Source organism: Mastigoproctus giganteus, chromosome 12 (genome assembly GCF_048544385.1).
Source record: "Mastigoproctus giganteus isolate SK-2022 chromosome 12, ASM4854438v1, whole genome shotgun sequence".
Classification (NCBI taxonomy): Eukaryota; Metazoa; Arthropoda; class Arachnida; order Uropygi; family Thelyphonidae; genus Mastigoproctus; species Mastigoproctus giganteus.
The window spans coordinates 57,848,979-57,921,067 of NC_143586.1; the positions used below are offsets into that span (position 1 = coordinate 57,848,979).

Consider the following 72,089-nt stretch of genomic DNA (forward strand, 5'->3'; position numbering starts at 1 on the left):
TCCTTGAAAGTCCATTTCCAAACATAGAAGCTTTTCGTCATGTACTTCAGCTTTATGATGTTAATTGCTAGAGGAAAAAGAACATTTTCTAACCTGAAACATAAAAACAAGGAACTGTTGTTCTTATTGGATTATATATTTAAGTTATATGTTTAAAATTTTAAATTTCATAATAAAATTACTAATATTTTATTGTCTGGCGAACACTATTTCTTTTCAAACAATACATAGAAGATACGATTCAGGAGTTGCTACGTGAAGAAGAAAAGGAAGAACAACAGAAAACTCAAAGGAATGCCATGTTATCTTTTTTACGGCCATCTGAAATTAAAGTACAACCAGAAAAAACATTAGAAAAAGAATTTATGAATCAAAGTGGATACGAAGCAAACCAAATGGAACAAAACCAATTTCAAGAAACACACTATAATCCATCATTGTCGTATATAAATGAAGAGCGAACTGAAAAGTATCCGGATGATATTGCAAAGTGGCCTGTAAAAATAAATGAAAAGTTGATAAATAAACCGAAACATTTTGGATAAAATTAGAAAATTTAAAAACAGCACATACAGAACGCAATCGAACAGCTGGATATCATCATTCTTCTCTTTCTTGGTGATTCCTTTCTACCTCTCTCTCTCTCTCTCTCTCTCTCTCTCTCAGGGTAACTCGGGAATTTTTTTTGGTTGGTGCAGCATAAGCCTCAGGCTCTCTTGCACCATAGGGATAATAATAATAATAATAATAATAATAATAATACATAAATATTCACGAATCTAATGAAAATTCATGAAATTAATGGGATTAAAAAAAACGTGAATAGTAATTTTTTTCTGACACCAGTAGGGCTGTGCATTGTTTTATTTGTAAATTGGAATATCTAAGTCAATTTGACGAATTTTTAATGCATCATTAAGAAATGTATGCTAATTATGGACCTGGAAAAACAGATTATCTTTCCCACAAAACTTGTGACGAATTTATAAATTTAATAGCGATTAAAATAAAGGAAGTTTAATATCAGAAGTAAAGGAAACAATTTATTTTTCGATAATAGTTGACTCAACACCCGATATTAGTCACGCAGATCAATTAACTTTTATAACGTTTTTCAACGTTAAAGAAATTTTTTTGGTTTCCTACCAATTCAACAGCACAATGCACAATAATTAGAAAGAATACGCAGGGGGCAAAGCTACAATAATGTTTCTAACATGGCACGAAAGTATTCAGGATTACAGGCCAGATTAAAACAACATACATTCCTACAAGCACATTAAGTACCATATGCCAGTTGTTCTGCCCTCCTGAGTAGCGCAGTTGGTAGAATCGCTGTCCTCCTCACGCCGGGTGGAAAAGACCTGAGTTCGGGTCTCCTCGATGACATGTGGAGTTTTGATGGGACATTTTTCACAATGTGGCTGAGTTAGTCGATCTCTCAGGCGAAGGTGGAATGGTTTTCCCACCGGAAACTCGAGTTTTTCATCCAGAAAACCTACTTTCGAACACACGCAATTTGTGGACAGTATAATACGGAACAATATAGCCTTAGTCGCTGATGCTCCTAAAACCCTACAACAACGCCAGTTATTCGTTTAACATTTATTGGCAATAATGCAGCAGAATCTTGTCCTGAAGCAGTACATTATTTTTATTTTATACAAAATTTGTTCAATTTTTGTTTTGCTTCTACGAGGCTGTTGTTATTGTTATTTGGCTTTTAGGAGCATTAGCAACTAAGGCCATATTGCTCCGGGGATATGCGGTGGTCATTCCCTGACCTTTCCGCATCCTCCGTATTTGGTGGTCACGGGCTCGAACCCGGTCTAATCATGAAGCGTGTGCTACACACTGCTGCTCCTGCCCACCTGCCAACGGAGGCAAATGGAGTATAATATATCTATATTTAGAAGAAAATTCAGTTACATTAAAAAAAATTTACGCGAAACAAGATGGTCAGCTAGTGCAGACACTATGTGAGCATTAAAGAGAGGGTATAAACAAATTCAACAAACGTTAATTAATTTATCTACCTTTGAAAGTGAAAAACCTATTTCCCGATTAGAAAGTTCGAAACTGGCCAAAAAATTTGACGAATATGAAACTACAGTATTGACAATGTTGGACACAATGTTATAAAGAATAAACGCAACAAGCAAATCTCATCAGATCATGTTTTTAGTTATATTTACAACACTGCTGAGCAATAATACCTTATTTGTGATTAACACCAGATTTTCTTGTTTATCTGTAATTATATTACTTATTGTTTATATTATCGATTCTTGCGTGCAATTTTACTTTGTGATTTGAACGTTAATCATTATTGCGTTAAGTTATTATTTCTATTATCTGTGATTTTTTACTTTTGTAAATAAATTATCTGATATAAGCTTATGTGCGTGAATTATTTTATGTTATCATAATTGATTATGATATTAAAATGCTTTTCTTATATTAATTTTTTTTAATCTAAAAAAACCAAACTACGAGCCCCCTCCCAAGGTGATTTTTCGCCTCAGGCCTCTCTTTAGAGGTATCCGTTCAGCTCTGCCTATTTGTATCATATCTTCCCAAATGAGCTCAATCTGGGTCTGTTTTTACAGGTTGTATGGACCCCCCCCAAGATGATCAGACGAAACTCACAGCAAACAGAAATCTTATTTTAACTCTTATCCCACTTTGACGTAGCACTTTAAAATTTTCCACTATACCTAAAGCTTTCCATTCAAGTCGCTCACTCTTAACAAAAAAAAAAAAAAAAACCACACACACACACAAAGTCTGCATTGGTAACGTCGCCGTTCTCCCCATACCGGGTGGAAAAGGCCCGGTTCGAATCCCGTCGATGACGCAAGGAACTTTTGTGGGCTTTTTCACTCTGTGGCTGAGTTAGTCGGTCTCAGGCGTAGAGAGCAAGGTTCCTCCCCCCCTCAGAAACTGGTGTTTTCGCCCAGCAAAACGACTGGAGAACACACACGCAATTTACAAACACAATACATATATGGGTACAGTACGTGAAATAACTTTCTGGGTGACCCTAATGTAATAGCAGTTCAGAGCCATAAATTTACTTAAGTAATTTTATGACTCTGAACTAAGTACACAGTAAAGTATAATACAAATCTATTTTGCGCGGTTGTAACATATTTATGGCATGGAAAGGTTTTTTAGAAGGTCGTGAGCTTGTTCTTTTGCTGTACAGTGTAGACCAACAACATCCACACAGCTTTCATCCAATTGAATTCGACCTGAAAAAAATAATAATAAATATATATATATAAGATTGTTCATTTTTTTGTGCATGTTATTTCAAGATTGTACTGCAATAAAATATGTTATGCATTCAGTTATATGTTATACTAAAGCCAGCAGGCGCATTATATACTCAGCTTACCTTAGTACATTAAATCTACGTTCTTGAAGTGGTAGCCTGTTTATAGGTTACCAAACATATTTATTACTGTTTTTATTTTGACATGGTGCATTATGGACTAAGCTAGCAAAGCGCCCTTGAAAACGAAGTCAATCAATTAAATTCTATACATAGCCATCTTTGCTGCTTAGGCTATTCCGAGCTATTTTAATTTCCATCAACAATACATATTTAGAAATGAGGTTCATGGGGTACTTGATCTAATTTATTATTTTGGCAATGGCCTAAAGTGATAAATTATCGCATATTCACATACTGCATTTTAGAACACAGGTGATAAAATCTAATTTTTCGAGAAACACGTTGAAGAATTAACTTTTCACTCAAGAAAATTTTGCGACTAAAAATAGTGTTTGGTAGCATTTTTTATGTCGTTAGTCTTCACACCCACTAAAATTAAAATTTTTCTATTGTAAATAGAGTCGATACAATAATTGTGGTCACCTGCGTGTGAAAGAAAATTTGCTGCCCCTCATCTCCACTAGAAAAAAAAGTTGGTTGGAGGTTGTTGGCGAATCGAATGTAACCCTACTCTGAAGAGACCTTTGACGTAATTAGCGTTGCCCTGGTAATGGCTGGTTATTCAAATCATTAGTGAGTAATAAGAAATATATAAGAATAAAATCGAAATGTTTTACACTTTTTTGGAGAAGATAACATGATTAACATCGCAAATTTTCAACAAACAATGCCTACAAGTCAGTGATAATAATAGTCATAAGAAAAAACGCAAAGCGAAATAATCTTTGAAAGTGCCTCATTGGCAAATTCACACATATTTGGAATTTGGTGGACATCTTTGTTTAATATGTAAAGGGATTTCTATGCGTCAAGGTTGATGAAGGAATAGGGTTAAAGAACAGAGACCTGGGAAAGATCCTCCCCCCCCCCCCACATCTCAGCAGCGAAGTCTTCTCAATTCGGCTTCCTGGACTGCTATGCACACCCACCTGCCGCGACCTCTCACTGCAAGTATGGAAGCTCATTTCGATTAATACAAAAACAGTAGTAGATATCGACAAATTAGGGCAACACAATATAAACGAATTTCCCATTACATAGCTTTGTTTTGGAAGGAATCCGAAATTGTGCAGAATATAATGCAGCAATAGGCAATATCTGGTGCCAAACAAGTAAGGCTTTGCAATAAAACGTGCATTTATTCTATGGTTTGTTTGCGGATGTTGATGGATGAAAAACTCTTGGCTTTTTCCCAGAAACCGAGCGAATTTCTTGGTAGAAAGTCGTGCATTCTCGCATGGCTAATTCGGCCACGATGTGTGGAAATACAACGATCTTTTAAACAGTGGCAGTTCCAGGATTTTCTAAAGGAGGTTGCTAAAGCAATGTTGCGGGAATCATTGAACTTTAATCATCATATAGCACTTAAATATAAATAAAATTTTTAAAAAAATCCATATTATTTTTTTAACAAGGGGAAGGGCTATAGCCCCTATCTGAGACTGCCACTGATAATAATCAACGTGTGTTGCAAGATAACTTTCACTATTATGCAACTGTAATGCCAATTTCTTATCTGAGGAAAATGTACAGTAAATAAAATATCGCATACAAAAGTTTTAACTTATTTCTTTCCTACATAGATTCTGTTGTTTGTTTAGACGGATAAAGAAAAAAAAATCGAAATGAATATTGTTGCAACGTAGATGTTAAGAGGGCTCAATAAATGTCCTGAAATAAGTCATACCATTCTAAGAATCACGAACATAAGAATGATGCAGAACTTACGACGTAATAGGAAATGTTTTACCTGTTGCGCGTCGACATCACCAGTGGCGTCAGGTACAACTTCGCAACGCAATACAAGCATCTCCTATCTCCTCGGTTAGTTTCTCCTCCTTAATTCATAGCATTACCCCACATCGTGAATTTAAGCTTTACTGTCCAATCAGATCAGATATGACGTCACTAACCGGTTGCACCGATAGGTGTCGGGCTACCCAAGCCCAGCTGTCGGCGTATGTGTAGCAGACGACAGTCAGCTTTCGTTTGGTGCACTTTTAGCTTTTCCTTAATGTGATCTGTGTTTTGAACTTGCTCGTATGTAATATATGTGAGCGAAGTATGTATATTATGCTGAAGTCGATTATATTACAAATAGGATATAATAACTGCAATATTAATAAGAAGACCTTGGGTGACTAACATATTTTTCATTGCTTTTGCTTACAGCGTGTTGCGTTCGTTAGCTTTAAACAGTGTTGTGAATGTTAAACGAAACAACTGCCAGCCACCATTATGGCTTTGGCGCGATGGCCTTTATTTAGGATTTTCATTTTTCTTGAGTGACCTAGAAATGAAGTGCAGAGGCAGTTTTCTTCAGCACAGTTGCTGAATTTGTTTGATATATGAAAAAAGCTGTCCATTTGTGGATTTAAGAGGGGAAAATGCCGCCTCTCGTGCGGGACCAAACAACAAGTCTCCTCTCAACTTTGGATACGTCTCTCGGTGACTGTGTGTGCAAGGTAAAGTGCGTTTTGATTGGAGATGGGGCAGTTGGAAAAACAAGTTTAGTTGTTAGTTATACTACAAATGGTTATCCAACAGAATACGTACCTACAGCCTTTGATAATTATTCAGGTAGGTATATATATTATTTACACTTTTGTGTGAATGTTTTGCATTAAATGGAAATGTATACAAATATTGTTACTCGTTGCTAATTGTACGATTGTGTTATGCCTGTTTTTATATTGCATTAAATTAACACCTTAAGGTGAAGTCAGTTATAGTTTGAGCCGATTTATGTGAGTTATTAAGCGGTATCCAAGGTTAATTGGTGTCAGAAAGGTACAGGTGTTGTATACAGATCGGTGTGGAATTCTGTGTCAATTCCTCAGAGTCTGAAGTTAGGGAATTTTAAGAATTTTTATAGGCTAATATGCCTACTATAAGAAGACTACTGATGTAAAACTACTCTAGTATATATAAAGCCGTTTCCTGGAAATTAAGATACTTGTATTTTGGAGCAACTACCTGAAATATTTATCAGGATCATTGAAATTATGGAAAAAACGCATTATATAACTATATTTTATAGATAGGCCATTTGTGTTTTAAGCTGGGCGTTTCAATTTTATTTTGAGTACCACAAAAAAAAAAAAAAAAAAAAAAAGTTTTTTATATTAGGATGTATCCTATTTAGTTCCTCCTGTTCACCACCCATTTATTTGTACGGCAATGATTGAGGGAACAGTTTTGTTTTTTTTAATAGGAACAGCCAATATTTGTCAAAAACAAAATATTTTTTTGTTGAAAGTTAATACGCGTGGAAACATTATACAGCAGACATAAACATATTATTGGTTATTTATTTCGTCAATCAAGATCTTAACATTTTGAAAAACTTCTCATTAAAGTTTAATCTAAAAAGCCAACTTATCACAGGGAATGACGTTTTTCGGTTCTGCCCGTTAGCAGTGCTGTTATTATGTGCTTTATACTTGCGGTTTAGTTTGGGAATAGCATCTTTATTTTTAACAAGAGAGAGAGAAAATTTATTATCTGTTTAAAACGTCTTTTAGCAATAAAAAAAAAAAGAGCTAGTGGCTCATAATGTTATTAATCACTGTATTTATTTTGGTTATTGGCGAGTCTGGCAATCTTATATGGAATAGGGTCAATCACTGGATTTGGACTCTGTTGGGTACGTTATAGTCCTCCAAGACGGATGCATTAAGTCCATCCTGACTATAGTGCTTTCCGCCCGAGACGAAAAATACAAAAGAGTAATAAAAACTTCGATAAGCAAATGCCTTTGAAACACAAAGGTTTATCTTTGCGTTTCTAAAGGTATTTGTTATGCTTTTGAAGTTCAACAAATATTTTAAGGGAGAACTACTCCATTTTCAAGAAAAAATGTTTTTCACAAAAGCACTGGCACAAATATAATATATAAAGTTATTCGGGGCTCGAAATGGAAAAATTTTAAATAGAATGATCGCGAAATTCGTAAAACAGCAAGCCAGGGGCGTTCCTAGGGAATATGGCACGCAGGTGCCAATCGCAATTTGGCGCCCCTTCAAAAATATTTATATATTTTGTTGTGGTTTTATTCATATAAGGATAATTAAAATCAAAAGTAATACAATTATAATTATTGACAACGAAATTTAAATAATCACAACTAATAAAAGGTATAAATTAAAAATTAATTAGGAAAAAAAAAACAATGAGGTAAAGGTTATACGTACAAAACAGGAAGGGCGAGAAATACAATATTTGTATTGCAATAGAAAATCGCTTTAAAAAATATACTGTAACACACCATTCTTCCATGTTTGGCTGTATAAAAATTGAAAACTTTCTATTTCTTCATACAAGTCAATGGCATTGATATTAGTTGCTTTTGAAGGAGGATCCAACAAATTAGTTTAAGTCCATACAATGTTTAATTTTGGTTTCTTTAGTTAGAGATGGAAATGAATACAGGTCCGATAAAAAATTAAAACTATTATAAACCTTCAGTTGTTCGAATCTCTCTTATATTTGTAATATTGTTATATCTAGTATGACAATAAAAATTTATTTTGAATGAAGCTTCAGGCGAATTTATAGTTTCATAAAGAAACGTTCTTTTCTTTTTCCTCCACAGTTTCCTAGAAAGGTACTGTGAACAGTGTTTCCGGAAATTTTTTGACCAAGAAAGTATAGCCACGCAAAAAAAGGTGCGAGGCCACCTGGGCTTCGCGCGGGTATTAAAGGGTTAATTTATATAGTAAATTTTGGAGTATACAAGCATTATGCACACATCAAAAAAAGTTCAGTAACGTGTTTTAAAATTTTCTTCATATGTGTATGTAAGTTTCATATTTTCAATCGTCCCTTGAACGTTGACGCCCTGGTGCGGTGTACCCGTTCTACCCGCCCCTGCGGAAAGCAATTAATTAACGCACCAGAACGATGTCGTTTCGAGCTCCGAAGTTCTTGCATTTCACCAAAGCTGATGAGTTTCTCCCATTATTTGCCTTCGTTTCATACCCAGAGTAAATTGTTTTTGTATGCAAGGATAAATTTTCTTCTGGACAAAATAGATAGTTGCCTAGAGTTATTTCGTTGTAATTCCCGACTCGATTTGTTGTATTAAATTAAATTGTCATTTAAAATTAGGTGTGCGCATTGTGTGTGTAAACAGAGTTACTTAGATTAGAGGTTCCCAAAGTGTGGGGTGCACGTTGTTTGTATGAAGCACTTTTTTTTAAAACGAAATACAGACAAACTTTTTTTAATCCTTTGTTTGGTTGATGTGGTTTAGTTAAATGTATTTGAAGTTTATATTAATTTATAAAAAGTATGTATACTCATTGGCAGTTTCAGGATTTTCTAAAGGGGACTGAACAGTGTTCGGAAAAGCATTAAGTTTCAATCATCATGCAGCAGTTAAAAAAAAAAAAAAAAACACTGTTTTGGTCATGGTGGGGCGCTATATCCCTTGGGACCGCCACTGCTCATTTTTAAATTTTATGTAAACTGTTTATTTGCACTTGTTCAGGAAGGGGGACTGAAATTAATGAAATACAGCAATATGATGGGGGGGGGCACAAGGTACAAAAGTTTTTGGGAATCCTGGCTTAGACCACGGGTTTTTCAGATTGTTTCCCGGAACCTCAAAACTTTTTAATTTGTACAAGTATATACATGTTATTTTTAATATACTGGGATTCCGTGAATTTTTTTTTAATAAGTTTGCAAAAGTATTCAGCGGCCGAAAAATAACAGAAAAGTACTGCTTTGGAACAGTACATGCTGCAATAATTATGCTATTTTTAATTAAATGAAAGCTTCAAATTAATATTTCAAGCATCATCATCTGATTTTTCCCCTCCCCACAACAGACGCCCGCGTACGAATATTTAACTTTAGACCTCTTTATGGTTATTTTGTCTTGCCCTTCAAATTTAAAAAAGAGCCTCCTGTGTGCAAAATATTACATCAAATAACCTACTACGTAACATCAGTTGCAGCTTCTACTGAAATCGATTATTTAGTTCAAAACAAGTATGCATCGCATTCAAAAGAGGGATATCATTAATTGTGGGAGTTTTGTTTTTTCCTAAAGTCAGGCCTTCGCGGGTGAGGCAGCGAATATTGTTCTCAAACCGTGTATCACAAGTACCACTACTGAATAATATGTTATGCCGACAGTAAGTGATACCTGAGTTCGATTAATTAATATGGCTGACTTTGGGAAATATACTTAACTTTGATTTCATTTTTTGATTCTTGACCAACATTGGGAAAATGGCATAACCTTATTTTTAAAATCAGAAACAATGGACAAAGATACTTTACTTTTCTCACATGGTGAACCATGACAATTTTTTTTTTTTTGGGTTTCAAAGGTAGTGCAAACAATTTTGGAACATATTTCTACTGTTTAAATCGTAGATATTTTATTTTTTCCCCTCATTTCGGACCCTAAAGTATGCCCCAGAATTTTTTGCACGTACACTTTTGACACACTGAGTGTGTTACAATGGGTCATTGATTTTCAAATTATTTTCTTAACTAAATTAAATAGACATAATTAAGTTCATGGTAAAATCCTGATGATAATGAAGGGACAATGTACAATAATTTCCTAATTAAATTAAGTTGTTCATTACAATGCGCACTTAAAAAGATGGATAGACATTATATAATTCCAATCATATAATTAGCCAGACACCAAAACCATTTGGGCCTGTGTTGTTGCTTGCTTCCATTGTTCAAAATGGGAAATTTTACAAAATGGAACTCTTGTCAGGATAATATGTGCAAAAGGCAGCTAATATGTATATGTTACCATTATGCATGTGATGAACCAGAACAGATTTCCACCAGGCCCTCTTTACTTCAATTGCTATAGTAGTGGAAGGTATATTCCATATACCATATGATTTTTTTTGAGAAGATAGTGTACACCCTTGCCTTAAGATTAATTGCCATTGGCATAGTTAATTTACTTTTATAGTATATCCTTTTTTTTTTTTTTTTTTCTTCTTCTTCTTCTTCTTCTTCTATCCATGACAACACTGCTTCCTTTTCAAAAATATATCAATATGCTGGTAACTGTTACTATTGGGCCTTCTTACCTCTTAAGTAGGTTATTAGGGTTGTTATTATATTATTTACCAAAGTTTATGGTTTTGGTTTCTTATATTTGATCATGAATGTTCTTAAAGCGCTAATTCTTCATGATCAGCCTGTTCAATTACTCCTAATGTAAACCATAGCATTGGGATTTTGAATATTTGTAGTTATGAACTTTCTGTGAATCTAGAATAATAATAATCTGACATTCATGCACATCTGTCCTGCAGAAGAAATCCTTTTTTTCAATTTATGTTTATACCCTCTTGTGTGCATTATCCAAAAAAAATTATTTAGAATACCATCATTATTTTTCTCAATCTATTTAAAGCCTGAAACACTTCAGTCAGGTCTCTTTACAAGTGCCTGGAGTCAGAGTACTGCAGTTTGTGTATAACCAGTCTTTTGTAGTAAAAGTCCCCCTTTGTGTTCTTGACTAATCTGGTTTGATCTTCTCTACACCCATTCCAAGAGATTCATGTCTTTCTTAAAATGAGGCTTCCAGACCTTTATGCAGTACTAAAGATATGTCTAACCATTACCTTATAGAATGGAATAATCACCTCATTGTCCCTGCTGGGGTTTTAGTCCATTGTTTATGCTCTTCTTGAAGGTCAAACTGTGCTCCCTGAAGAAATCAATTTACATACTCTATCAATCAGGTTTGAAGTAATGACCATCAATTCATTTACATTTGCTAAGGTTTTTATCCTTATTTTCAGTCCTGTATCCTCCTCTCTTCATCATCATCATCAGTGGATGATGCAACTAGCTCTTGTGGGTCTTCTTCCTGTGAGCCACTCTAGAAGATCAGAGAATTTATTTCTCTACTTATTGTTAAGTCCTTTGTTATGCAAGTGTCTGGTAGATAAGAATTCACTATTTTATCATCCCTGCAGGAAACGTCTGAAGTAATTTATGACCTCCATCTCTCTCCCCAAACTTTCTCCCATGCAGCATAATGTAGATTATTTGAGTTCATCTATCAGTTTCTGTATGATGGTTAGTGCATGTGTGATGGCATATCCTGTCTGTGTTTCTCAATTAAAGCCCAAGATTAGCATTAGCATTAGTAGAGGCATTTGATGCAAGAAAGCAAGCTTATGCAGCATCAGCCAAAAAAAAAAAAAAAACCACTTCCACTTCACCCCTCTGTTCGTTTGAAATACCTGTCCAGCTGAGCCTTAAACTTATTTAGGCTATCAACTTCCACGACAAGGGATGGAAGTCTGTTCCACCAACCACCCGCTGGCTAAAGGCAAATTTCCGCACGTCTATCCTACATCTGTCTTTCCTCAATTTGAATTTATGCCCTCTCAGGTGATTATTCTGAGCGAGAGGAAGAATCCCATCAGCATTGAGCATGCTCAAACCATTCAAGGCTTTATGCACCTCTATCAGATCACCTCGCTGGTGCCTAGTCTCCAGACACTGTAATTTGCAAAACTTAAGCCTTTCTTCATAAGAGCACCCCTTTGTTTCATTCACTAATCTTGTTGCCTTTCTCTGTACTAGTTCCAGCAGCTCTACATCCTTCTTGAAATGAGGCCTCCAGACCTGTATACAGTACTCTAGGTGTGGCCTGACCATTGCTTTATACAAGGGAATAATCACCTCCTTATCCCTGCTAGAAAAATTCCTATATATCATTGACAATACACCATGAGCTACTCTTGCAGCCTGTCTGCACTGCTCTGAGAACTTCATATCTGCCTGCACAACCACCCCCAGGTCCCTTTCATTCTCTACCACTGTCAGTGTAGTACCACAGAGTTGATACGTTGCTCTGGGGTTGCTGTTTATTTTCAATTTTCAATTGACATGATGTCTTTCAATCTTTCTTCATGAAGATGAAATCTTCATTTCATGAAATGAAATGAAGATTTCAATCTTCATTATTTTCAATGAAGTCTTCCATATGGTTGAAAGTGCATTGGGTGTAATAGCTGTTGAATATTTTGATTATGCTCTGATACATGAGTTGAAGGAGTGAAGTGTCATTTTCATGTTAGGATGAGAAAGTTGTAATGTCTCTTGGTGACTGGGGCATTGTCAAAAATCAGAACACTTTTGAAGTTGAGATTTTGTTTCTTTAGACACCTTTCCACTTCCAGAAAAAAGTAGCTGTGGAACCAGACCAAAAAGATTGTAAGTAGCTGATGTCTTCTTATTTGATCATCAGTAAACAGGAAGATGATTTTTATGTTTTCTGGGCAGCAAAATAGGAAGGATTGCTTTGTGAGGCATAAGAAATTAAAGTATTAGACACACCCTTAAGGGTGCAGATTTAGCTGGGGTCTATACTTAAGTACGGGATGGAGAAACACAGGTTTCACTATGAAGTCACTGGAAGTATTGGCATAAAAATCAAGTGATAGCCTGGCCATTGTTGCTTTTTACAACTCTGGGCAGATCTCTCCTTATTAGGTAACTCTACAGCATTAAAAACCTGCTCAAGTTTATAGCTTTTCTTGATTAATTTCTTGAGTACCTCCACACCTTTGCAGACGATACAAAGGTTGGCAGGGTTGTTAAGGACACTACTGATGCTATGCTGCTGCAACAGGATCTGGAAAGGTTGAGTAGATGGGCTGAGAGGTGGCAAATGAAGTTTAACACTGACAAATGTAAAGTACTACATATGGGGAAACAGTAACCCCAGATAAATGTATTAACTCTGTGGTACTACGCTGACAGTGGTAGAGAATGAAAAGGACCTGGAGGTAATTGTGCAGGCAGATATGAAGTTCTCTGAGCAGTGCAGACGAGCTGCAAGAGTAGCTCATGGTGTCTTGTCAATGATATACAGGAATTTTTCTAGTAGGGATAGGGATGTGATTATTCCCTTGTATAAGGCATTGGTCAGGCCACACCTTGAGTACTGTATACAGGTCTGGAGGCCTCATTTCAAGAAGGATGTAGAGCTGCTGGAACGACTACAGAGGAGGGCAAAAAGATTAGTGAATGGAACGGAACAAAGGGTTGCTCTTACAAAGAAAGGCTTAAGTTTTGCAAATTACAGAGTCTGGAGACTAGGCATCGGCGAGGTGATCTGATAGAGGTGTATAAGGCTTTGAATGGCTTGAGCATGCTCAATGCCGATGGAATTCTTCCTCTTGCTCAGAATAATCACCTGAGAGGGCATAAATTCAAATTGAGGAAGGACGGATGTCGGATAGATGTGCGGAAATTTGCCTTTAGCCAGCGGGCAGTTGGTTTGTGGAATAGACTTCCATCACTTGTTGTTGAAGTTGATAGCCTAAACAAATTTAAGGCTCAGCTGGACAGGTATTTCGAACGAACGGAGGGGTGAAATGGGAGTAGTGGTTGTGCTTTTTTTTTTTTTTTTGGCTGATGCTGAATAAGCTTGCTTTCTTGCGTCATATGCCTCTACTAATGCTAATATTTGAAGCTGTTTTTTTTTTTTGATCCAATACTGCCTCTTGTGCCAACTTAAAGTTCTGCAGGTTGTAATGCTTCTTATAATTATCAAGGTGCACCTTGCTAGTTTAAAGTTCTCAGGATCTGCACCTCCTGACAAGTTCTATTCTAAAGGAATTACGTTTGAATGCATCATGTCAAAACTGCAATGACGCAATGCACTAGCTTATATGTCAGTTGAATTCTTGCAGTTTGAGACTTTTTGCCCTTAAAAATTTTTAAGGCACTTTTTTATTAATCCTCCTAGCCATGCTCATGCTTAGTTTACCTTTTCACATACACTTAAGGAACCTTTTTATTATCGATGTAATTGAAATCAACAGATCTGCTATCAATGATTAGTACTGTACTCACTATTATATTTTATGAAAACCCCAAACACAAGAGGCCCTGTAGTGTTTAGTACCATGTATGGGTTGAAGGTTGAGAAGATGAAAGGGTATTTGTTGACATTAGACTTTAATTTCTGTAGACTGTAATATGTATGAAGGAAAATTGTTCCAGAAAATGGAAGTTGAATGAATAAACGAGGAAGAAGAAAAGTTGGTTCTGTGAGTTTGAAATTGTACAGTAAAAGGATGTTGACTGGCTGCAGCATGTGTTCGGATGAGAACTGTTTTGGAAGAGAATGGGAATCATAGAAGCCAATTCAGAAGAACAGTGCCCATGGAAGTATCTATAGAAAAGGCATGCAGCAGAAACAGAACATCTGTGAGACAGAGTGGAGAGACTTTGTTAGAAATAAGTCATTAATTAACCTAACTGCCCTCTTTTGAATGGAATCTAGAAGCCCGAGAGAGGTTTTGGGGGTACCACCCCAGATGTGGAAACAATATTCTATGGTAGGGCAGATTTGCAATTTTTACGGAATGAACAGCTGTTTGGAAGAAAAGTAACACCAAGAGCAAAAGAGAGAACCCAGTTTTTTTTTTGGATGCAGAGGAAGCAGTATTTGTAATGTGCTTATGCTAAGAGAGAGAGAGAGAGATTAGAACAGGGTAATCCTCAATACAGATATATGATCTTGCCTAGAAATCAGAGTGCCATCAAAGATAAGCATAGGAGCAGAAGAATACTTTTTTGAAAGATTATAAGACAGGACTGAGTATCAGAATTATTGAAATCAACTAAGTTATCTTTGCCCCACTGGAGAATTAGGTCAAGATCAGCATTTAAGGAATTGGTAGTGGATATTTGAGAAGTTGAAGCTGTTTGTGCAGGGCAAGGTTTCTCAAACTGGAAGGTAGAATGCAATGTGCTATAATCAGCAGAACTGGATAGGATTTCTGATCAATGGAAAAAGGTCATTAATGTACAAGAGGAAAAAATGGGAGAAAGAACTGAACTTTGGGAACACTAGCATTAGTGGAGAAGTTAAAAGACAGAGAGCCATCTACAAATCACCTGCAGTGAGCGATCAGAGAGAAAACTGGATATCCAATGCTACAAAACAGTTGGCAAACAATAAGATGAAAGCTTATTTAGAAGACCTTTATGAAAAACACAATTAAAAGCCTTTGAATTGTCAAGAGCAACTGATTGAGTTTTGCCAAACCTTTCCATTGAATTTGTCCATAGATGGGTAACAAAATCCAGAATATCACCAATGGATTGACATTGACATTATACATACTGGCAATCATCGATCAGATAGGTTTATAGATAGTTTAAGATTGGGCAGTTAATTAATTTCCTCATTACTTTAAAAGAGTAGAAGTAAGTGTAATGGGATGATAAATGGATGGGAGGGATTATAACCCTTTTAAGGAAGTGGCTGGATATGAGCAAATTTTCTTCCAAGCAGAAGGAAAAATACATTTGGAATAAGAAACTGAAAAAAAGTGACACAGAACAGGAGTAAGTTCAAGAGCACATGTTTTGAGAACAAGTGGAGAAATTCCATCAGGAACTGGAGTTTTTTTTAGCATAAAGATTGTTCAAAATCCTTCTAATATACTTTTGATGGAAGGCCACTGAAGCATTGAATGGAGTGTACTGGAAATATTAGGAGGTGGTTTACCAAGGTCATCAATATGTGAGTTGGAAAAAGAAATAGAATGCTATCAGGTCAGCTTTATTTTTGGCTGAAGTGGCAATAGAACCATCTGGTTTTGACAGAGATGGGCAAAAGTTGCAGCCAATAGATTTGATAACAGACCAGAATGCTTAACTACCATTTGGACAAAAGCAATTTTTCTATTCTTAGCCTTGTTAAAATCTAGTTTGGACTGATTAATAAATGCTTTACAATTGTTGCAAGCTTTGGTGTAGGCAGAAAATGAACCTGGAGATTTGAAACAAGCCAATTACAATATGCAACATTGTTCTCTTGAACAGCCTTTGCACATTTATTGGAAAACCAAGATTTAGATAAAGGATGAGATTTTAAGGTGAAGTGAGGAATAAAGGAGTGTATCCCTACAAGAATAATTTCACTGTCACAATCTGAGCAAATGTTGACATTAGAAGATTTAAAACAGTAATCCGACAAGGAAAAGAAGAAAATAAATCTCGCAGATCATCCCATTTTGCATTCTTATAATGCCAAACAACACTAGGTTAAGAATGGCCATGAGTAAAAAGCTCCATTGGAGAAGAGACTATCACCAGGTTGTGATCTGAGGTGCCTAGAGACCGCTCACTTCAACCATGTATTTAGAATCACTTGTGAAAAAAAGATCAAGCGTGTTGGCTGCATGGTTAGGATTGTCTGGCATTCTGATAGGTAAATTATATGCCCTATATCAGAGGTTCCCAAATTTTATACCTTGAGCTCCCTTAATTTTTCATAAATTTCATGCATCCCCCCCCAAGTTTCAGAACAAGTGCAAATAAATAGATTTTACATAAAATTTAGCTAAGAAAATACATACTTTATAATTAATATATACTTCTATATATTTAATCTCAAAGAAATAAAATATGAATAATATAAATAAATAAAAAAAAAACCATGTGCCCCCAAGAGTGCATACCCCACACTTCAGGAACCTCTGCTCAATATGTTAATACACTACTATATTAAAGCAATATGTAATGTGTGAAACACGACCACATGCAAATAAAGTTCAACACAAAAGAGCAAATTCTGCTGTGGTGAAGGTAGTAGCTGATGCCCTTGCATATACATATATAGATGAGATGAAGTGCACATGCAAAGTTTAATTTTGTGAATAGCAGAGGCTGAGTAGGTTGCAACTTGCCAGCAGAGTCGTGGCATACAGCACCAGGGTGGTAGAGACTGAGGTGATAAAGACCAATTTCTGTAAACACTAAGAGATGGCAAAGACTAAGGTGACTAAAAGTTCAATGTATCAAAGAATGTGTTTTGTTGTATTTTATATTAACAAATAATGAATTTTAAATTTAAAACTTTTTTTTTTTTTCCCCCCAATATTTCTCAGATGTCTGACAGAAGGAAACAACTCTCTGGTTATGAATACAAAAAAAGAAAAAAAAATGAAAAGTGACCAAATAACAATTTAAATTTTTTACAATATTTTAGCAAGCTAAGTAAAATGTCAAAAGATGAAATTTTAAAACATTGTTCAGATTTAGAATTACAATTATCAGATGCCACCATGAGGAATGTCCAAAAGATATCGTTGCTATTGCTCTTGCTAATGAAATACAAATTTTTCAAAATTTTATGTCCATGAATCAGACTCCACAACAAATTAAGTTTTATATCCAAAACTGATTTAACTACTCTACTTCCTAATATATTTATTTTGTTAAGCATAATGTTAACAATGCCAATATCAGTAGCTAGTGGTGAGTGCCCTTTTTCGAATTAAAATTAATAAAAAAATTACCTCAATGCATTAACCAAGATTAAATATAAATAATTTGGCAATAATATCTATAGAAAGTGGTATTTGTGATTCTTTAGATATAAAAAATATTATGACTGATTTTGTTACAGCCAAAGCAAGACAAGTTAAATTTATATAATATTTTATTATTTACATTTTTATTTTAAGTTTATATATAATTTTATTTTATTGTCTGCAGCCATAGCAAAATAAATGTATTTATGTTTTTTTATTTTATTTTTAACATTTACTTCATGTATCATAATATATGTTATTTTGTGTTTAAAAATAAAATATATTATTTTGGAAATATATTTCTTTAATTCCTAAAAAAAAAATTGATATAAGAAAAATTACCGTGTGGGGTTAGGGGCAGCAATAAGAGGTTTGCACCAGGCCGAATATATAGTCTGCACGGCCCTGCTTGCCAGTATGCTCATTTATTGCCTTGTGAATTGTAAGCAGGTAATTGAAGTAACGTCATCAATGCTTGAGGATCACAAATCATAAATTTGTGGACAGCAGTGGGCTGTTGTAGTAATATCAGTTATTCCCTTCCTGATTCATAATGTAGATATTATGAACTTATTGTCAGTGTCAAGTTATACTTTATTAGTTAACAGTGTAGTTGCTCAAATAGCATTAACAGACTGATTAATATTCTACAAGTATCAACCTATATTCATCAGTGACAAGACTGCTGAACAGGTTCAGTGCAACAATTTTTAAGACCCCCCATTTGATGTTGTTTGCTTACCAACTGAACTGATGAATGAAGGTATATTCTGAACTTTTTCCATAACATATGTTAAAGAGAGTAAAGAAATATGGCAGTAGAACTGAAAAAAGACAAACTGTAAAATAAATTTGCTGTTTGCCACACAGTTAAATTGAGGCCCAATACAGTTGCATTATCACCAATAAATGAAGTGTACATTCATGTTGTGCATAGTGTGCTTAGCATATTCATTAAGCAGTTACTAAAATTAATGTTCTGAAAATTGGATAATAAAAATTAGGAGTTTACTGACAAACTTATTTAGCCAGTTTACTTTGCTTAAATTTCATTTTAGAAGAGTTGAAAGAGGAGAATGATGCTGGTTTAAGAGTTCTTGTTACAGTCTGTGGTCATTGTTTCTTCCACGTTTCTATTTCAAGGGCAGACCCACAAAATTTAAATTATCTGGCTTTCTGGCACATAATGGAAATGTTAAAAAGAATGTTTTTAGAAATTTTTTAATTTTTATTCAATATTATCTTAATGGACTACCCTGGAATCAAGTTCTCAACTTGCATTTGAGAAAAATTTTATAATTCATGTAAAAGATTTTGTAATAATATATCAATAGTGCTAAAAACTACTTATTTTTCTTGGAAAATTTATTTTCCTGGATTATAATTTTGACACACAGATTAATTAAAATATCATCCAAGTTTCTTGCGACAACCCAAGTAACTGATTAAAATAAATAAATATATACATAAGATAAAACAAAGATAAAATAAGATAAAAGCATTAAAATACAATAAGATAAAAGCGTTAAAATACATAGAAGCTTTCGAGACAAAATGCCTCTTTATCAGCTAGTCAGTGAGTGGTGCACTTCAATATATATTGATGGTTACAATAGCAAAAGTCAGCTGGGCATGATCATGTATCACAAGTCATACCCAGCTGACTTTTGCTATTGTAACCATCAATATATACTGAAGCACACCATTCACTGACTAGCTGATGAAGAGGCCCTTCGTCTTGAAAGCTTCTATGTATTTTAATGCTTTTATTATATTATATTTTAACACTTTTATCTCTGTTTTATCTTATGTATATATCATTTATTTATTTTAACCAGTTATTTTAGTCAGTCGTCACAAGAAACTTGGATGATGTGCAACCCGACGCACAAGGTCTGTTTTCTAATTAAGATATGTTTAGAATGCTGCTTCATCCTATCAATAGGAGGTAACAATCTAATGTAAAAACCATTCATACTGTCATGTAAATTTAATGCACAAATATTTTAATGATCAAAATATGATTAGGGCCAGAATAAGTTCAATAAAATATGATTGAGTGAAGTCTTTTGCTCCTAATTTATTTTAGCATTAGCATTTTAGAAAGCAAGCTTATATAGCATTAGCCAAAAAAAAAAAGAAAAAACCCTTATTTTACCCATCCATTCACTCCAAATGTTTGCCAAGTTCTATCTTGAATCTATTTAAGCTATCAACTTCTACAACGACAGATGGAAGTTTGTTCCAGCAATCAACCACCTGCTGGCTAAAGGCAAACTTCCGCATATCTATCCTACAACTGTCTTTCCTCAATTTGAATTTATGCCTTCTCAGGCGATTATTCTGAGCAAGAGGAAGAATCCCTTCAGCATTGAGCATGCTTAAACCATTCAAGGCTTTATACACCTCAATCAGATCACCTCGCAGGTGCCTAGTCTCCAGACACTGTAATTTGCAAAACTTAAGCCTTTCTTCGTAAGAGCAACCCTTTGTTCCATTCACTAATCTTGCTGCCCTTCTCTGTACTCGTTCCAACAGCTCTACATCCTTCTTAAAATGAGGCCTCCAGACCTATATACAGTACTCAAGGTGTAGCCTGACCATTGCCTTATACAAGGGGATAATCACCTCCTTCTGAATTCAGGGGACCTCCCCTGAATCTCTCATAATTATGGCTAAGGCTTTGCTTCCTTTCCCACCTCCTTTAATATAACTGGACAGATTCCATCCACCCCAGGTACCTTTCTTGTGTTTATCTTCAACAATTTCTCCTCCACATTATTCTCAGTTATTACAAGATTATCTAGCTTACTGCCAGAGTTGAATACACCTCTGGCATTGCCCTCCCTGAATAACTCCTCATGTGTGAATGTTGATGCAAAATATTCATTTAGTTTGTTAGCTACCCGAGCAGGCTCATCAACAGTTGAACCATCGATATCAAGATTTTATTGCAGTACTGCTGAATTATTCCTCAAATGTAGTGATGTTGTTATTTTACGATATAATAAACTATATTTTCCCTTTTATAAATATTTCTGTATCATTTTTAGAGCACGTATTACCTAAATATCCTTTCCTCCACCCTTTAATTGTCCTGGATTTTAGGTTTTAAAACAAATTTTTCTCCCACTTGTGGCCAGCAGTGTCTGTAAATTGTCTTTTTAAAATAATACTTGAATGTAAATATTTATTCATAAAATTGTATATAATTTTTTCGTGTATTAAGTTATCCTTAATTTTTAGCATATTGCACAGTTTGCCAAAATTGTACTGGTGAAAGTTGATATCTTAGCACTTTTTTTGTGTTTATTGAAAAACTGAAATTTTTGTTTAATGAAAGGATAACCTTTTATATTTTAATATAATGGAAATGGATACACATTAAAGAACTCGAGGATTACTTAAATATTTCTAAAATTAATTAATTGCAAAAAGCAAATGGTGGGGAGGAGGTTTCAGAGAAATTTGAGAAGGAACATTTCAAAAGGTGAATGAACAAAACCTGTAATTCCATGTATTTTTTGCTATTCAGTTTAGACTGACTTAGACCTCCACAGGCCATAGAGACCAAGCATGCACAACCTAGTTAATTGTTGCTGGATTGTTGAATCTATTGTAGCTGATGGGGCATAGATTTAAACTGAGGATAAGACAGTTGTAGAATAGAAGATTTGCCTTTAGCCAGTGGGTAGTTGATTGATGGAACAGATGTCGATCTCTTGTTGTGGAAGTTGATAGCTTAAATAAATTTAAGGCTCAGCTGGACAAGCATTTGGAGTGAAATGGGAGGTTTTTTTTTTTTTTTTTTGCTGATGCCACATAAGCTTGCATTGTATGCCTCTGCTAATGTTGATTTTATGTGCTCACTGCCTTTTATGTGCTTAATAAATAATTTCAATGGAAAAAGGCCAAAAAAGTGGTTCTTTCAGAACTCCAACCCCAGATATAATACTTTTGGACAGCTTTAAAAACACTTTACAAATTAACTGTTTTCTTATTTATCTTAATCTGTTATTTTTCCACTGTTTATTTGCATAACTTATCTTAAACAATCAAATATTTTCTATATGTCAAATATATTATATTGAAATAAACAGAAAATACCTTAACTGTAACTATACAGCAGTGGTTCTTAACCTTGTGCTGCAATCACTTAATAAAGGGACAGTGTTGTGACACATAAAATTAATAGCCACTGATGTGTTACCATAACAGATAAATTCCTGTATTCTCTGTTTAGCGCATAACTTATAAAATGCAAAACATGTTCTTGAATGAACAAGTGAACTAATCTTTTTATGACCATTAAGGAGATTCTGTTCACTCAAAAAGAGATTGCCAGAGGTAAAAGATTGAGAAACACTACTCTGTGATAATAAATTATAATTTATTCATTTGCAAAAATATACAATTAAATCCTGTTTCATAATTTCGTGAATCCCAAAATTTTTTCCAGATGTGTTACAAAATAATATACAATATGTTCTGTGGATATACAAATCATGATATAGATATTGGTCATGGAAAAATTTGAGAAATCAGGCGAATAAAAATTCAAAATTGTTCATGTTTTTTTTTTAATTGCACCTATATCTTCAATCTTTTCAGAACACAATTGGGAAAATCCATGTTCTATATTTTTTAATTTTTAAAACTCCCTTTAGACTTGTCAAGCAAACCAATGCAAATTTAAAAACCATTCACTTCAACAAACACTTTGATTAGATGCCAGCATGTCAATAAGAGGAGCACTTGCTGCACAGAACTTGAAGCAAGCCTGTCAGCAGTTTTATTCCAGATGATACATCAGTGTTATGAAGTCAGAGAGCATTTCTGATTGGAGGAAAGCACATGGCAGTAAAGCAAACAAACACGATATACAAATGAACAAAATAAGTGGAACATGACATAAGTCAATCAACATATGCATATAATTCGGTGTAACTTAATCATGAATTTTTCCTAATTGTTGTGTGACAATTAACAAACATTTCTGGAACTTTCTATAGTGAATTCAAAATGGCTATTAGGAATTTCAGCTTTGTGGATGGAGTAGATGAAGCACAAAAATTGCTGAAATATTATCGGTATCAAATTGACCACATGCAACTGAATCTGGGTTAATTAATATTGTTAACTTCTTTTTGTCATTGAAAGAAAGTCCTATAAATAAGCCAACTAAAAATCTAGCCAAGATACATGTAACTTTGCATGTGAATATATATTCTAATTTATTACTGTAGAGTGTTAATATTATAATTCATTTATCTATTTTGTCTGTACTGTACTCTGTTCTTTCTTAAGTTGGTGCCTAAGAAAAGCCTGCCTTAACTTATACTTATTTTATTTAATACACTTACATACAAAATATAGTTCAATAGTGTAAATAGCATTTAACATTTATCAGTTTGGATCTAAATATTTTAGTAGTAGTACTGGTAAATGATGCAAGAAAGCAAGCTTATATAGCATCAGCAAAAAAACACATTCAGTACTTCACTCATGCATACCCTCTGAGATTGGTACGGAACTCAAAATAGTGGAGTATGAAAAAGAATAATGGCAAATAATGAAAAAAACAAACAGACAGTTCATCCATCCATACCCTTCAAGAATTTGTCTAGTTCTTCCTTGAATTTATTCAGCTCATCCACTTCCACAACAACAGATGGAAGTCTGTTGCAACGATCAACCACCCACTGACTAAAGGCAAACTTCTGCACGTCTATCCTGCAACCAACCTTTCTCAACTTGAATTTATCCCTCCTCATGTGTGTAGTCTCAGCAAATTAAAGAATGCTATTAACATTCAGCTTACTCAATCCATTCAAGGCCTTAACACCTCAGTCAGTCACCCCTCAGGTGCCAAGTCTCCAGTCAGTGAAATTTGCAAAACTGAAGCCTTTCTAGGCACCCTTTTGGTCCCTTCACCATTCTGGTTGCCTGCACCTGTTTCAGCAGATCTACATCCTTCCTAAAGTGAAGCCTCAAGACCTGTATATAATACTCATGATGCAGCCTAACCATGGCCTTTTACAAAGGGATAATCACCTACTAGCAAAGTTTCTATATATCATTGCCAAAACTCCATAAGCTGTCCTGGAGCTCATGGAGATTGGAGATTTTAATGTTCACAACTCAAGCTGATCGAGATGCTGCTGAAGCTTTTGCAATTACTAATGACTTCACATGGATTGTTCATTTACTTACCAGAATAACAGACAATGTGAACCACATGTCACCCTACACTCTTGATCTTTTATCTCACAAATAACCCTTCAAAGTACACAGTCAAGGTGCATGGTCCTCTATGCATTTCAGATTACAACTTTGTAGTGGTCTCTTCTCCAGTGAGAATTTCTCTCATGGCCATTCTCAGCCTTGTGTTTGGCAATTTAAGAATGTGAAATGGGATGATTTGCAAGATTTCCATTCACCTTCTCCTTGGTTGTATTACTGTTTTAAATCTTCTGATGTCAGAGCTTGCTCAAGTCATGTCAGTGAAATTATCCTTGTAAGAATGAAATCCTGCATTCTACACTCCATCTTAAAATCTCATCCTTTATTTAAACCTTTAGTTTCCAATAAATGTGCTGAGGCTATTTCTAAGGGTTTTGATTGTGTTCAGCCTAATTCTTTTAAACAAACTCCCATTTTATGGATTGCCGACTGTTTTTTGCAATTGGGTATCCAGTTTTCTATCTGACTACTCACTGCAGGTGATGGTAGATGACTCTGTCTTCTAACTTCTCTGCTAATGCTAGTGTTCCCCATAGCTCAGCTCTTTTTCCTCTTATATATAAATGAATTTCTATAAATGAAAATACTGGTTGCAGGTAATATTTAAATGGGATAAAGATAACTGAAATAATTTTAATCCTTCTAAAACTCAGCCCTGTCTTATATCTTGAAATAAAGTCTGCTGCTGCTACACTTATCTTCAATGATCTAAGTTTTCTAGACAAGATCATATATCTTTATTAGGGATTACCCTTATTTCTAATCTCTCTCCTGGATGTAAGCACATCATAAATATTGCTTCCTCTGCATCTAAAAAAAAAACTTTTTTCTTTTTCACTCTTGGAATTGCCTTTCTTTTAAACAACTACTCACTGTACAAATCTTGAATCTACCCTACCATGGACTATTGTTCCCATGTCTGGGGTGGTGCCTCCAAAATCTCTCTCAGGCTTCTAGACTCCACTGAAAAGGGGGCAATCAGATTAATGACCTGCCTCTTACAATGTCTTTCCACTCTGTCTAGTAAACATTCTACTTCATGCTTTTTCTATAGATACTTTTAAGGGCACTGTTCTTCTGAATTGGTATCTCTAATTCCTCCACTCTCTTCCAAACCAGTCTGAACACTTGCCACAGTCACTCAGCATCCATTTACTGTCCAATTTCAAACTCACATAAGCAATTTTTTTCTTCTTCTTTGTTTATTCTTTCATCTTCTGTCTGGAACAGCTTTCCTTCACATGTAATTCCTGAAAGTTACAATCTAGAGAAATTGAAGTCTAATATCAACAAGTATTTTTGGTCTTCTCAACCTTCAACCAAAATACTAAGTTCTATAGGATCTAATACCATTCATGTTGGGGGTTTTATAAAAAAAATTAAATGAAAACTTGTTTGCATGTGAATGTAAACTGTTATTAATTAAAAACTAACTCTAAAACTGCTTTATTACTGATTATCTAGTGTCTTTGAAGTTGTACTGTGAAGTCCATATCGACATTTGCAAGTACACTAGATTGTGTAATTTGTATAATGCTCTGCAAAGTTTACAGATCATACTTTTATATTCTGATAATCCAGCATTACTTATAATTTCATCTAGTGTTGATTATCTAATAAAATAATTTTTAAAAAATACATAAAACTGTAAAGCACAGAGACATAATTAATCAAGAAACAATCTCAGTTATTTCAGGTCTTTTTGATTCCTAGTGCCATGTATAGTAGATAAATCAGCTTAGTTATGATATCATTTTGAGTTTCAGCAGTTATGTACAGTACTTTGTTCCTGTTATTATAACTTCACCAATTCAATGTTTTTGCCTATCATGCTTGTGCTATGATATAATTGGGACAGTTTGTTGATAATTAAACTTTGCAAATTTAAAAGCTTTTAAATTTCTTTATGATTATCTTTTATTCCTATATGTTAAATTAATTATAAATGATCAATTTATCATAAAACACTAACATGCATGTAAAACACTATGCACATCAAAGCTACAGCTTCGACATGCATAAATACGTTATACATTCAACCATATTGGCAAACAGGAGACTTATCTTTCACATTCACTTGGAAAAGTTGTTTTGGTTTTTAGGAGCATTAGCAACTAAGGCCATATTGCTCCAGGATATGCGGTGGTTATTCCCTGACCTTTCCGCATCCTCCGTATTTGGTGGTGACGGGCTCGAACCCCGGTGTAATCAAGAAGCGTGTGCTACGCACTGCTGCTCCTTCCCACCTGGCTACGGAGGCGCCTCACTTGGAAAAGTGGTATGTAGTAGGGTTAGTACGCTCATATGTTAGATGATCACACTATTAGATGCAGAATTATTGTACTTTCATCCCAATTGAAATAATAAAATACTAGGTATTAATTTATTAAAAAGGATGTATAAAAAAGTTAAAATCAATTTTTTTAAATTAACCGAATTTTTTATTTTGTTATTAATAAAATGAAAAGTAAATAACTAATTTGTTACCAATTAATTAATTAATTAATATATTTAATTTTACTTCACTGCATATATTTTCACAATGCTATATTCGCTCAACATTTTGCAGTACAGTACTTATTTACTGCTGGCACTGTCATTAATATTACACTGAAATGTATTTCACAAATCTTCTGTGATTTAAATATGTAATAATTCACTGTTTAAATACAAAAAAAAAAAACCTTCACAAAATAGCCACTTTTGAATGCACATGTGCCATTTTGCCTATTCATGTCCTGATGGAGGAATAAATGGGCAATATGGTGCTGCAATAAACATATATCCAATTCTTTAGCTATAATATATGTGATACCTATGGAGGAGAAATAATTGCTAGATTTTTATTCATCCAGTTTTAATGCAATTTGCAATGACTTAAATCCACAGGTTCTCAAACTTTGTGATACTGCAATCCCCTAAAATATTAAATGAATTTTTGCAACCCCCACTCCTTACTCCATGAGTAAAACTAATGATTACATTGAGATTAATATTGAGAAATAAATTAATAACTCAGTAACTTTGATGGTTAATATTTTTATTGGAAATAAACATCAAATTTATAATCCTGTAGTAAGAAATATAAATACAGTTAACTAATGAACAGACATCAAATAAAACTTTGTTAGCCTTATTTTTTACCAGCACTATGATACAAATAGAAACAAAACATAATAGCATAAATATTGATATGAGTGGAAAAAGGGGCTTGTGATTTGGTTATTGAAGCAAATGTTGATAACATATGTGAGATTTAACCCTCATTTTTACTATGAATGAAGATGACTCTTATATGTTACACATTCAGCTGTGACTCCCCTCTAAGATGCTTGACCCCCCCCCCCCCCCCCCAGTAGGAGGTTGTGCCTCACAGGTTGAGAAACGCTGACTTAATATTTTTAAAAGAGCAAAATATAAAATTTTATGAAACTTCATCCACTGGGATTCAATTTTTTTTAAATGCAGAAAGGTAGATGGACTTGAAGACAATGAATTGTCTCAATACCCAAAAACATCATTGTTTCTAACATTCACATGGCTGCTGCATGCTTTCATGTTGAAACAAACTTAATTCTAGTCTTCTTAATATATTTCAGGATCATGACCATAATCCCATCTTTTGTCATTTATGGAAGCTTTAGAAAGATATTGTAAATCTCTCTGGAGGTTCTTACACACATTAGCCTGGTTCTGCTTTTGCTTGTCAATCAGTAGACAAGAAAAAATTTCTCAGAAATCCATTGTGTATTTACATCTTGTATCAGAATTCTTTGGCTTGATCCATATGACAACAAATTAAAAATAGCAAGACTGTTTTTATCTATTTTCATCCATTTCACCTTGGAGATGGAAAACCTCAATTTTCATCAGTTAACAGAAGTTATTTCACTTTTTAATTTTGAAAGCCAGTCAGATATTTGAGTTATACATGTTTTTGTCTCTCCAGAAGTAAGTTTTTAACATGAAGGTTTCTGTAAAAAAAATTTTCTAGTTTGAAACAGAACTTGATGCATACATGCATTCTGTAATGTTAGTCATTTTCTGAAAAACAAATTGCAGAGAGCACTACTCATGACCTTACTTGCCAACTACCAAGTGATAGGTCCAACAGTTTAATATTAATGACAAACAGTTTGGCAAATTGCATTCTACTGCTATTAGCAACCAAATTTTATACTGACTACATTATCTCTCAGCTAGTCCAGAAACTTTAATCCTCCCCATATGTGAGCATTTAGTGAACTAAGATTTAGTTTTAGTTATTCCATATGTGATGACTCCATTGTCAAATGAGTGCATATACATACAAAACGATTATATAAAAACAGTTAAGGTTTGTTTGTCAATATCAGTAAAGTATGTCCAAGTCACAAATAAATGTGTAGAGGCGCACCTTCAGTATTGTTGAAGTGCAACCGTGGCCCATTGTTAGCATATAAAAGCTAACAATGCTAATTGCATAGGGTGTCAAGGGCTGCTTCTGTTTATTTAATATATTTAATTTGCTTAATTAATATAACTGGGAAGTGATACGATATAAGCAAAAAGCCATTGGAATAAAAATTATGTAGTATGATAAGAACTTTCAGACCATGTAATCATTTACTCCTTGTGCTAGTTCAAATTTTTGAGTGCCACTTGGCAATTTTATGTGTAGCAAAACTACAAGAGCGAATTGCTTGTAATACTTCACATGATTTGCCCTATAGAATTATAGACTATTTTAAATTATTCATCTAGCTCAGGCGAGTAAAACTGACTTCCCTACCAGGTTAATGTTGTAAAATCTTTATGAAAATAATGATAAATGGCATATAGAAGATACACTAATATAATAATTAAATAAAATTCATAAATTATGAACTTTAATAAATGTGAATAGCTATAAGATTGTGTATTTTTGTGAAAGATATAAATGTAAAAATATTTTTCTCAATAATGTCGACTAATGTATTGTGTGCATGCTAGTGCTGCCGGTAAACTCCTGAGAACTGTTGATCCCTCACTATGAGCAGTTCTGAGTTTGGCATCATCCTGATCCTTATTGCTTAATTGACAAACTGTAAAACCTTTATATCTTCAATCTGCAGAACGGTTTTTAGTTTCATTATTAGTTGTCACTTACGTTAATTATCTTTTATATTATTATTATTTCAGTGGTCGTAACTGTGGATAATCAACCAGTTCGTTTGCAGCTGTGTGACACTGCTGGTCAGGTAATTCTTATTTTCTTGATATAAATAGTTAGGAACCTCAATCATATTTTGAATTTTGTTTTATAGGCCATTGCCATGGAAAGAATGGCAACCTTACTCAAATTTGGTAAATTACTGAAGTTTCTATTATATATACTTGTAAATCAGACTACTTGGTTTTGTTGCTACAATTTCATCACCCTATCCATCATAGTACTGTAGTAAATTTTAGTTGAGAATGAAAAATCCTTGGTCTTGTCAATGATATATAGGAATTTTGCTAGCAGGGATAAGGAAGTGATTATCCCCTGGTATAAGGCAATGGTCAAGTCGCATCTGGAGTACTGCATACAGGTCTGGAGGCCTCATTTTAGGAAAAATGTATGGCTGCTGGAATGAATACAGAGAAGGGCAAAGAGATTGGTGAATTGAACAAAAGGGGATTGCTGTTACCAGGAAAGGCTTAAATTCTGCAAATTGCAGAGTCTGGAGACTAGGCACATGCAAGGTGATCTTGATTGAGGTGTATAAGGCCTTGAATGGTTTGAGCAAACTCAATGCTGATGGGATTCTTCCTCTTGCTGAGATTCTGCACCTGAGAGGCCATAAATTCAAATTGAGGAAAGACAGTTGTAGAGTAGATGTGTGGAAATTTGCCTTCAGGTGGTTGATTGCTGGAACAAACTTCCCTCTGTTATTGTGGAAGTTTGGCAGATTAAATAAATTCATGGCTGAACTAGACAAACTTTTGGAGTGAATGGATGGATGAAACAGGAAAGCTTCTTTTTTGTCTGTTGCTATATCGAGGGCTTAGTGTCAAATAACATTAACTACAAACTTGCATTTTTGTTTTGAGAAACTTTAGTTTAACTTTATACAAATGACAATGCATATCATGTCATAGAAATGTATTTCTCTAGTAGTTTACAAGTTAGCTTGGTCTATAAGCACATTTTCTTGGTTAATAACAAAAACGTTTACTACAGAATGATTTTGTAGTTAATGTTGTCTGATACTAAACCCTTGATACAAGCTTGCTTTCTTGCATCATATGCCTCTACTAATGCTAACGCTAATATTTGGAATAACTACAGTAAGAAAATAGCAGATCCAATCTTTTCTAGTTGATATCACTTCTAAACAAATTAGATAAATCTAATTTGGCATACTGTTTAGACTGAAATATAGTCCTTATTGATTGTGATAAAGATAAGGATTGTCACAGAATAGCCGACCATACAAGAACAGCTTTATCTGTGATCCATAGGCACTGTAGTTTAGCCTGAGAACTAGACCACAATCCTCCACCCTCTATTTCCACCATTAATATGATCCACACTAGTGTGGTTGGAAAAATACCCTCCTCCCCACAGTATTCCACTGCAACCTGACATAGTTTTATATATTATTTGTATTTCACTATTGTAATTATTACTCGTAGTAATTACAACAAAGTAACAATAATCATTCATTATGTGCAATAGTGTCATCTTTACACATTCAAAAAAATTTGGAAAAAATGCTCAGTGAGTTTATGGTTAAGTAGTAAGTAAAGCCATGCAGCTTTAAAAAGGGTTGAAAAATTATTAATACAATAACTTAAAGTTATTTTGCTCATTCTTAAATGATTAATCAACATTTGTAAGATTAAAATATGGTTTTTGGATATGCAGTTTCTACCAGTTCAGTTAATCTTCCATATGCTTTAGCTTTGAAACATTTAATTCATGTATTCCCAATATATCCACCCTCTGTAGAACTGGCATTACCTCTACAGTTCAATAACTGCATTATAAATTCTATAGATGTAACAAAACTGCACGATAACTGTAGGTTGTTTTCAGAACTTTATGAATTTGTTTGTGACAAAACTGGTTCAGTCCATTTTATGTACAGTAGTTTTATCTGCAATCACTCCTAAGTTACTCCCATTCACAGTTAACTATCTGTTGCTTCACACTAACACAAGGATTTCTTTGCTAAGTAAAAAACAAGTTGTTTATCCTTCAAATGGATAATAATGGGTCACTAATGGCACAGTTCTTATTATAGTAAAAAAGATATAAGAAAAGAATAATTTCCATGGTGTGTTAGTGGCAGCTTCACTAATGCTCCAGAAATTATTAATCATATCAAAGAAAGTAATCACTAGCCTAAGTTTTAAGCCATGATTACTAATGGATTGTCATATCAACTGAAACTAGTGCTCTCTAAAACCCTTGGCTTGACTTTAAATATAATACTTGGCATTCATTAATCCCATGTCATTTGTCTAGTTCTTTTGAACTAGTTTTTGTCTAGTTCAAAACTATCATTAGTAGAGCATGAGCTCTACTAATGATAGTTTTGAATTGAGGTATTCTTAGAAATTTAATTTCTAGTCTACCTGAGTAAACTTTTGTTTTTCCCTTTTCAAACTTTTTTTTTTTTTTATTCTAGCTCACTTTTTTTTTTCCTTCCAAATTCCAATGCTATTACATGTTGTAGAGCTAGAATTCCTTCAACATTATCTCCATCATGTAAAACATACCTTTAACCTCCTGATAGTGACTTGCTCACCAGCAGCCAACTAACTCCAAACAAAACATGGTGCAAAGGCACTGACCCATTCAATAGGGAATCTTAAGTGTAGTCCCATGCTTCATGCAAAATAATCGCCTTAGTTTATAATATACTGTAGTGATCTAGCAACAGAATTTAAGTGAATTTCAAATTTAGCAATTGGAAATGTCATTGAAGTGCAGAGGTAGATTGCTTTGTAAATCATTTTGATAAAAGCACTGAATTGTTTTGAATTATTTGAATAAAATTTTTTGATATTACTATCTACTATAGTGATTCAACAATAGAAGGTACTCGGGGGAGAGGAATATGCTGCTTGAGTTCTGAATCACGTTACCTTACCCAGTTATACACGAATGGTACTAATTCTATAAAAAAAATTATATACCAAGAGGACATACCCTTATTTAACTTAAAAATTATCTGAAGATAACTCAAAGTTCCCTAGACCTTTATATAGCTTTCTATACATTGTTCCTATTGAATTCTGTACATATACAATGTGAGCTTATGCACGATAACTTCATTTATTCCTAGCACCTTTGTCGTTTGTAATACTAGTAGATTTGTCATTTATTCGGAGAGTACACTACATCCAACTAGAAAAATGCATCAGTTGAAGATATACTTACCAATTTCATTGGCAGGAGGCATGGCTCCCCCCCCCCCCATGAAATAATATTGGTTTTTCAGCTCCCACACAAAACATACAAATTAATCAGTGAGCTAGCATACCCATGACCCGGTGCATTGGGACCAAAGTAATTAATTTCCTAAAACAAACAAACAACTGTAGAAGTTACAGGCTGCTCACTTTCATTGTTGCAAACATTATCACTGCAGAAGTACCTTGGTAGATAACACATAATTTATGTAAATCAATTTTTTTTTTAAAAGAATTTTTGATGATATACAAAAAAAAAAAAAATCTGGACTTTTACACTATCAATTAGGAATGCCCAGTGTTCTATTGTTTGCCATAAATGATATTTGATTGGATAAAAATTAACCAATTAATTATTGAATGTCACAACCAAAGCAACTTTTGGTTTGTGTAGTAAGGTATGGCATCAAAAACATTTTATTGTGCTGGTAATGGATTTAGATAGCCTAGGGTCCTGGCATGTATATTTTTAGAGGTTCTAAAGATAGTTCAATGAGGCACTGGACTAAGAATAATTTCATTATTCTAGGACCCCACAACCATGGGCTTAAAACTGTGCTGTTTATTAAAAAATTATTTGATTATTCAGTCCACAAATGTACATCTATCACAAATGTACAAAATGGAGAGGAAAGATGGGCATTGGCTATGATAGGAAACAAGTCAACCTACTTCTAAACTACAGTCGTGGGTAAATAATATTGATGAATATTAAATTTTATATATACAGGGTTGTTAAAATTAAAGTATCCCTGCGTAGAGGGCTCTGGAAGCAGTTCTGAGGCTCGTACTAAAGAGCAATTTGGACAACAGGTACAATAAAGAATGCACTCGCCATTTATTGGGGAAAAAAAAATTAGTTTCAAAATTTGTCACTGTATGGCACGTAACTATCTTAGTTACGATTATGCAAATAACATAAGTTATTGCCACAGCACCACCACTCAGCTCTACTGTACTGTATAAATGCAAAGCAGTCTCTTCAAAATCATACCGTAGATGTTTGCCTGCACTACAGCAGCAATGCCAACAACAATGCAGGAAAAGGCGCTATTAGTGAAGCTATACTATCAGATCAGTAACAATGCAGCTGCGGCTATCAGAGAATTCCAGAGTCAGAAGCGCATAAGGCGTGGACCTATGACTGTTTGTGCTGTCCACAAAATGATTGCGAAATTTGAAGTGACAGGACATCTTGGTGTTCAAACCAGGTAGAGGTGAAAACGAGTGGACTCCTCTCGTGTTGAAGATGTGGCTACGGCTGTTGTGGATTTATCAGGTTAATCTCCATGTGGTGGCACAAATGTGCCAGCTGTTTCTTGTGAAATGGACATGCCATATTCCACTGTAAGGCTAGTAATGTGGTACTATCCTTACAAGATGCACAAGCTAAAGCATGGTGATGCAGATATTCGTTTCGCATATGCACTTCAGTTTCTGGCGCTAATGCCAGTGGATATCACTTGGCCATGGAACATCCTTTGGAGTGATGAAGCCCACTTCTGCTTAAATGGAAAAAAAGTGAATACGCACAACTGTCGCATTTGGGCAACAGAAAACAGTCAAGTTATCCAAGAGGTCCCGTTGCATTCTCCAGAAGTGACAGGGTTGTGTGGATTTATGGCCACAGTCATGATTGTCGCCATATTTTTTTGAGCAGGTAACACCAACTGGACCCTGCACCTGTTCCATCACTGGACAGTGATATTATGAAATTTGGAAAATTTTGCAATACCAGAGCTGCAACAATGTGCGTGCCTTCAGGATACTATATTCATGCAAGATGGTGCACCATCCCACATCCACTGTTGTGTCCAAAGATTGCTAAGGCAACATTTTACAGATTAACGGATCATCAGCCATTCTTTCCAGACATCATGGCCACCCCGATCACCAGACCTCACCCTGTGCAACTGCTAGTTGTGGGTTGTTTTTTTTTTTTTTTTTTTTGAAGGACCAGGTGTATTAGGAAAGATGTCAAACTGCGGCAGATCTGAAGGACAGCATTAGACGTCATGTGCTGGGTATTCCAGTTGAAGTGTTACGTTCTGCTGTAGAAAATGCTGTTCTTCAAATGGAAACTGTTGTTGACCGAAATGGAGGACACATTGAACAATTGTAGTGTTGTTCAAGTGATCTGTATTGCCACAGCACCATATAGTAACAAATTTTGTAACTATTTTTTTTTTCCCCCCAATAAATGGCGAGCATATTCTTTATTGTACCTGTTGTTCAAATTTCTCTTCAGGACGGGCCTTAGAACTCGCTCCAGAGCCCTCTTTAACAACCCTGTATACATACATACACACTATTTTTTAATAATACAGGAAGATAGAATTTGTATGTTCTTAACCAGCAGTTCCCAAATTACTGAGATTTATGGACCCCTTGCAAACCCCGATATATATACACAAATCATTTTTAAATTCAATAGTTATAGCATAAAATGGTACCAATCATTAAAAATTAAAATTCAAAAACGGAATAGACAGTGAATATCAAATTTACAAAGGACCCTATCAGCCTTTAATATAAAGCAAAGTTCATTTTTGTGTTTTTTAGATTTTATTTTGTAAATATGGAATTACAGCAGGCTCCCGTTATAACACGGTTTGCTTTACGCTGATTCGCTATAACGCTGTTCTTATATTAATAACCCCTATCTGACTATAACGCTGTCAGATATCATTATAGCGCTCTTTTACAGATTGCATATTTAACGAAATCGTTTCGTTTGATGGAGTCGATAGCTTGAAAATGAATAGCAAAACGGCATTAAAACGTTTTCCACGCCGACTTGAGAAATTTTCCCACGCTCAGTGAAATTTTTTCGCACGCTAATTTAATTGCAGTACAGTGACTTGTTACGTAGTTCCGAGATCAACATTTTAAAAAATGATCAAGTATATTGCTTGTAATATTTGCGTTATATGCATTTATCCGAAGTCTAGTCATCATTCAGTACTGTACAGTATTAGACATCGTGCGAAACGGACAGTTTACTTGAACATTGTATCATAATTAATGCAACCAACGCAGTTACATTTTCGGAGAGTTAATAATGGCCGATAAGAATGAAAAAGCAACAACGTCTGAGCGCAGTACGAAGACTATAAATGTAAGAAAAAGTCTGAATTTGAAAATCAAATTAGACGTTTTGAAGCGAATCGATTTCGGTAAAAGACAAGCGGATGTGTGCCATAATTTAGGACTCGCAAGTTTAACTGTAAGAACAATTATAAAAAAAAAAAATAAAGAATTAATTTTAGCAGCGGGAAAGATAGCTGTTCCACTGCAAGCAACTAGGGCTAGGCCGGCTATTAGGATTGAAATGGAAAGACTAACTAATTTTATTGAAGATAATATCCATAGTGTGCATAGTGTTAGGGTCGGGCGCCACCTGTGGTTTCCCACATCTGCGCCATATATACACTGTGAAGAAATACAGAACACTGTAAATGCTAGAAAAAGTGTAGTGTGTTGAATGTGTAGTTTTGTGTTGGGTTCTGTTGTGTGTCCTGGCATTTGGCCGCAGGGCCCCTGGTGGAACCCAACGTTGCCCGCACACACCACTAGGAGGTAGCCAGGCTGCCCATAGTTCTCTGGCTAGTCTCCGTCAGGGTCGCCTCAGCTTCCTGAGCGGAGACCAAGTAAAAAAAAAAAATAATAATAATAATAATAAATAAAATAAAAATAAAAATAAATTTAAAAAAAAAATAAAAATAAATAAAATAAAAATAAAAAAAAATTAAAAAAAAATAAAAATAAAAAATAAAAAAAAATAAAAAATTTAAATATCCAATGCAGAATTCAGTTAAGTTAATAATTATAAAAGAGAGAGAGATATTAGCCAATATAATGATCTGAAGAAAACTCGCCTAAAAAAAAAGAAGTGTGGAACCACTTAAAACTAGTAAGAGCTGGTTGAATAGATTTAAAATCCAGGGAGAAGCCGCAAGTGCAGATCAAGGAGCCGAAACTTTCAAAAAAGAACTTGTTAAAATTATTGAAGAGGGTTATTATGTGTTATACTTCTCAAGAAGTTTTTAACATAGATGAAGCAGGACTTTTATGGAAACGAATGCCTAAAAGAAGTTTCATATTGAAAGAAGAAAAAAAACATGCCAGGTTTCAAAGCGGCGAAGGATCGGTTGACTTTATTGTTGGATGGTAACGCTGCGGGGAATTTAAAATTAATACCCCCTTTTAGTTTATTTGGAAGAGGACCAAAGTTCAACCCAAAATCGACACATTTTTCATGATTAAATTAAATTAAATTCATGATTTTAATTGGAATTTTAAGTTTAATTTTGATACGTAAGTAGTTACCACATAATTATATACGTATGTAATGCCGAATATTTATATGTACAAATATTTGAATATTAAATATTTTGACGGACATTTGTGCATCTTTTCACTACCGTTTATTATTGATTAGGAAATATCCTATGCTATGGCACCGACCGCAACTCACAAATATATATGTTACCTTATGGGAATGCGGCGCTCGCTTAGCGCTGATTCACTTAGCGCTCTGTTTTCGTGGAATGAATTATAAGCGTTAAGCGGGGGTCACCTGTATTATAATTATTATTAACTTTGCGCCTATTTTACTTTTCGCACCAAACTCCATTTTATCACACTACAGCTGTGAACCAGTCTGGGGCATTCAATAAACTAGAAAAATTAAATAACCGGTTAATTATTTGTTAACTAAGCAGTTAACTGGATTAATAGGTCTTTGAAAACTAATTTATACATGTCTATTAAACAGGAGGTACTGCCAACGCTTTGCCCTGTATAATAGTCTGCGAACTGGATGGAATAATATACATCTATTTTATAAGTATATTTTTTTTTTGTTTTCGAATAATTTATTGTTGTTATATACCTTTTGTAAATAAAAGTTTGTAAATTTCATTTTATGTAAGATTTTTTAAATATGTTCTATTATGATATGCCCCTTTTGTAAAATTTATAAAGCTTAAAAATTAAAAAAAAATGATCAGGTGCTGAAAACCAAACTAGCCTGTGGGCGCCACATACCCTCGAGCCGGCCCTGTCTACTCGTTTAATAAAAACTTGAAAATATTCTCTATAACCTGGAAGTAATTTCAAATTGTATCTTGAAACTTTATTTACACAATAAAACCTCCCATACAAGCTCAGTTAAAATGCACAGTTTGACATCATAACTGAAGGAAAAACTGAGCAACAAGTCGTGATTCACGCAGTTATCTCGGAAATACACAGTTTGGTCAGTTCGCAACCATCTTTCATCGTGGAGTCTACAAAGAAAAAGGAGGGAACTCTGAATTTTATTAAGTGCTACAGAGGTTTACCGGTACTGTGGGAAGTGGAACATGTTTTTTACAGTAACAGAGTGAAAAAAAGCATTGGTGTATGATACACTCGTAGACAAATTAAGAGTTATAGAGCCAGAAGCAACGAGAGAAAGTGTAGTGAAAAAAAATTAATTCCTTGCGCTCAACTTTCCCAAGGAATTAAAAGACGTAATATTCCTTTTCAAATACCACCGCTTACCGCATATTCATCTTTTCTGGTATTAAATAAAGCCAATGCGGCAAGCAAGCAAATGATCTCTTTTCTTCTACTCGTGGCAACCCCGAACTCACAAAAAAACTGAACTAAGTGACAAACTGATGTGAAACTTGTGCCGTGTATAGGAGAACACTCAGTTCAATTTTTCATTAAGTTATTTTACAGTTAAACTGCGCATTTGAACTGAGCGTGTATGGGAGGCTTAAAGTTTAACGTAAAATAGGTTTGAGGGCACCCTGCATATTGTTCGCAAAGTTCCCACAATCTCTGTGTTCTGGTCATAAATATTAGCATATATCTTTGTATATTTATAGTGTTCAATTATCCCTTTTTTTTTTTTTTTTTCCAACGAAAAATCGCAGTGTAGTGTGCTGTGTAAAGGTGCTCTTGGAACTGAATTAAATTCGTCCAATATTTAGGTAGTTTAAGGACCCTCGCGCACATATGTTTAGAGACCTTAAATTGAAGTTATGAAAACACTTGTACCAACATTAGTCCTGTTGGTGTAGCTTCGCAGTTGCATCTTGGTAATTTTTTTACAATTGTATTAATAAAAGCGTAGGCCCACCCTGTGGTCCCGAAGGCAGCATCTAACCGACGTGGAACACTTTCGAGTAACAGGAGTTTGTCTTCCTTCTTCAGTATAGTCATCGGTTCAGCTGTAGAAGGACGCATTTCCCGTGCTCTGACCCGGAGTTTCGGTTAATCTCAGTGATGTTTGATCAGATTCAGGTATTTGTTGGACTTCGTTTTCCTCAAAACAGGGGACCAACATGTCATGTTATGCAGTAGAGCATTACAATGTACCATTCCATCCGTGGAGACACGCAATTTAAAGTTAAATAAAGGAAGTCGCGTTTTCATTTGACCAAATGTATTGGTTTTGTCGCATGTTATCATTTGTAGCCCAGTTTATTACTTTTTGTCCAATCTGGCAATCCTAAAATAAAAGGTAGACAGATTTTATTTTTAAGGCGAATTACAGAACACTTCCCCAAGCCATGGAAAACTGGCCCATTACTCACATTAGAGCTTGTAATATGCCTGTCAGGGATCACATAGAAGCGGAAAAATTTTGCAGCTTCCAAATTTATAGTTCCTTGCCAGAATAATAATAATAATATCCTGTCAAAATACCGAACATGACGTAAACTACACTGGAAGGGTGAGTAAACGGTCAAAACATACCGATATCGAACTTAACATAAAAGAACTGGGTTAAAATTAATTACTGTACATGGAAACATTATTATTATTATTATTTTTTTTTTCTATTTGATATGTCTTTTAATTTTTCTTAGAAATTCATTATATTGGTTCGTTCTTTCATAGAAAAGAGACCTTCCATGTTTTAGTTGTAGCGCATTTCATAGAATAAAGGGCGAGACGAATAGAAACGGAAATAAATTGTCGTCACAGACAGGTTTGACCTGTCTGTGACTGACACTTCATACTGCCTCAGAAGCGGTTTTATAGGTAGCTCGTTAGCTAGATATATTCAATACCAATTTATAGCAATGAATTAACGAATGTTTAGTTCTGTTGACTTTTCTAGGTATGCTTCTTCTGTAAAAGTCTCATTTAACCTCTTGTTTCGCTGCGCTTTTCTGGAGACAGAAACAACTAGTTTTCACTTGTGTAAAGTTTACAATCTATTATTTACTAATAGAGTATAACAGCTGTACGTTTTCTGCATGATTTCTCCTCCGCATCTTCAGTGATTGTGATCTTTGTTATTACGAATACATTCTAAACTATAGGCGAAGTGCTTTCATAAAAGCCCAGGGGCTCGCATCTGGTGAGTATGGGCTTGACACGTCCAGGGTCCTGAGCTGGATATCGCCATTCTTCTCTTTCTTGGTGATTTCCTTCTCTCTCTCTCTCTCTCTCTCTCTCTCTGTGTGTAACTCAGAATTTTTTTTTTTTTTTTTTTTTCTGGCTGGTGCAGCAAAAGCCTCAGGCTTCCTTGCGCCATATGGCTAATAAAAATAATAATAATTTCAAGTATTTTGATCAAGGTAATCTGAGCAAAGTAACAAGAAGGAACCTTTTTTTTTTTTTGAAAATTCAAATTTGTAGGCCTGTATAAAATTAAATGAAGGGATTTTACTAGCAAAAATATTTATTTTAAAAGATGCATAGAAAACTTACACACTGAACTTCGTCCATATTTCAGTATTTTTAACAGATGGCGTTTAAAAGATAGACAAAGTTACCGATGCAATCCCAAATTTTTAGAAGAAAAAAAGAAACACGGACCAACATTTCATTGGGTTGGATGAAAACACACACGTCAATAGATGGATCGGACTTTTTTTTATTTCAGATAGCTTCAACTTGTGAATCCGATTCAGTTCAGGCTCATTCCTCTATCTGTGGTTAAGTATACACAGCGCTTGTGAGGCAGACAGGCGATCGCCATATTTAATTATAAACAATGTATGATATATTACCAAAATTATTCAGACATCGTGTTTGGGAAAACAGAAGTTTTAATGAATAAATTTAATAATAATTAATAAACAATTGTATTAATAAAAGCGTAGGCCCACCCTATGGTCCCGAAGGCAGCATCTAACCGACGTGGAACACTTTCGAGTAACAGGAGTTTATCTTCCTTCTTCAGTATAGTCATCGGTTCAGCTGTAGAAGGACGCATTTCCCGTGCTCTGACCCGGAGTTTCAGTTAATCTCAGTGATGTCTGATCAGATTCAGGTCTGGAACGGCCAAATCAATTGTTGGACTTCGTTTTCCTCAAAACACAGGACCAACATGCCATGTTATTCAGTAGAGCATTACAATGTACCATTCCATCCGTGGAGACATGTAATTTAAAGTTAAATAAAGGAAGTCGCGTTTTCATATGACTTAACTTTCGCATATACTGACGCCTTATGATCGTGGTTGGGTTGTAATTCATTGGAAAGTAACACAACTATCATCTTTATTAAACGACCACCAGACGTGAATAGAAATTAACTGTTTATCCATATTTACTTCCAGTACACCTTTTTAGGCGCGCGCATAAACACACACATGCTCCTATTGTTTTCACTATATCCGTCCGTTGGTCCTCAAGTGTAACCTTGATTCCCAGTGGATGGAAAAACGAAGTTCATTAAATGTAGTTTTAATGCAGTACTCTTAGCCTTAGCTCGTGCACACTTCGCTTGTATTGTTACCTGTAAAGAGTATATGGGAAGAGAGTAATAAATATTATACAGTTGTAATTAAACTGAGTGGCGAAGTTTACAGAACATTAAAAATACTGTTTTATTAAGTGTTCTATGAAGTTATAATCTTAGTAATTAATTGATAAAGAGATAACTATATTTACTTTTCACTTCTATTAATCGCAGAAAATGGGAGAAAAAAATTGTTTAAGAAAACAAAATCGAAAACTCGCCTGAAATGTAACGCACTGCGCTTATTAAGTAATTTTTTTTATTTTTTTATTATCAACCTCGAAAAGAAAAGAAGTGATGGTGGGAAGAAAAACATTTCCAAGAATTGCAACTTGTATACAGTGCAACTGTGCGTTATATGCAGTGAGAGATGTTTTCAGAATTTCCAACCAGCTAGCCACATGACTAAAATTATAATCAGGAAACAATAAAAAAATTTTCGCCTAGACGTGGATCCGCACTTTGACGGGTAAACAAAATGGTGTTTATGCGTCTATATGTACTCATTATTTGTGAACATTGTATTTATTGTTCACAAATTAGACTGCCACGGTTTCGGTACCACTGGAGAGCAGCTGAGTTTATTAATACTACCACTACCGGTTAAAAGTCGTGGCTTTAGGCAACCTGTTCCTGCTTGAATCAAATCACGTTGCTTATATTTTGAGAATGGAAGCACCAGCATCACTTTATTTGTTGTCTACTTATTTTTTGAAAATTTTAGCTTATTTTGGCATGTGGCAGAAATGTTTAATTGATTAGGCGGTATATTCTGTATTTTCGACGAGTTTTTCTTCCGATATCAGGGTTTGTTTGTGTGTGTGTGTTTTTTTTCCTGTACTAATTCTGAAAGGATGTTTTCCAAGAAAAACTATATGAACTTTCTCGTTGAAACGTAACTTCCTCATGCAACTCTCAATTATTTCTAAACGTAATTATTGTTTCCATCCCCACAATTCTCGCATGTCATAATTTAACAAATACAATATGCAAAAGAATATTCCTCTTTTCAGTGGTATTAATACCATAAATTGTGGGAATCTTATTGAAAGACCAAGCTTGGAGGTAAACAAGACTTATCTGTAAGGTAGACATAATCTTTTCAACAAGTAAGATAACTTTGCTCGTTATATTTTTTTTTTTGCCACTTTATATAATGTCTCTTCCCGCCCACCATCTGCAATATGTTCCATAGTGACATACTGCAGGTGGGAATTCCTCTCATATCTGTAGCAAAGATATTATTACTCTAGAAAAGCAGTGGATAGCTAGTGGTTCTTTTAAGTAACCGCATACTATTTTTTGGCTTCCCAGTTCCAAATATTTTCTCCCGGGAAAACATTTGCCATGATTTTCAAATGCAGCTATTTATTTAGAGAATCTGTTTTTAACCAGTTTTCTATGCTTTTGCGCTTATTCGTCGTAAGTAACTGAAAGTTGGTGTGGCACACCAGTTAGCGATCATCGTTCTGAAAAATTAAGCTTTTACGTGAAAAAAATTTTAAATAGATTATTTTGATTTTCATAACGTGACTGTGCTTCAATTACATTAAACCTGCCGGTCTTGGAATGAATGTTGCTCAGTGTTAAATTTTACGTTTCGGTCAGCAGCCATGACGGGCATTCACCTTATTGTCACCGAGTAATTTACCTGTACAGCGTTATATAAGGGAGTTCGTTGGTATCACATCTCGATTGATTATTTAGATACCATTCTGTAGTCGTTCCCTCCACACCGAGGGAATTGGTTCATGTCTTTAATGGAGAATAATTAATAAACTTTGAGAATTCAGCGTAAGCTTTTAACTTGCAAATCATTATAATGCCGAAATCCAGCATCTTACTTTTTTTTTTGTCATATTATATAATTATAGGATGGTAAAATTCCTAAATGGAATGGTGCTTCCGGGATGGATCAGGTAAGTCGTGGAGACTGCATATCGCCCTCTCAAGCGTTCCATGGGGGAGGGGAGTATTTCGACATTTACAGGTTTATGGTATTAATCATATGAAAATGGTGATACTTAAAGAAGATACTAAATTTTATAAAATCCATAAATTATACAAATCTTCTGAGCATTAATTAAGAAACAGTGCTTTAACGACTGATCCATTTGGGGAAGGGAGGGAATACAGGCCGTGGACAGTTTGATCCTTGTATTTTTGGCCCTTATGTTACTTATCTGGGTACCAATTCGCCACTGCTCGAAACAAAAAGCACTAAATGAAAGCAGTGGTTTGATATTTTCATTAGCAATTATAACATCCTTCAGTGTGACAGCCACCAGTCGTGAGCAGTGTTGAATCCAGGGGGGTCAGTTTCACCCCTGGGGGAAAATTTTATTCTACCCCGGTGAAAATAGTAATTTTAATTTTACAAAACACGAATTCAATAAATTTATGTCAAATAAACAACACGAAAAATCACATCAACTAAGTGTGGTACTTGTTAGGTGGTAAACGGCAAAAATAAATCACTAAAATTCAAGACACGAAATTTTCAAAATAATTAAATGGGCAATATTTCTGGCTGAACAAATTGTAACTAAACGCCACTATTTCAAGTGTCCGCATTTCCATTTTATGGTTTTCAGGTTCCTTTTATTTTCACACAAACGGTCTACTTGTGGCTAATTCTTTGTCTGTATATCGCAAACAAGATTGCAGGCTGCGAATAGGTTCGCCTGAATTCGTTCCTCACAGATGCTATTGTAATTGTAATTATAAAGTGACCCGCGGCTTTCAGGAGCGTCTGCAGCCACTAATTCAATCGTCAGCAGTTTCGCTTTATGGTTTTTTCACAGCAAGAGTCTACTTGTAGCTAATTCTTCCTTTGTATACCGCAAGCGAGACTGTTTGGTCGTAGCCTATAAACAATACATTTTATAACCTTTTTATTATATATGTTTCTGTACTGTAATACTACAAGATTGCATGAAGATAAGCTGAGGGGCCGAATGAGTTATTGGAAAAATTAATAAATGATTGATACACATGCAAAGAAGAATAACATTATTACAATACAGTACTTGCATGTTCGGTAATAATTTGTATATACTGTGTGTGTGTGTGTGTGTATATATATATATATATTTTTTTTTTTTTTTTTTTTTTTTTGCAAATTAATCGGTGATTTTCATATTAAACTGTTATTATTGTCAGCAATGTGGTTTTTGTGAACCGACTGCTAGTATTTAGATGTTAAATAATAAATATTTCCTTTTGTTTCCTATTTGGTTTTCTCGTATTCTATTATTATAACATTCATAAATATGCATAATCTGTATATATATATATGAATAAATTTGTATTTATGCATATTTAAATATGCACAAATAAAATTTTAAAACAAAAGATTTGTTTGTAACATATACATATGTTATAAATATTGAATAATAATAAAAAAAAATAGACTACATGTACCTCCGAAGTTTACATTCTCCTCCCCTCCCCTCCCCCGGTGCAAACGCTCTGGATTGCCTCACGAAGAGAAGTTTGTAAGACAAACTTCCCAAGAAAGTCCGTGTTCTTTATCAACTCTGATTCTGTTCTTCAGTTTGTGTACGTTTGCTGGAAATGGTAACTGATAAATCTGATCCTTAACGAAGCTCCTAGAGATGAAAATCCAACAGTATTGAGGTTGGGTATCACGTGGATCATGAATTAGGACCACCTTGTCACATCCACTGATTTGGAAAATTCCTATACAAAAATTCACGGACCTAAAGAAAATAAATCGGAGGGGGGGGAATGCTCCAGCTTGGTTTATGGACGGATGATCTGGATCGTCTTCAATGATCTGTAGTAGAAAAAAAAAATTTAGTATTCTTTTTAGTTTTCTAATACGTTCGAAGAGAAAATGCGCTACGCACGTTCTGAGCCAGTGAAAGCGAAGTCGTAATTATTATAAGTCACAATAAAATAAAAACTTTAATGACTCATTCATTACTTGAAATTTAAAATTCAAAGTTGTAAGACTATCTTGTATTTCCTGTTTATTTTTAATTAAGTTCACTTGTGAAAAGTCCATCTTACTGTGTGCCCAAATAATGCTTTGAGCTTAAAAAGCATTGGCAGACTTAGCCATTCTGGAGCCCAAAGTGCAACCATGTATTTTGGCTCCTACGTTATCATCAGTGTTTCCACTGTCATTTATATAATTCATAATAATGTGAATCAATTATAAATCGGTGAAATCAGTGTATATTCCCTTAGTTATACCACACTAGCGTGTATGCAACCAAAGAACAATGAGGACCGCGAGCACCGAGTTATTTCACCGAAAAATTCCTCTTCGTGATGAGATAAAGAAATTCGTAATAGTCAACATCAGTGTGTATGATGAATGTTATTGTCTATGTTATAATGTGTTAAATTATTAATCCTGTATATATTTATTTTAATTATTTTTTTTATTTTGCAGGATGACTTCGACTCTTTGCGACCTCTCTGTTATCCACACACGGATGTGTTTTTGGTGTGTTTTAGCGTGGTTTGCCCAACGTCTTTCCACAATATCACGGAAAAATGGCTACCAGAGATTCGCCATCATTGTCCCAAGGCACCAATCGTGTTAGTTGGTACTCAGTGCGACTTGCGAACAGATGTCAAAGTGCTTATTGAACTCGCTAACTACCACGAGCAGCCTGTTGGCGAACAAGAGGCTCGACAGTTGGCACACCGCATTGGTTCCGTTGGTTATCAAGAATGCTCCGCACTTACGCAGAAGAACTTGAAAGAAGTATTTGACTCTGCCATCTTGGCTGCTCTTGCAGTTCGAAAGCCGGATCTGGTCAGTTCTGAAAAACCAAAGGGTAAAAAGAGTTCTGGATTTGAGAGGAGTCGGTTTGGTTCCACCAAGCAGAAAATTAAAGTAAAAGCCACCCTTCATTCCAATGATGATGATGGCGTGAAGAAAGGATGGAAAAGGTTCTGCTGTTTTTCTTGAGAACTGAATTATTTAGTACTTTGACGTGCACTCGAAGCGACGATATTAGGTTGTTTTCTTTAATACACTGTGATCATTTTTAGAATAAGTAACGCTTTCCCTTGTTATGTACGCAAAACAAGATCTGAAAATATTTTAGGAAACTCGACAACCTGAAGAATTAAAATATATAGAGAAGAGTCCAAGTTTTAGAGTACATAGTCGTTACTGAAGTACCGGATTCTCATCTAAAACTGCATTCCTGTTTTTTTTTTTTTTTTTTCCCCCAGTTCCTAGCATATTTAAAAATAGCAACGCTACTCATGTACAGCAAATTATTTTTCGGACCGCTTTTTTTTTTTTTTTTTTTTTTTTTAAATACAGGACAAGAACAATCGAATCCATGTGAGGATTTCGTTAAGCCTGTAAACCATTACTGTGATCAAATAATTTTGTTTTGTTTGCAAGCCTGCTCTGCTCCATCTTTGTTACAAAGCAGCGGGACGTCGTCTGCCATGTATCTTCTTGTCCATGCAATATTCGTTACAGTTTCTGCTTCCACTGACATGATTTGTGAAAGCTAGCCTGACCCAACCATTTGAATAAAAGGTCATCCTAATTACTTTCGTTTCCAGTTTGTTTTCAGCTAGCCGAGTCAAGGTTACTTGCATGCATGGACTATGCAGCTCAACCAAGAATGACACATATCAATGAAGAAGTTTGTCGGGGTCAGTATCTGGAACAAAAGGAAAATCACACAGCGTAATGGTCGTGTAGTTCTTTTAAGTTAGTGTTTCAGATGTTTATTTGTACAGATATTAAAACAAATGTATAAAGTGTCAAATTGCTTTACAAGAAAGACTGGTGATTACTTTCCTTTATGTGATATTTGTATCAAATGATTACAAAATGGATGGTAAGGTGTGCATGCGTATATTTTACGCACAAAGGTGTTCGTGTAAATGTCTTAAACCTATTTCATTTTGTCTACATCTTCTGACTTAAGATTTATTTTTTTAGCGTGCGAAGTTATTCAGATCTAATAAACAATTTGCTCATTGTTTTTGAATTATTGAACCAGGATGACGTGTCCATTACGACTCCACTGTGCTGGGAGATAAAAATGGATGTAAATTTGCATTAACTGTATTTGACCGATAATTAATTATGCAATATCATTCCTTATCTTTGGGATGTACTTGACCTTGTGAAATGTTGTATGTGCATCTTTTGATGTGAAATATTAAACATTTTGCATTTTAACACTGTGTCAAATGTATGTTTTATGTATCTATTCGTGACTGTAACGAGTCAATCCTAACGAATCCCTTGAATATTTGCCTCATTTGTTGTTTTAATTTTTATTTTTGACCATTTGGTCAAAAGTCACAACTTAATCATCGTCTCAGAACTTTATTAATACCGATAGCTCATGAAAACAGGATCGTCCAAAATGGTTACAAAACGACCACCAACACAGAATACTCCGTCTTTTATTATTACAAACGACTGAAGAGGGGCAAAACAAACCATATAAATGGTACCCAAGATACCATTACTAATTCTTTGGTAATTCGTATCCAAGATGGTTGCTTGATGCAATAGGACGCAAACAAAAAAGGTGGCTTGAGATCAACCTTATTGTTCGCCTATTAATTGCATATTTTAAACAAAAACAACCCCATTGAAAAGTTAATGTATATGAAAATAAACAGATGAAATTATGAAAACAGACGTTGTTCCATGTGTTTTCTTAATTCTGTATATCAGGGTTATGCACTACCCTTCAAAAGTATACGGATACCACTGTTTTTATAGCCCATTAGATCCTCCCGGATAAACAAGTGACTCAGACCGATATTTAAGGAAGGCGTAGGAGCCACACAGGTTAGTTCAGGATGTCAGTCTTGCCGATAGCGAAAGTAGATAACGTTATCATGAAATAGAAGCGTACCGGGTCGGCCATCGTCCAGCAATGTACAGTAAGCTCGCCCCATTTAACCAGAGGATACCGGGAAAGGCAATACTGCAATCTCGTAAGTTGTCCCTGCTAAACATGAAAAGGGTGTTTATGGTGTCGACAGGGACTGAGGTATGAACGGACACCTTGTAAGGACCTACATGGTCTCGGTTTTCATGGGCGCATACGGCAAATAACCTTCAGTCAACAGTCTCGCCTTGCATGGCGAGACTGTTGACTGGAGGTTGATGAACGCATAATTGGTCCTTAGAGCAGTAGAAATCATCAGTTCTTTGGAATAACGTATCTTGTTACATCCTAGTCCGATCAGATGAGCTGGTTTGGGTATGCACGATGCCTGGAGAATGACTGCTGCCTACAGTGAATTTCGAACTAGTCGGGTTTATGGTGTGGCACTGTTTCTCATGGTCCAGGATGTTGGTGGTTGTGCTGGGAAGCCATGACTGCCAGTGCCTATTTTAACAATTTCGACAATTCCATGCTCTCTACGACGTGACAGTTCTTTGATACCAACCCCCTGTTTGTTGAAATATATTAATACCATGCCTCCGGTGCTGTTCAAGAATAGTTCATGGACATGAATTTACAAAAGTTAGAATGGATGGTGCGAACTGGATCCTTTGGTGAATACCAGACAAATACGTCCCACGGCAGTAACTCAGTCAGTTGGTTATTACTGGTGGAGGCCTATTTCTGGTGCAATTTTTCCTTCGTTGGTAGAAAATCCCCAGAAGAATGCATGTGCCATAGAGATCAAAGGGGATCCGACACGCTAGTGAAGCCAGTGGCGTCAATATGAAGCAGAAAACTTATTATTGGGTAGTGTCTTGCCACCGGTTTGATCACCACTGATTGAATAGAAAACGTGGTAGTCTTCGCCCTCAAGAGCCAGTGCATATCCTTATACAACTATTTTAATTTTAAAAATGTTATAAAGTTGGTCAATATTATTATTTTTTTCTCTATTGCCACTAATGGAAATTTGAATATTGGAATAAAATACTTAATGACGTGCATTTTGCACAAAACGGGTTTTTTTTTGTTTTTTTTTTTTTAAACACTGAGGAAAAATTTGATCCTAGCTTGTGTTTCTGGATTATACAGAAACATGATTTATTTTATTGTATGTAATTTTTTTCTAACAGTACCTGTAAATGTATATGTTACAGTAGAACTATAATTATTTTCTCTTTCAACTCCTGTTGAAAGAAAAAGCCAAGAGTTTCACATAATCCATTTGCTAAGGTTGCAATATTAAGCATCTTTGACAATAATAACCTATGTCCCAATAGATAAATGACCTGTTTTCATTTTGCAAAGAATATTTGCACCCTCAGAGCTGTTCAATATTCTTTTAGGTGGCACATAGAAAAATACAAATGGATGCAAGTTGCTGTATCGATTACAAAAGACAATCTAAAAGTTCAAAAAAACATTTACTAAACGTTCTACTAACTGAATAATCCATCACTTATTACCAATGACTCGCTCATGTTCATGAAAAGCTATTAGACAGCCCAATGGCCTAAAAAAAAATAATAAGTGAAATCTCAATCCAATAACTAAATTTGCTGATTTTTGGGGGGGTGGTTACTTACAATTCGCTTATGAGCTAATTATTCATACCTAAAAAACCATGTGTTCCGTCTACATAGCTTCATTCCTGTTTTTTAGCTTGCTCAGTGGGATAGCCACATCTCCAGTACTCAAGATGACAAGTCGTCGTTTAGATCAGGGGTCACCAACCTCTTTCATCTGAGGGCCGCATAGAAAATTCATAACAAATGTCGGGCCGGAGTCGGTGCAATTTTGACGACTAAAAATACCGTAAACCAAAAACGCAATTTTAGCGACTTCACCAGGTCAAACGGGGTGTACAAGATAGAAAAACTATTTAAAAAAATTATAAACAAGGGATGTTTATTGTAAATAAAGCCATAGTCATATCAAAAATTACAATTTTTATTATTATAATCACATTTGATATTACAGAAATAGCAAATCAATGAGATTTGTAGTTTTGATTTAGCAATAATTGAAATGTTAGGTTTAATAGTAGAAGTTCCCAATCTTAAAAAGTCTTGCAAATGTTCATCTGTCATTCTTGAACGATGTTTGGATTTTATATATTTTATTTTTGAATGTTTGTTCACATAGGTAAGTGCTACCTAAAATAGAAATTATTCTTCTCGCTAATTTTTTTAATTCTGGAAATTCATTTTCTGTTAAATTTTTATAAAAGTTAATTAATGTTTCATTTTTCAATAATGTTTTCAGGTTATTGTTACTTTGAAGATCTATGATTTCTAATTGTAGATCTTTATCTATTTGTGAAACATTTACATCAAATGGATTCTGAAATAATGTAAATAATTTTCTATTGTTTTCGAAAGCAACAAATCGATCAACAAATGCTTCCATCAATAATTCAAGATTTCGGACAAAATTGTCTGTAGAAAAATCACAATTGGGCATATTTTTATATAAACTTTCACAACACAAAAAATGGGAAAAATTTTGTTCAATTTGATTTTTAAATAATTCTAATTTTGTCCGAAATGTTTTAATATTGTAGAACGAGTCATTTACAAGTAGATAGCGACTTTGGAGTTTTTTATTCAATGTATTCAAATGTTCACAAATATCTGTTAAAAATGCAAGTTCCCATAACCATTTAGTCTGTTAATTCTGGGACTGGTTTTAATTTTTCGTTCATGAATATGTGTATTTCGGTTCTGAGTTGAAAAAATTTTTTTTACACATTACCGCGACTCAAATGATTTCTTGTATCATACGGAGGTATGATACAAGAAATCGCCATATTCGCTTTCCTCCAAGAAAATTTTAAACTTTAAATTTTAAAATGGTTCAGGCCATTTTTGCTTATAAAATTCACAATACTAATTATAGTCGGCACGATTGAGTTCGAAGACAAAAATTTACCGCACAACGATTGCTGGTGAATAACACAATGAAATTGCATAGATCTTTCGATGTTTTTGGAATCAAAATATTTATTAACGTGGCCGATGAAACCAATATTTTTTCCAACCATATTCTTTGCACCATCGGTCGTAATTGCTGTCAACAATTCCCAATCAAGCGGCAGATCTTCAAACACTTCTGATACGCTATAAAATATATTTTCACAAGAGGTTCTATTCTTCAAGCTTTCAAGTGCAGCCAGTTCTTCTGTGACTTCAAAATTTTGATTTATACCGCGTATGTAAATGAGTAACTGTGCCGTGTTGGTAATATCTTCACTTTCATCAATTGAAATCGAAAAATTTATAAAATCTATAACTTTTTGTTTCAGCTGATCTCTTAACATTAACAGACAAGTCTTCGATTCTTCTTGCTAAAGTTGAAAAGCCCTCCCTTCTTCAGCAATGATTTGAGATGCTCGCAAACTAGCTGTAATTAAATTTAAATTCTGATTAGTGAAACGTGTCATCTGTTGTTGTTGCCTCTTGAAATCAAAGCTCAGCTCTTGTAATTTCTTGTTTCGCAACTCTCCTTGAAGTTTATCGTAAGTTGAGGCATGTTTTGTCGTATAATGCCGTTTCAAATTATGTTCTTTCAACACAGAAACTGCTTCCTTACATACATATGTATAAGGCAGGTACATCGGTCATTGTCCCTTATAAAAAAGTAATTAATCGACCAAAGTTTATTGAAGACACGACATTCGGAATCAAATTTTCTTTTCCTTGACATCTTGATTCGCTAAAATTAAATTTTCACAGGTAAATAAAATTAAAAATATACGCATTTATATAAATAGCACTAATAAATTGTTGCGCATGATAATCGGTGCAGCGGCCCGACGACTACGGTCTGAATGAGAACAGCCGACCAGGAGAAAGATTAATACGCGTACTCATCTTTACATTGCAAACTGCAAAGAACGCATTGCATACAATTCTTTCACTAATACTTGATTAATATGTAGATTAGCGTTTAGCAGTTGTTTTAACAGGCACTTATTTTAACTTTACTATTTCACTTTTTGTGTCAAAAAGTGAAATGGTAAAGTTTTCGCCGGAAATACTCGAGGCTATAAACTTTTATGGCCTTGGGCATTCGCACTGTTGGGATTTCCGACATCCAAGAAACACTGCTGCAAGTGAAAGCGCACAGAGTTGCAACAATGTTGCAAAATTATATTTTTAGACGCATTTACATTAAATTTTGATTAAAAATATCCTTATATATGATATGTAGCAAACAAAAAAGATTTCTATAGAATAATTTCGGCGAGGCGGATGAAATAGTCTTTCGGGGCGGATGAAGGCGACCGGATCTGGCCCGCGGGCCGTAGGTTAGGAACCCCTGGCTTAGATGATTCTTTGAGATGGCAGCCCGTTGGAGGACTTGAAGCCATGTATTCGCAGGCGGAGGCGCGTTGGCCTAATGTATCACGCATCATCTCGGCACTGTGGAAGCAGTTTCAGCAGCCGGGAACCATTACAAGAGGAGATGGACAAGGTTACACAAGGACGACGTCAACCAGAACAGACTGTTATCTGGCCTCAACAGCAAGACAGAACCCTAGGATGTCCTGTCATCAACTGTCCCTTGAGGTTTCTGCAGCCACAGATTTCCAACAGGGCTGTGTTAAGAAGGCTCAATTCAAGTGGACTAAGCAAGGAAGCCAGTGGTTTGTATCCCATTAACCACAAACCACAACAGAGCTCGTCAAAACTGGTGCCATGTCAGCTGGAGCCCTGATAAATGGGATACAGTTGTTCTCCGACGAGTTCCGTTTTAGCTCAGCTCACAAACAGATTCTAGACGTTATTTCATCTGGAAACAATGAGGAATGCAATACCATTCCTCCAACATAAGAGAAAGGGACATTTGTGGTGGAGGTGGTGTTCTCATGTGAGGCGGAATAATTATCAACGGCCACACCCCTCTTCATGTTTTTGATAGGGGGGACCGTAAGTGCGCAGAGGTACCGAGAACAGATCTTCAAACCCTTTGTGCGACTTTTTCGGGGTACAGTTGGCCCATATTTTGTTTTCATACACCAACAATGCCACTGCACATAGAGCTCAAGTGGTGGAAGAATATATCTTAAAAAACTGAAGGTATCCAGTGACTGCCATGGCCAGCACGGTCATCAGACTTAGATCCGATCGAACATGTGTGGGACAGCCAACTTTTCAGGCACTTGGTGAGCTGGATCTGATATCGACTTCTGTAATGTGACCTTTTTGGGAATTCTTATACAACCCTATGAATGTCCCTTATACCTGTCCGAAGTTTCTCACTGTCTCCTCATTTCATCGTTGTTCTATGGTAAACCACCATACCAAATTTTGTCCCTCTTCATCACAAGCTACACCAGGTTTTATACGTGTTCTGTTAATTTTATTGACCAGTGTGTAAATAGGGTATATTACAAATACCCTATTTGTATTTATAAAAGTGCACTACACCTCGGGATGATCTGATATAAAATTTAATATGTACATATTTTTTGGGAAAAAAAAAGAGTAAAACAAACTGCCTTTTGCTTCGGTTGGCCTTCCAGCGAATAGAACTAAGGAAATATTTCGAAGCATCATCTTGTCAGCGAGAACGGTGTCTCTTTCCATCTAGTTAAGTAGAGATGTCTACTGTAAATGATGTAAAGTATTGTTAAACAATAAAAATAGGAGCATTTACCACTTGAAGCTGTCTTTCTGAATTGCGGTATGTAGGACGTTAAAGAAATTAACAGACTGTATTTTAAGTGTTTTGGGAAATTCCGTTTCGATTATTGGGTTTAAGAAAGTCCTTGTTGAAGAGCCAACCTCACTGAGCTCTTGTGGGTAACACAGCTGGTATAATCACCGTCCTCCCCACACCACCTAGAAAAGATTTGATTCGAATCCCGTCAATGACGTAAGGAATTATGGGCATTTTTTCACAACGTGGCTGAGTTAGTTGGTCTCAGGTTTGGGTAGCATGGTTTTTGTCTTTCGGAAACTCGGGGTTTCGTCCAGAAAACCGAACACAAGCAATTTACAGGCACATTATATTCAGCATAATATGGTCTAAGTTGCTGATGCGCCTAAAACCCTATAACACCACCAAACTGGGCTGTGTGTAGTCTTACATGAAATTCATCAAGACTAGGAATTTTTATGAATATACTGTGGCCAAATTACATCGGACAAAGAATCCACGGAATACACTCATATTATCCGACAGAATACACTGATGCATCACACTCTCGGTAACTTTGGTGTGAAAACAAATCCTCTGCTGAATTTTTTTTAATCACCTCGAAGGGATGAGGATATCCTCAGTTCAAAAAGTTAGTTGGAAAACTCATTCGTCTATTTCAAGAATGATATATATATATTTTTTTTTATTTTTTTTTTTCTGAACAAGAAAAATTAATGTAGAGTTGATAAAATTGAAAACGTCTTCGAGTATGCAGAAGTTTTTTTTTCTTCTCCAGCTGAGAAAAATGTAGTACCAAATCATCAGCTGATTCCTGGTAGTTCTGCAGTCTTTAAATGTAATTTTTGTTTTATTTACGCCTCGAAAATGGATTTTCTAATTAAATGCTTCAAGTTTTGAGACTGAAGCAGTTGATCGTTTTTATTTTCCTTGCAATTGTAAACAAAGTATTCAAAGGTCCAAAGATATCGTTCATATACTTTTGAATACATTGAATGTATTATCTTTAACAACAGCTGTAATCTTCTTTTTTGCAAGTCACCAGAAACAGCTCCCATTAATAACCCCAGAGCATGTCAGCAGCTGAAACGGGCAGTGAGAGGAAATCGCAAGGACATTCTTAATTTGAAGACCTGCTGGGGGTAATCATGGAACAAGAATACATAGGATGTGTTAGGATAATTAAAATAAGCGCAGGTGCATGTACACCAATGCTAGGGGCATAGTAAATGAATTTGAAATGCTGGTCAAGACATCAAATGCAGACTCTTTTTTTTTTTTTTTGGTGTAGAATGCTGAATCGTGCTACACAGTCAGGGAATCAGATGGACGAACCTACCTATGGTGTATATCCAAAGAACAGTATAACTCAGATTGTACTGCACCAACAATGAAGTTCGTCCATCTTAGTGTGAGCCTGTTCTACGTGGTTTGGTCTTGGTCCACTAGTTGTCATCGATGTAATCATCAGAAGAAATATCATCGATGTAAATCTCAGGAGAAATATCGTGAACCTGCCATTCTTAGTCTAAAGTCCACATTTGAATCCACCTTGAACACCTTTGGAATGTTTTGGAAGGACAAGAACAAGCAGAAAACTAGTTGGAGCTTTGAAAGCTGAGTGGACTAAGATTCTTTTCTCCACATAGCAAAAAAAAAAAAAAAAATAGTAGCAAATGCTCTGAAGAGGATTAGTGATGACATGAAAGTCCGTAGGTATCATACGCGATTTAAAATTCTTTTTTCTAACCATTATTTCTTTATTTATTGTACCAATAATGTTACAGGATGGTGTATGTATGAATATCTTGGAATAATGCAACCCTTCTGGAATTTTTACGCACAAATGTGCCTTTGGTGTGTCGACAATCTAATAACCAAAAAAATCCAACAGTGATTCTGTAGCTGGAAACTACAGAATCGCTGACGACGAGCTGAATGCACAGCTCGTCGTACCTTGTCACGGATGAAAATTCGCGTTTGACGACTCAGCCGAGTGTCATGTCCATAAAAATACAAGATGGTACAGTGGGTCCAGAAACACTGGACAGCGGAAGATCGAAAAAACGTTGCCCAAATCCCGGTTCCTGCTGTTCCATGCCGATGAGTAGATGAGAATATGGTAAAAATAGCATGAATCCATGGACTCATACTGCCAGGTATCAACAATGTAAGTGGCGATGGCAGTGTAATGGCGTGGATTCAATATGGACCAGCAACCTTGTGGCACTCTTTCGACACCTACTGGAAATCTAGGCTTTTTTGAAGGATAAAAAAAATAAATAATAATTATGTACCAGGTATATAATGAGTTGCTGCCCCTCTACTCTGAGACTGATAGTGTCACAGTAGCAGCCGTTAAAAACGTCTTTACTGCATTATTTTTATTGAAAATATAATTTCAGTACAATGAAATACAATGAATGGAATTTTTGATTGTACTAGTGTACAATGAAATCTAAACTGAAGACATCTTTCATAAATTTATAAAACTTCTTTCCAGCCTCAGAATTTAATTCTAGATTGAAATCACCAGCGAGAACTATAGGTATACGATCCAGTGGCTCGTCCAATAATTTTGCACCTTCAATGGAATACGGCATCAAATTCTTGTTTATGAATTTTTGAATTATATCTAACGATATCCTTGGAGTGATGTATATGGCAACTATGAAAACAGATTCACTATTGAATTTGCACAAAGATCCACAAATGTCACCAATTTTATCTGATACCGCTGTCGCATTGCTGCTATTATGTTGTGCAAAGATATGTGGTGTACTGATGATAGTTGAACCTTCACGTTGATATATCACACACCACCACTACGAACATCCAACCTTTTAAATTGGGTCACACATTGTAATGGTTTAAGTAATATATGTTCATCATTATCCAACTACGTTTCACTTAATATCAATATTTTGGGTTGCTGTAAGGTTGTGTCCGTTTCGATATCTCGAACATGGGCCCGTAAACTTTGTACGTTCATTGACGATATAGATATACCACTTTGTATGAAATCTTGCAGTTCATCCTGTAGAGACGATAGCTTATTCTTTTTCAAGCGATCTAGTTCAGCACGAAGTTCTATATTACGAGTAGCTTTGCCGTGGTGAAATCATTGTGGGGATTTGTAATATATAAACTTTGCAACGAGGTCACTCGAGATAACGCCACGTATACAAGTTGCTGTTGATGATCTTTCTCATAATTGTATACAATTTTGTCGAATGTCCCTCCTTGAGATTTATGTATAGCCAAAGCACAAACTAAAGGAAATTGTGTACGTCTACAAGTTAATTCCTATTGTTCTTGAATGGAATCGTAGTTGATCGTTTTATAATAGGGTACCACATATTGTTTATAACGAGATTGAAGGTTATGTCCTATTTTTGACTCAGGAAATTCATCCATACTCGTTTAACTGTTTCGTCGTCCTCAAATCCGAAATTTACTAAAGTACCGATTGCACTGTTGTAGTAATCATGTAATGGTAGAATGTAGTAGTAGTAGTGGCGGCGGCATGTGATGCAAGAAAGCATGTGTATGAGCTTATGCAGCATTAGCCAAAAAGAAAAAAAAATCGCGCCATTCCCTCCAAATGCCTGTCCAGTTCCTCCTTAAATTTATTCAACCTATCAACTTCCACAACGACAGATGGAAGTTTGTTCCAGCAATTAACCACCCGCTGGCTAAAGGAAAATTTCCGCACATCTATTCTACATCTGTCTTTTCTTAATTTGAATTTATGCCCCCTTAGGTTCGTAATCTGAACAAGTGGAAGGATCCCATCAGAATTCAGCGTGCTCAACCCATTCAAGGCCTTATATACCTCAATCAGATCACCGCGCAGGTACCTAGTCCCCAGCCACTGCAATTTGCAGAACTTAAGCCTCTCTTGGTAAGAGAATCCCTTCATTCCCCTCACCAATCTTGTTGCCCTTCTCTGTACACACTGAAGTAAATCTACATCCTTCCTAAAATGAGGCCTCCAGACCTGTACGCAGTACTCAAGGCATGGCTGACCATTGCCTTATACAGAGGGATAATCACCTCCTTTTCCCTGATAGCAAAATTCCTATATATCATTGGCAAAACCCCATGACCTGTCCTGGCGGCCTGTCTGCATTGCTCAGAAAACTTCATATCTGCCTGCACAATTACTCCCAGGTCTTTTTCATTTTCTACCACCTTAAGTGTAGTACCACACAGTTGGTACGTTTCTCTCGAGTTACTTCTACCCATATGCAGTACTTTGCATTTGTCAAGGTTAAACTTCAGTTGCCACTTCTTAGCCCATCTGCCCAAATTATCTAGATTCTGTTGCAGTAGCACACTGCCATTACTGTCATTAACAACCCTGCCAACCTTTGTATCATCTGCAAACTTCGACATTAAGCCTGATATACCTTCATCGATAAATATACAAAACAACAGTGGACCCAACACCGAACTCTGTGGGAATCCACTAATAACATTAGTCCACGAAGAGCAGCACCCTCTGTCTTCCCCCACTTAACCATCCTTTTATCCATTGTAGCAACTTACCCTTAATACCATTCTGCTCCAATTTGTACAATAGTCTTTCATGCGCAACAGTGTCAAAAGCTTTCCTGAAATCCAAATCGATTATATCAAAATTATTTTTTGCATTCAGTTCCTTTCTAACCACATCATAATATCCTATCAAATTTGTCAGACAAGACTTTCCCTTAACAAACCCATGCTGTGTCTGAATTATTGCAGCAGTCTTCTCTAGATGATCCTGCAGTGCATCTTTAACCAGTGACTCCATTATTTTACCCGTAACAGAAGTTAAACTAATTGGTCTGTAATTACTCGTGTCACACTTCGATCCCCTTTTGTGAATTGGGGATACATTTGCACATCTCCAGTCCGTGGGAACCTCCCCTGAGTCCAAGGATGCTCTCATAATTATAGCCAAGGGTTTGCTTAGTTGCTTTGCCGCCTCCTTTAATATAACTGGATAGATTCCATCCACCCCAGGTGCTTTTCTTATGTATAACTTCAACAATTTCTCCTCCACTTTGCTCTCAGTTATTACAAAATCATTAAGTATCCTGCTACAATTTGATAACCTTCTGCCATTTCCAAACCTTAACTCCTCGTGAGTGAATGTAGATGCAAAATACTCATTCAGTTTGCTATCTGGGCAGGATCATCAACAGTCAATCCATCGATATCAAGTGGACCAATTAGATTCATCCCCTTCCTATTGGAGTTTATATAAGTAAAGAAATCCTTGCTGTTTTTTTTGGCATCTTTTGCCAAGGATTTCTCGTAATCTGCCTTACCTCCTTTGTGACCTGATTACAGACTAGCTTATATCTACCATAGGCTTCTGAGTCGCTTGATAATTTATATGCATCCCATGCATTTTTCTTCTCTGTTATGAGTCTCATTAGTTCATTTGATAACCATTTAGGCCTAAACCTTGAACAGTATTTCTGAATAGGTATGAAACTTTTAGTAGCTTCCACGATTAATTCCTTGGATGCTTCCCACTTAGAATTAACTGTGGTAACATCGTTAGTTGATCCCACTGTAGAGAATTTAAAAAGTTTCTGAGACCAATGTACTTACCTTTACGGAAGCAAAAACCCTTTCCTTTACCCCTGATGGTAATTATATCTTTAAGTAAATCCCACATCAGTACACTATGATCACTGCCACCTAATGGTTCCTTTATCTGCAAATTCCTAATACACGAATGATCACTGCTGATAACCAGATCAAGAGTATTACTCTCTCCGGTTGCCCCTCCAACATGCTGCTGCAGATTAATCATCCAATAAATCCACAAAAGTCTGACTATTGTGTGAGTGACCAACCCACAAGTTCCAGTCAATATCTGGGAAGTTGAAATCCCCCATTATAAGACATTCTGATTTACTGGCCCACTCTATTTCTCTGTACAATTGTTCATTGTACTCATTCGAGTCATTCGGCCTATAACACACTCCTACTCTAATTTTTGCTTTCGCAGTGCTTATGTCACACCAAACTGACTCAACAGTGCACTGTTCATCTCTATCAACTGGATGCACTTCTTTTGATTTTATGTTTTTCTTAATTAACAGCATAAAACCTCCTCCCTTTCTATCCTTTCTGTACATATTGTACTCCCCAAATTCCAGTTCTGCATTCCTTATATCTGTGTGACACCATGTCTCTGCTATCCCAACAATATCCGCCTTTGATGTCTTGACCATACTTCAAATTCATCAAATTTATTTACTATACTTCTAGCATTGGTATACATGCAAGCATACATGCTCCTATTCCTAGTTACCCTAACACATCCCATATACCCACCTATTTCAGGATGACTGCCATTCGTCCCTGAAACCCCCAACACCCCTCGCTCCAGGTCGCTACTTATTCTAATATAAGTTGTGCAAGAATCACCTTCACCTCTTCCTACGGCTACTGTTAAACTATTAGTCCTTGTATCCCCCCAAGCTAGCAGTTTTCCGACCCACCTAGCGCTGCCTCGACAGCATCAGCAAATATTCTTGCACCCTTTCTATTTAAGTGTATCCCATCCCTGTAGAAGCAGTCTCTCCTGTTAACAAGTACAGTCCAGGCTGAAAAAAATTCTACCCCTTGAGCCTTGCACAATCTTTCCAGGGCCGAATTGATCGACAATTCAATACCGATTTAATTCAATCGGTATTGAATGTATCCACAATACATTCAATACCGAAATGAATGTATGGAAGGAAGTCTTGCAGTTTCAGTCACTGACATTTTCCGAATTTTATTTCGAATCCCTTGCGTACATAAATTAGTAGCATCTTCTTTGGTAACAAATCTCGATTCTATAATTTTAAGTTCATCTGGTAATAACGCTTCTCCATTCCCTATTTTTGTAAGAATTTTAGAAAATGTACTATCGGACTGTCGAACAACTTGTACTAATTCATGAAATTGTAGTGAATGCCATAATTCTGGAGCAATCTCTCTAATCACTTATTTATAAATTCTTTCGATTCCGAGAACGAGTAACGTTAACTGTTTTTCATAATGATTTAAATTTAATTTGCAAATTTTCTGCGGTACGCATTCGCATAATTTTTATTGCCATATATAGAAAATGTTGGAGAGTTACTCCACGACGATCAGATCTACGAATTTCACTCGATGTCATCATAAAGGGAGTCATTTTCAATCCATTTTTAAATTTTCGTGCATGTTCCCAATATATAGCTGGAAAAGAAAGTTCTTCTGCATGTATATGAAATATGAAACTTGTTGGAGATGATTTCTGACCTGGTGCTATACATAAATATTTATCTTCAGACCATAATAATGTTTGTTGTTGAATTAACAATAGTTCATCATCATTGTTGACAGGTTCCACAACTGCATCTGAATGTTCCTGTTCACTATCATCATTTGCCCCCAAGAAATCGTCACCCACTTTCATGCCGTACAATTTATACAAAAATTTAATCTTCTCTAGAAATCCTTGAACCAAATTAAGTGGCGATTTTTTTTTTTTTTTATCTCACAATTGATAAATGAAAACAGACGAAATATATTTTCTATGAGTTAAGATTTTGAAATGAAGTCGACCACTATATATAATTTTATGATTTTTCAACTAGTAAGCAGACGATGAGCTGTTGATTGTAAGATTCTTTTGCCGATTACACTCGACTGACTCCACTACGTCAGACCGTTAGGTGATCATTAGTTACAATAGGTTATGGGAGCCGCCAGCCTACTACAGGCCCATTGCTGACACCACGACACAGGACTCTACGCCTCAATTGGGCGAAAGAACATCGGCAGTGGACGTTGGCTGATTGGAAACAGGTCTCCTGGTCCGATGAGTCCCGTTTCCAGTTGTTTCGAGCGAACGGGAGGGTGCGTATCTGGCGGACCGCACGAAGCTATGCACCTGTCATGTCAACAAGGAACTGTTCAGGCAGGTGGACGGTCGATAATGGTCTGGGGCGTGTTCAACTGGCACACATTGGGACCTCTGGTATGTCTAGACACATCTCTGAACGGTCCAGGTTACGTCGTTCCTGGCAGACCATCTGCATCCCTTCATGGTCTTCGTTCATCCACAGGGCAATGGACTCTTCCAGCAGGACAATGCGCCTCCCCACAGAGCCGTGGTGAGTAGAACATGGTTCGAAGAGCATTCCGCAGGTTTTACCACCATTGGGGAATGGCCTCCCGTTTATCGGATATTACCCCTGTGGAGCATCTTTGGGATGCTGTGGAAAAGTCCGTTCGAGCTTTGGATCCTTCACCCAGGAATGCGACGGAATTATGGACAGAGGTGCAGCAGCAACATGGATGGAAATACCTGTGGAACGCTTTTGTGAACTAGTGGACTCAATGCCTCACCATGTGACTGCATTTATCCGGGAGAAAGGTGGGCATACCCATTACTAGGTAGGTATCCCATGATTTCTGTCCACTCAGTGTAGATCACTATGTTTATACTTTTTATACAGATAGATCCCTTGAAAATTTCCGAGATTTCCACGAATTTTTGAGAATAATCTGAGAGTCATGAAGCTTTTTGACAGCGTCTGCCAAAACTGATGATAGGTTTACGAAAAATTTGTTCTCTGCTGCACTGTTAACATAAGTTACTTTTACTTAATCGCTAGTTAAAACAAAATTGTGATATTAGTGAATGCCACGTGCCACGAAAATCTTGCGTACACCTTGGGCACGCTTGCCATAGGTCAGCTGGCTCTAATATACCATTCGCTCTGCTATCTTTGGGACTATATGTTATTTTTTCCATAACTACAACAGTGAGAGCGTCGATTATTATTATAAAGAATTAAACTACAAATATATGGATATTTTACTATATAACAATCACTTGATCAATTCATTTTAATGTATTTAATATATTTGTCTACGGCATACAGTTGAGAGGCAGTGGATGCTCCATATTTTTACACACTACTGTGGGGGTGTGTGCACACACACACACCAGCTAATATACTCCAATGTGGATCCTCCAAGACAGTAGAGTTGTCACTCATTTGTATTCTATCTCGTAAAATGCTGGAGGAATTCTTAAAGGTCTCTTCAATCAGGGCTGTAGTTAGCCGATATCAGACGAAGGGAGCAAAGTTTCCATGTGAGTTACTCTGTTTTGTTTGTTTGTTTTTTTTCAGCTCAGAGCATAACAGATCAAAGCAGTATGGCCTAAAATGCTGATGCTCCATAAAGCTGCTACCATCACACTGGTACTTGTATATGGAAAGGACTTGACGAGCCTATATATTAATTCTACGCTGCTTAGATCATGACAGTAAAACTCAATGATTTTGATTTCATATTTGTGGTTAGTATCGGGACATCCAGCCATAAATTTCAATTCAGTAATCGTCAGATCAAGTTTATTCATGGCCAGCTACGATTTTTGCATAGTAGTTTCAAATGGCAAGAATTTCCTTCAATTGCCATTAGGTGTAAGTTGAAATGAAACGAAAGAGAACACTTAGCTGCTTGCGTAATGCATTTTTTGGAAAGAGAGAGGGAAAGAAAGATTAAGCATTCAGATCCTGAGCGTTGTTACGTAAATTTTGGCAGACGTCCAAAATATCGCTTTTGATATTTTAATGCTTCCGCCCAAGTTAAAAATGCATTAAGCTTCGGTAAGTAGCAAACCTGTGGAGTTAAAAATATCTTTCTTCTTACTTGTGCAATATTAACGTCAAGAAGCAACAATTATTTTGCAACTGTTTCAATTTGGCATTTGTCCTGTTGCAAATGAAGTTCATGCATTCATACACAAAAGGTCACCAGCTAACAGACCAAACATTGCACGTTCTGCACAAAATAGATTGTGCAGAATGTGCACATATTACAAAAGTTATGCATTTTATATTTATTTTTAATGTTTTATTTATATTTTTACATATATATTTTTTAATTCTAAAAAAAATTGCTATAAAAATTTTAAATTGTAAGAACCTGTGAGCATCACAATTTCCCAAACCAATGATTATCAACCTAGGAGGCGCTAGTGAGGCCCTGTTCCATGCATTGGAACCAAGCATTCATATTTTTATATAGTTTTTTTATATTTAAAATAAATATACTTCTAGGATTGATAACTATCATTATTGAAAAACATTTTTATTCTTAGCTTTTGTTGTTCTTGTTTTTATTTTTAAAAGCAAGAAAGTTCGGCAGATGAGCTGAGAAGTGGCAACTGAAGTTTAACATTGACAAATGCGAATTACTGCATATAGGTAGAAGTAACCCCAGAGAAACGTACCAACTGTGTGGTACTACACTTAAGGTGGTAGAAAATGAAAAAGACCTGGGAGTAATTGTGCAGTCAGATATGAAGTTTTCTGAGCAGTGCAGACAGGCTGCCAGATCAGGTCAATGATATACAGGAATTTTGCTAGTAGGGAAGAGGAGGTGTTATCCCTTTGTATAAGGAAATGGGCAGGACTAGCCTTGAGTACAGATCTGGAGGCCTCATTTTAGGAAGAATGTAGAGTTGTTTGAGCGAGTACAGAGAAGGGCAACAAGATTGGTGAGGGTGAAGAAGGAGTCCTCTTGCCAAGAAAGACTAAGTTCTGCAAATTGTAGCATCTGGAGACTAGGCACCTGCGAGGTGAACTGATTTAGGCCTTGAATACGTTGAGCAGGCTCAATTCTGATGGGATTCTTCCGCTTGCTCAGATTACGAACCCGAGAAGGCATGAATTCAAATTGAGGAAAGACAGTTGTAGAATAGATGTGCTTTTAGCCAGCGAGTAATTGAATCCTGGAACAAACTTCCATCTGTCGTTGTGGAAGGTGATAGCTTAAATATAAATTCAAGGAGGAACTGTAAAAACTTTTAGAGGAAAAGATGTGCGAATTTTTTTTTTTTTTTTTTCTTTTTGCTGATGCTACATAAGCTCATGCGCTTGCATCACATGCCTCTACTACTAAATAATATTAAAGTTTACTGAGTGACAGCTATTCGGGAATCCCCCCCTTTTTTTTTATAATTTATTCCGTCTGCGAAGCACAACCGAGCTTTTAAATCATTATAAAACGTTTTAGAAAATATCCATTCACTTCTACGCGCTTTTTCTCTTAATATTTAGAAATGAGAAGAAATGTTTCTGGATATAAGTGGGTAGGACGGATTAGGCGAAAGCGATTACCCATTTTTGTCCGGATATTGACGTTAGTTCCTCGAAAGAGATGCTATTTTTGCCCATTCGTCTGTAAACTACCTTTCATTAGAATATCCTATATACAACGCGTCATGGTTTGGCGAACTGAATACGAAAATAATGAACTCACGGTTGTACGAAAATGGCGTATTTCTTGGACTTGAAGAGAAAATGTGAACAAATGGAGCAAACCAGTATATTGCTTGAAAAGGGATGGACGATCATGTGGTCTATCTTTTGCTATAACTATGTTATAACCATTTAATATTTTAGGGTTACCTTCTGAGTTAGGGCCGAATGTTTTGCATCCAGAGTACGCCTCTTTTTCTCGTGCCTCGCGTTTAGCACAGTGGCTACGAACGCGTTCTTCTACCTACACAATGTGAAAAATACCTGCGTTTGAGTCCCATGATGATGGAAGTTTTATGACTTCTTATTTTAAATCCATGGCCAAGTTAGTCGGTCTCGGGAAAGTTTTTAACCCTTTCGGAATTTTTTTTTTTCTTTCATAGATTAAGATAAAGGACTTTGTCCTTCCCTGACCTTATCTATAAAAATATTGGCGTATCATGCCGTCTTATAGTAAGACTGTAAATCCAATTGAAATTTCTTCCAAAAGCAACAAGGCTTTCTCTTTCTTATTTTATAATAGTGTCATACCTATTTGAATAACAATAGATATCATGCATGAAGAATTACTGAATAAACAGCGTTATGGGAAGAATGAGCTAGATGTGAGGTAAAATCGCTATTTGGAAAAATACTATGAACACAAAATGGGGTCGCGTGGTCAAGGTGCTTGCGGTACTAATTCAATTATCTGCATTTGAGGTCAAGTCAACACGTTTTATAATATTCGTAGGGAACACACACAAAATGTAACCTTATTAGATCAAACTTAGGTCTTAAAATAAGGGAATTATTGCTCAATCCAAATTGGGTTTCTAAATTTATCAGAAGTCCATAACATTCTACATGCCAGTTCCTTTAAAAAACAGGTCACTATTCCATATATCAGAGCGATTTCTATAGCTGAAGTAGCTCTTTATATCTCTTCTGGGGAATGCTTATCTGAATTGGAAATTTAATGTCAAAATTCTACACAAGATTATTGTTATAAGAGTGAGTCAATAAGAAAGTGAATATCAGCATAAATTCAAAACGGTTTAAAAACAAATCGGTTTTGTTTTTCTTGCAAACACTACTGAACGTTTTCATTAGGGCCAGTGAGAGAAAAATATTTTCTCTCACTGATTGCGTATGAATTCGATCTATCGAAATCATATTATAGAATAAATAATCAGAAAGTTTTTGTGAATCATTCGACATCCTATTCTTAAATAAAACCAAAATTATTGGGGCCAACAATGAATGGTCCGGTGTCCAAAACAAAAACATGGCGTCTAGCATCTCTGAAAAACTCTTTTGATCCTTTCTTGGGTGAAGTTCGCTTCTTGGGAATGTCATGAGTCACACACTCTTCTAGCCCGTTGATTACATACTGAAATGTCGTTAACATTCTCTCCCCAAAAAACATTCTTCAGGAAGTTCTTCGTGTCATTATCTTCTTAATAGCCTTACAATAAAATAATTGTGGCTCATTATTACATTATCACGGCATTACTACGTTGGCCATAGAGGTGGAGGGACTTGAATAAAGGTTAGAGGGAAATAAACGGTACTGGACTACATTTTTTTTTGTTAGGGGAGGGGCAGGTCAAGAGGAAGGGGAAGTCAAAAAGAAATAAACGATTGCAATTTGCGTTCATGTAAGCGCTGACAGCAGTCAAAGGTCATATGGGCGTATGAAGAAAAATGTTTTAAGGGAAAGAACAAACTAGAAATATCATCATACCAATCCTTGAGTTGGATAGAATTAAATAATGGAATAATTAGTAGTCACAATATATTTATTAAGTATTTCGTTAATTAGTAGCAGATTTATCCAATTTAATTGACTGTGGGCAAAGTTCTGCCTATTTTGGTAAGAACCGGTGTTAAACAGGTATGCACTTTGTTCGGATAGGTTTTTCATTGCTTGATATTGCCACAGTTAGGATGAGGTACTCAGTATTTGTCTGTCCTGTTGAATCGTTCGAAGTCCAAGCGATGCTGTCAGCACCATTTGAGTTGGGCAAACCAGACGAATGAAACGAATTCTACAACCCCATACCACTGGAGTGAAGAAGTGAATTTCAGCATTGTGCATGTTATTCACCAATAACATGTAGCTTAAAAACTGATGAGCATGCGCATTTTTACCTTCGGCGTAAAATGGTATTTATTTTGGTTTAGAGTGAAATGGGTTCTAGCGCTCTTATGATTTTTGAAGTTAGCATCTTAGATGGGAGATGGTGTATAGACTGTAGCGTCCAGTATTCATCCACGTTGATGATTCCATTTGATAAACTTGGAGGGGAGAGGGTTTTCTGGAAAAAAATTATCTGGCAGGAGGATTTTTCGGACAGTTAAATTTGATAGGTTTCAGGTTTTTATATGGTGATAGTACAGTGTTAATGAATTGGAACTTGGATCATTGTAATGGGTAGGACGTCACACATACTTCACACCTTATATCATAAGGTATATATACAATATGTGTGACTTCCTACTCAGCTCATAAAAGTTCTGCCCCTCAAGAAGGGATTTGAACCCAGGTCTTCTACACTGTGGGGAGAGGCTCCAATTATGACTAATGTGTTAATATTGAGGGCCCGCTTCTGGAATGGAGAAACCAACATATCATTTGGCCATCAAAGTGCTTTCAATAACAACGATAGGTATACTCTATTGTAGGTGTGGCTCACAAAAATGCACCCCCTAATGTAGGGTGAATGACCGTTCCTCTCTACTTTACCAGACACCAATGCACCCATCACTGGCTCCTGCACAGAATCAAGACTTTTCATCGAGGTCTATGTTATTCACTCCATTAGAGGAAACTGAATATCGAAACTTTATGGCCCTTAACAACGATGTTTTATTCTCACACAAATACAGATTAGTTTTACTGGAGAGGGCGTTGTCCGATAATCTTTGTAACAAAGGTATAAAACATCCAGAATACCTCCTATATCGGGTGAATAGGTCTCACAAGTAGTAATTATGGCCACAATCTTTGGTTGGTTTTGAAACAGAAATATTTGATCGTAGTTCATTGTCGCTCACGGCCATCGGCGAAAATACCATTTCGGGTCACCACAGAAGAGTTGCCTTTCCACTATTGGGGTTAGTTCACCGATTTCACTCCGGAGAGCTTAATAAATTACTTTTTCAAGTTTCTTTTAAATTATTCGATTTCAAATTTGATAACATTTCAAAGTGGAATGTTTATGCACCTGAAAATCTTATTTTTTTTTTAAAGTTAAATCTTGTTTTACAAAAATCTAATTATGACGGGGACCAACCGGTTTTACCATGTTCACATTTACATTCTGATTTTGAGATAGAAGTTTAACATCGTCTGACCAAATTGCTCTCATTAAACGAGCCTACCGAAAGGAGACAATAAAGTTGAGTAGCCTAATTTATTTGAAGAAATGGTAAATATATAGCTGCCTAAGTTATGAATCCAGTCTCAAGTATTGCAGCAGCTAGCCAACGGAAGGAGCATTAAACAAAAAACCATGTAAGCGTGTAGGATGCCATAAAATTGTGCTCGCTACCAAAAACTCTCCATTATCCAACAAGCGGTAGAATCCCTCACATCCCCTGCGAACGAGTAATACAATATACATGAAGTGTGCAGTAAAAAGACTGTCCCAAATGGCCGACTAAGTACTTAGAGCGTAAGCAATTTTGTAAGAGACACTAGATGGGGCCCATCGTGGAATGATGCATCGTTATCTGCCACCTCTTTCTTTCGTTCCTGCTATGGGCTATTTGTATATACCGTTCTTTATTTATTCATTCAAAAAGGTACATTACCCATCCGGTTATCAGCGCATGTGTAGGATCCTGCAGCTAAAGTCTGTAGGTGGACAAAGTTTTAGTAAGCATTATCGACTGACAATCTCTAAATGCTTGTCTTAAAAAGTTAAGTTCTTTATTGACAATATTTTGAAGAACTTAATACATTTCGTTATAATAATGTGGTCTTCCAAAAGGATGATAAATTATTCATGTGTCCCATTTAAAGCATGCGTAGGTTTAACTTGGATGTAAAAAACTAAAAATACGCCGGCGAAATGATACAAAATACACTATGTTGAAAGACAAAATAAGTAAATAATAATGAGATGGGCATATTTTATATAATAGATCATATAACAGATCATATTTTATAGTATTCACCGATCTATAATCAAAACACTGCAGTTTTATTTGTATCAAAATGGCGGACACATAAGCAACTACTACAAAATTTTTATTGTCAATAAATAGTTTAAATTATGCAAATCAGAGAAGCAAGGTGTCAGCACATCGAAAAATCTGAATAAAAAATAAATAAAATTCTATATTTTGTTTTATCAGAGAAAAAATGTAATGTAAACAAACTGAGTTGAGATGAATCCAAAAATAATCCATTGATCAGTTGCTAGAGTGGGGCTGCTGTACAGGAAGGTGCTTGTCAGTATTAACGATTTGCTTCATGTTTGGAAAACTCTTAAGAATGCGAATGAAGATATTTGAAGCAGCAGTATAAGCTACTAAATACGGTGCTGTTTCCTGTAGTCTCTCTCTGGTGTGTGATGTGCAATAGCAGGATATACAAGCGTTCTGAGTCTCACGTGTGCACACAGCGAAACGACAAGCAGTAATCTGTATCCTATAACCACTGTTAACAATATGCAATCGATTGATAGAATTCGATTATTTTATTCGATTACACCATAATTCGAATGATATACTGTATATATAATCATCATTAGTGAGAGGCATCGATAGTATGTGTATCCCTGGGGATAGGGGGAAAGCCTGTGGGGATAAGGCTTCGGTATCCATTTTAAAAGAAAAATATTCCTTAAATGTCACACGACAGTTCAAATTTTCAGAAAGTAGTGGTAGGTAGTGTTAAAACTTTGAAAAACACTGAAAGAGTTTGCGGGATGAAAATTATGGTTAATCCTAAAATCGACCAAGTTCCCGAGTCACGACTGAAAGATCTGTGGTAAGATGGGATCTGGCTACAGATTCTTCAGCGCGTACTAGATATTTACATAGCCGGGAACGTACAGGCAATTTGGACTTTAAGACATTGTTTCCTGGTTTTATTGGTTTATTAAACATATTTATCGTATAGTGCTTAAAGCAGACATCAAGAACTGCACTTGCTATTTCAGACAAAAATCTGTTGAAATCAGACTCTGTACTTTCACATGAGCGTGGCTAACAGATTGAAGCGCAAAAGGGCCAAGTGCATTGTCTTCTATGCTTTCTAAATACGTGTTCCTTGTAACCACTTGGTGTGACTCACGGTAGACTCACCCAGAACTAAACGCTGGTGACTAAACAGAATTTCACGGCCAGGTCACGCACCCTCGGATAGTAAACACGCCCTGGTCACATGACACGGAAAAATAAGTGAGATATATCTGGCATTTGTACAAACGTCAGTAAACATCCTCCCCCTGCTAATATTACCATAACCACCCCAGAGTTTTCTTGGCCCTTTTATTGTTTTTCTGCGCGCGAATCAAATTTCCAAATGCTGTTCGACAGAACTGCTACTCTTCCCAGTGAATGACGTCATCAGGGCGCGAGTGCTTCCTCGTTTTCTGGGACGATGGACTCGCCAGCACAAACAGGTGTCACCTCCTTCAAACATCATCATCCAAGAGGATGTGTGCACTGTAGTGGATCACATGCCGGTGAAGTCATCTGAAAGGAACACCTGTTCCGGAAAGGTGGGGGAAGTACTGGGGTGAAAAGAAGGAGAGGTTTTACCGCAGGTTTGTAGAGAAACATTTGGGCCGTTTTCTGCAGCTGTCTACCCACTCTTAAGCCAGCCATTCACCAATCTCTCACTTTTCTTCTTTCACAGACTGGCTTTGATGTATTCTTAATCTTTCTTTAAAGTTGGTATTTTTTGAGTTTTAAAAATATCTTCAAATTCTTTAGGGATTTATATCTACAAAAACACACCTGACTGGAGTTAAGATTGATGTTTGCATAAGACAAATTAAGTGTTTTTATTTTAAATGCAGAGCCTTTATTGTCCTCTCCTTGTTTGATTTCGAAAGGGAATTTTGATTCAATTAAAACTTTTATTTTTAAAATTAAAACTGCTATCTTTTAAGATACGAACAGTGAAAAGTTTTTTTCCCTGTAAATAGAGGAATCAGACAAACGGATACGACATTGCCCTGGTTCATAATCGCATGACTACTAAATACGGCGATGTTCTTGTGTTCTTTCTATTTATGAACTCCTCTGACCCTATGTGGCCGTTCTGGAATATAAACAGAAAATAATTTTAATATAATTTAGGTGCGTGTTAAACGCAAAAAGGCTCTATGACGTCAGTATATTGTGTCTGTAATTGGGTACATTCTTTGTACATTTTTCTGGGCCATCTCTGGTATCACAGAGGATACAACGACCGTCCTTCCCATAGCGGGTGGTAAAGGCCTGGATTCGAATCCTGTCAATGGCGTAGGACCTTTTCCACCTGGTGTGGAAAAGGCCTGAATTCAAATGCACGAGAATAACAATATAACACCAAAATGTTTTTTATTGGAGGGCAAAGAGACTGAGAGGATGAATTCCTATCTTACTATGGTCTCATTGCTAAAATTGACGATGGATAATCTGAAGGAATCAACAGACGAATACATCTCGGCTAGATGGCATTTGCATAAATAAAAGGTACCGTTATATGAGAGAAACCAAGAAACGAGAGAATGAGATGGAAGATTCTGGGGAAGAATTTCATCCAGCAATGGACTAAAAGAAAGGAAGTTCTATCATCAGCTGTTTCGATGGTTATTGTCTTCTCGGAGGATAATCAGGTGCGGTGTATTACATAACCCAATGAGGATTATCAGTGGGAATTATTTCTTACTGGCTCTAATCTCATGACTGATAGTTAATGGTCTCTCCCTTTGGGAGCATGGAACAGAATTTTACCCCACTTTGAGTGATTATAGTAATAAAA

At 35.7% G+C, this 72,089-nt stretch overlaps 1 protein-coding gene across 1 annotated transcript; it reads left to right on the top strand.

Annotated features, from left to right (window-relative positions):
* Positions 1-5,468: 5,468 nt before the first annotated feature.
* On the top strand, positions 5,469-46,365 carry LOC150077089 (cell division control protein 42 homolog). Its single transcript, XM_090386881.1, has 3 exons — positions 5,469-6,040; positions 29,206-29,264; positions 45,644-46,365. Exons 1-3 carry the CDS (start codon positions 5,848-5,850, stop codon positions 46,166-46,168), a joined length of 777 nt encoding a protein of 258 aa, XP_090243007.1. The 5' UTR covers positions 5,469-5,847; the 3' UTR covers positions 46,169-46,365.
* The last annotated feature ends 25,724 nt before the right edge of the window (positions 46,366-72,089 follow it).

Bases quoted from the DNA above. Each gene is read 5' to 3' on its own strand.
- LOC150077089 (XM_090386881.1), top strand. From the start codon at position 5,848: ATGCCGCCTCTCGTGCGGGACCAAACAACAAGTCTCCTCTCAACTTTG. The intron at 6,041-29,205 runs GTAGGTATATAT...TTATTATTTCAG, and splicing joins AGCCTTTGATAATTATTCAG to TGGTCGTAACTGTGGATAAT. The intron at 29,265-45,643 runs GTAATTCTTATT...TTTATTTTGCAG, and splicing joins TGTGTGACACTGCTGGTCAG to GATGACTTCGACTCTTTGCG.